Source organism: Erigeron canadensis, chromosome 9, assembly GCF_010389155.1.
Source record: "Erigeron canadensis isolate Cc75 chromosome 9, C_canadensis_v1, whole genome shotgun sequence".
Lineage (NCBI taxonomy): Eukaryota > Viridiplantae > Streptophyta > Magnoliopsida > Asterales > Asteraceae > Erigeron > Erigeron canadensis.
This window is the reverse complement of record NC_057769.1, coordinates 538,906-591,043: the sequence shown is the minus strand read 5'-3', so window position 1 is coordinate 591,043 and position 52,138 is coordinate 538,906. Positions and strand designations below refer to the sequence as shown.

General features: G+C 32.6%; 6 protein-coding genes across 6 annotated transcripts; 3 read left to right on the top strand and 3 right to left on the bottom strand.

Moving 5' to 3' along the window:
- Positions 1-2,495: 2,495 nt before the first annotated feature.
- LOC122583847 (serine carboxypeptidase-like 45) lies at positions 2,496-6,526 on the bottom strand. Its single transcript, XM_043756224.1, has 10 exons — positions 6,208-6,526; positions 5,997-6,101; positions 5,111-5,197; positions 4,838-4,930; positions 4,220-4,290; positions 3,869-4,150; positions 3,397-3,524; positions 3,215-3,307; positions 3,029-3,146; positions 2,496-2,758 (listed from the first exon to the last, which is right to left on the bottom strand). Exons 1-10 carry the CDS (start codon positions 6,476-6,478, stop codon positions 2,564-2,566), a joined length of 1,443 nt encoding a protein of 480 aa, XP_043612159.1. The 5' UTR covers positions 6,479-6,526; the 3' UTR covers positions 2,496-2,563.
- A 577-nt stretch (positions 6,527-7,103) lies between these two features.
- LOC122582335 (putative SWI/SNF-related matrix-associated actin-dependent regulator of chromatin subfamily A member 3-like 1) lies at positions 7,104-11,205 on the top strand. Its single transcript, XM_043754705.1, has 3 exons — positions 7,104-8,824; positions 9,237-9,528; positions 10,205-11,205. The coding sequence occupies exons 1-3, from the start codon at positions 7,370-7,372 to the stop codon at positions 10,999-11,001; spliced, it is 2,544 nt and encodes an 847-aa protein (XP_043610640.1). The 5' UTR covers positions 7,104-7,369; the 3' UTR covers positions 11,002-11,205.
- An 8,603-nt stretch (positions 11,206-19,808) lies between these two features.
- LOC122582578 (probable mediator of RNA polymerase II transcription subunit 26b) lies at positions 19,809-23,138 on the top strand. Its single transcript, XM_043754989.1, has 9 exons — positions 19,809-20,792; positions 20,977-21,045; positions 21,154-21,236; positions 21,502-21,554; positions 21,645-21,769; positions 21,881-21,908; positions 22,000-22,262; positions 22,443-22,533; positions 22,616-23,138. The coding sequence occupies exons 1-9, from the start codon at positions 20,232-20,234 to the stop codon at positions 22,741-22,743; spliced, it is 1,401 nt and encodes a 466-aa protein (XP_043610924.1). The 5' UTR covers positions 19,809-20,231; the 3' UTR covers positions 22,744-23,138.
- An 8,099-nt stretch (positions 23,139-31,237) lies between these two features.
- Positions 31,238-37,501, bottom strand: LOC122581686 (proteasome subunit alpha type-3). Its single transcript, XM_043753937.1, has 9 exons — positions 37,235-37,501; positions 37,053-37,136; positions 36,522-36,595; positions 34,248-34,334; positions 34,042-34,126; positions 33,916-33,962; positions 33,321-33,386; positions 32,486-32,576; positions 31,238-31,433 (listed from the first exon to the last, which is right to left on the bottom strand). The coding sequence occupies exons 1-9, from the start codon at positions 37,376-37,378 to the stop codon at positions 31,362-31,364; spliced, it is 750 nt and encodes a 249-aa protein (XP_043609872.1). The 5' UTR covers positions 37,379-37,501; the 3' UTR covers positions 31,238-31,361.
- Positions 37,502-39,327: 1,826 nt separating this feature from the next.
- Positions 39,328-47,726, top strand: LOC122582044 (pectin acetylesterase 5-like). The gene is made up of 12 exons (XM_043754391.1): positions 39,328-39,778; positions 42,792-42,874; positions 43,674-43,803; positions 44,668-44,747; positions 44,829-44,918; positions 45,463-45,587; positions 46,182-46,242; positions 46,487-46,540; positions 46,635-46,712; positions 46,800-46,905; positions 46,992-47,137; positions 47,370-47,726. The coding sequence occupies exons 1-12, from the start codon at positions 39,514-39,516 to the stop codon at positions 47,481-47,483; spliced, it is 1,332 nt and encodes a 443-aa protein (XP_043610326.1). The 5' UTR covers positions 39,328-39,513; the 3' UTR covers positions 47,484-47,726.
- Positions 47,727-47,846: 120 nt separating this feature from the next.
- Positions 47,847-51,401, bottom strand: LOC122582909 (protein ROOT PRIMORDIUM DEFECTIVE 1). The gene is made up of 2 exons (XM_043755338.1): positions 49,881-51,401; positions 47,847-48,205 (listed from the first exon to the last, which is right to left on the bottom strand). The coding sequence occupies exon 1, from the start codon at positions 51,324-51,326 to the stop codon at positions 50,016-50,018; it is 1,311 nt and encodes a 436-aa protein (XP_043611273.1). The 5' UTR covers positions 51,327-51,401; the 3' UTR covers positions 47,847-48,205; positions 49,881-50,015.
- Positions 51,402-52,138: the final 737 nt, after the last annotated feature.

Sequence of the window (52,138 nt, the reverse complement as noted above, 5' to 3'; positions counted from 1 at the left end):
AAGAGCATCCAAAAACATACCCATTGAAGATAGTCTTATTATCATTTTTGTTAATGACTCTAATGAGACTATTTTAGTGTGTGACTATCAATTGAAAAGTAATTTTATAAAAACGGATGATTTTTTTTGTTTTTTATTGGGACACAATTTTGTAAATAGTAATAGTTAAGTCTAAAAAATGAAAATTTTAAAAAATATGCTTTGTTCTAAATTTCATCCAAGTTAAGATGTTTTTCCTTTTTAATTTCATTTCGTGGTAGATAATGAATGAATACAAAGCCAAAAGGAATATAGTTAAAAAAGTTACAATTAAAATATGTTTAAGAGTCAAAATAAATTACAGTAGTTTGAAAATAATATTATCTAAATAGAAAATTAAAAAGGTAGGGACTTTAAGAGTTAAAATAAAAAGTTGATACCAAGTTAAAACTACAAATAGAAACAAAAGCTAAACGGTTACCAAAGTTCAATGGTTAAAATGAAAAGTCGATTACGATATCCGCTTGTTGATGATAACTTGAAAATTCGTGTATGCTCAACAACAAGACTTTCTAATGTGGACTTGGTTAAGATAACATATGTTTAATTTCTTAACATTTGCGGATATTTAACACATTTAGAAGAAAAAAACTTAAACCCGACCCAGTTTGGTAATCAATTTACAATCGGGTAAAATCCAATATCACCTAAAACCGACCCAAATATGTCTTATTATCATGCCTAAATGGTTTTTGTGTTGTTACATGGATAACTGATCACAAAAATAGCTTAATATAATAAGTAGGGTTGGATTAAGTAGAAAATTTTTTGCTTCAGGGAAAGAATTAAATGATTCAACGTTTACTCACAAAAAATCTAGAAGCAATCTACCCACCTTAAAATAAAGTTTAAGCTGTTTGAATTCCACTTTTTTCATTTTTTAAATAAACGAAACTAAATATGGTTACTATTTTTATTATAGCATGTTGTATATATTGTAAGTTGATAGTTGACACCGCCGACGCATTTTGCCGGGATATGAATGAAATCTTACTTAAAAAAAAAAATAAACATAATGTGGTGACTATTTTTTGTTTAATAATAAATGAACCTATATAAATAACGTAAAAATAGGTCTGAAGCCTTTGACACATGATAAATATAAATCAATTAGTTTTCTTTTCTTATTACTTTCTTTAATTATGTCAATTGTTATCATTTTTTTTTAAGGCTAATTTGTAAAGTATTTTTGATGGTGATTTATCATTTTCTTTATTATTTCCTCCGTCCTATTAATAGTGTCCACTTTCTAATTTTCAAAGTCTTTTCTTTACAACTTTGACTAAAAATATTTTTATTTGTATTGCGTAATACGATGAAAGTTATATGAATAGACAGAGGTTTAGATGTGTTTTCATTAGGTATAACTTTTGCCAAGTATTATATAATAAAATAAAAAATATTTAAAGTCAAACTTATAAAAAAATAGGCTTTGAATATTCAAAACTGGACACAATTAGTGAGACGGAGTAAGTATTATTTTTTACGAATGTGAAGAAAAAATGTATTAAAAGTTTTGGAAAAAGCTTGAATTCAATTCTCATTATCTGGAAATAATTAAAAAGAAATCTAAAAACTATTAACCTACATATTATTGTAGCTCCGAGTTAAAATTTTAACTTTTCGAAAGGTATGAAGAAATTTTTATCTTGGTTTACCAATTGAGTGATTGGGAAACTAATTTTTAAAGATGATGATGCAAGGATACGCTGAGCATTTTCAAACGGCTGCCACATGCTTTCCCACACTGGCAGGCATACTCACCTTTTTCTAGAAACAAAAAGGAAAAAAAGACACATAGATATCCTAAACTAGAAGATAAAAGCCGTTGAAAAGTTGTTTTTGGCTCCCTCACGTCTTTCTTTTTTCTAATCATATAACCTACTACATACTCCGTAATATTTTATTACTTATCAATTCATCGATATAACCTTTAACATGATATGCTACGACTTATAAGAATAGATCATTTTCATAATAATCGAACCTAACTAAAAAGTGCGGGTCCGGTTTTGGAATCTAAGAGTAGAGTTATGATTTATATAACATCAATTTCTTTAATCATATATCATTAAACAAATTTTAAATTGTTATATTTTATAAAATACTATACTCGTAATATTTTAGATTATGATTGTTAGTGTACAACAAAAAACTAACAGCATGCGGATCATAATTGTTAGTAGTAGCCAAAACTTTGAAATCCATTTTAATTTGGTTTATACACAACAATTGAATCATTGTCTATGTATTGGTCTACGAGAAGGAGGAAACACAATACGAAGGACACCTTAATTTTAGTCATTGTTATATGGTTCCTTTATGCTTGCTATACATGGTTCTTCAATCTGCTGCTAGGATAGATGCGATATTTATTTCTAAAAACCAAAAAGGTTGAGATTCTTTAATTGGGACTGCCTGCGAATCAAAACATTGTTCATATTTATTGGGGACGAATGGCACAACATCGGTTAAACGAAATTTTAAAAAAGGCCAACAAAATGTTTGAAAACAGGTTTTATTATTAGTCTAAAGAAGACGGATGTTGGTTCTTATCCTTTTGCATGACTTCGTCTTCTGATGGCAATGGTTTCCCACTTAAAAACCCTCTGAATAGATTAATCGACCGCTCTGGCTGCGAAAATGGAGCTTCATGCGACGCCCCTCTGATAGTAGCAAAAGTTAGAACATCATCATACACTTGTGTCCATCCACCAACCTGCACCCTAACTGCACTTAGTTACTAAAAAAATGAAACTTGGATAAGACTTGTATAGGTGGCAAACAGACGGGTTAAAGGTCAGATGGGTAAGGGTCAAACAACTCACCTTGGGTTGGCCCGAACCACCAACATTATTTTGGTCCACATCTATACCCCTAATAAGTAGGGTATTGTATATGATTACGAAGCTATTACTGAATAGACTTACCAAATAGCTAAATTGTCTAGCCATGTGAACATGAATTTCGACAATACAAGTGAACGAACCTGGTTGCCACTGAACCATGACCTGTAAGGTACGGTAATTTTCAATCCTAATTGATTAGCCAGATCATTAACCACTAATCGTGTCCCGATTAGAGGTATGACCGAATCTTGATCCCCACTGTAAAAGTTATGTAAATAGATTAGTGATATTGCACAAGTTTTTCTTACTTACAGTACACTACTGACCTGTAAATAAACATCATGATGCCAGACTTGAGAAGGGAGGCCAACACAGGAGTCATTGGTTCCTCCATACTGTTCATGTCATAGTTTAGAGACCTCCTGTCAATAAAGACAATACAGTTTTTGTTAATATGTACGAGGTTGGATTCGTAGGTACGAGTAGAATCTTGGAGTTTGTGTATTACTCGTTACAAGGGGCCCATTCATTGACACCCACAAGGCGGGCATTGAGACTGGCTTGAACGTCTTCTCGGTTCAAGTATTTAGTAGTCTCATCCTCCACACAAACATCTACCTTTGTCTCTATATCCTGCTGTCAAGTAAAAACATTCTTTAGAATATCACTATGGGTCACAAGATGACTCGGTCAAACACTTTGAGTAATGGGTCAAAACAGATAACTTTGGTACGACTCAGGTTGGCCAGAAGCACTTTTTGTCCGGCATTTTACTTATTACTTGTTTTGTTCAGTTAGATGCTTACAAAAATCACTTTCATTTTAACAAATAATTTTGACAATTAGGTGCAGTACACATTGGGTGCGTCCAACCCACTTGACTCATTCAGTCAATATGCCCGTCCAATTCATAGACTAATTGGTCGAATTTTGTACATCTATATACCATAAAAGAACAATTGCGAAGTTGTTGACCTCACATTCTGCTCAAGAACTTGTGTTTGTGAGAAAACATCTGACAAACAAACGTCTAGTGTGATGTCATAATCATTAACAAAACTACCAATCTCTTTTGAAGCTTGTTTTGCGACATGAGAGCAAGTTGGGGTGATAGACTTAAAGTTGCCTTGTCTTCTTATAGTTGAGTAGTTGCATACTCTATTCAACATGTCAAACGTAGCATCTGATATCAAGCCATGAGACCAAAGATACTCCCCCCTTGAATTAAAATCCGTATCGAATTCCAAAAGTGGATTACCTATCTACACCACATAAGTTTATTAAGGAAAAAATAGGGTGATTTGTAGGAACATATCACTGAATTTACTCACTGAGATTCCTTTCAGATTGATCTCGACTTTTGAGTGAACTATCAGAGTTGCTAGCTGAGGAACATAGTGTCCTGTATCAGAGAATTAACATTTGCTTAATGCAATCAATAGTAAAAAAAAAGTTGACCAATCAGTGATATATGAGTTGATTTGGATTGAGCTAAAATTATAAGTAGCTAAAAGGAAATGGGTCAGATGTGTAAAACATGTTGGAAGCGTCCGAAGAGGTATTTTTCATGCATACAGCCGTCTAAGTCATTTGATCTAATAATCTATATTATTATTGTAGTATGTAATTGTTTAAGAAATAACTAAAAAGGTAGTTATGGATCAACCTAACCTCTGATTTCGTCAATAATAAATTTGCCCGTTTTGACCCTGTACACAACTTTGCCTATTTTGCGTCAATCACGATTCAGAACACATAATGAACACAACACCCCAGGACATGAAATACTGCCCTTATCAGTTAACCCATATCGACCTCTAAATTATCTGACATAAGCTACAAACACTTGAATAAGCCTAACTTAATACTGAATGGATTACATGCATATAATCCACATGTAATGTAAACACATGTGCACATTTTGACAAGCTCATTGGATATATTATTACCTCCATAACTTTCGCCCGTAATGTAAAACTCTCTATTCTTGTACTCTGGATATTTCTCCAACCATTTCTCAAGAAAAGCAAGATTGTCACCAGCTGAAGTCAGAAAACAATAGCCAGTTACATTCAGCTCATTGTCATTGACTGCAATAATCAAATCTGAATTTGACCAAGTCAACGATAATAACACTAATACTGAAAGTATAGAAATAAAGAGTCACATACACATTTACAACCTTAACTAATGATTCACACTCTTTATAAAAAGCAAAAAACCTGTAGTGACATCATTGACTGGCGATTTTTCTACAGCATAAGAGAATCCCACTCCAGCAGGTGATTCCAAGTACAACATATTTGCCTCTATCAGAAAAACATACAAAATTGTAAAACTTTTTGTTAATCTATCCTTTGATGATATGAAACACAAACTATCAGACAGTATATAGGTTACATCAGCAATATGTTGTGTATAGATCAGATAGTTATCTTTTTGCACATTTTGACATATTCCCAATGGCAATACTTCAAAAACAAAACTGATATAGAAAAGCAAACCCATGAGCTGGTAGCTCAGTGGTACCTGTTTCCGCTTATGCGTGGGACCCATGGGGAGACCAATTGAATACTACGGTCGAGGGTTCGAATCTCATTCGTACCCAATAACCATGGGTTATCATGCCCAAGAGTTTCACACGGTAGTGACCCCTTACAGGGTGGGGAAGATAGGTACAAAGTACCAAGGACTTGCGTGTTCCTTCCAAAATACACGTTTTGAATAGAAAAGCATTTGCATTTGTGGGACAATGCCATCTTGTGAAAAGCCCGTCTTTATTTGCTATGGCTATGGGCAAGAACTGTAAGGATATGCTCTTGTCAAAAATGCGCAGACACAAAACATGGATATGTTGCATGCACCAAAAGGACACATAGGCAAACAATCAACATAATCTTGGCCTTGTTATTCATCCTAACAAAGTTTGATGAGGTATGGGCGTTTCGCCCCTAAACCCATGATCATGGACACATCAAAAACTTGTAGAAACAAGATATATCATACAAAAAGGTTCTTGTCTTAAAATGAAATCACTTTCGGGTAATGTTTCATATATATGTAACAAAGTTGATAATCAGATGGTAAAAAATAAAGCTACTGGTTTACCTTTATTCCAACTATAATCATTTTTCAACAAAACACTACTACCACTTGGTTTAAAAGGCCCATGTTCAACAAATGCCCCTGCTCCAACAGACGAGCAACCCGGCCCTGCAAAAATATCAAAAAACCAATTAAATTTCAATCTGAAGGCACTAATCAAATATCCATTTGCGCAAAATGAGTACATGAACGAAAACTAAAAGAGTCAAATGACCTCCATTAAACCAAAGAACAAGTGGTTTGGAAGACGGATTTGATTCAGCTTCAACAAAGTAATAAAACAAGGATCTCTGTTTGGATCCGTCCACGGTGATATACCCTGCAAATTGCTTGAAACCAACGGGGGGTTGGCCGGGTAATGTCCCAACCTCATCAGAATCCAAATTGGAATTGACCTGATATAAGCATGTTTGCATGAATATTATTATCAAAATTATTATCAGGTACATTATTTTTGCATTGAGAATCCATGCCCCAGATAACATGATCGATATATAGGCTGAGTCAAATTATGCATGGATATATCATAAATATTGGTGTAATTTGCATGTTCTAACACTCATCACACTTTTCATAAGAAATGTGTTAGAAAATTTTAATTAGATTTTTATAAATGAAATGTTCTAATATTTTTTCATTTTAAATAATATAGTTTCTTGATATCTATAAATTTTTATACTATATCCCTTTCTTTCATTTTGAAATCGATATCAGAATATGAAATAATGAAAATACCCAATTACTCTCAAACTTTAACTAAATCATCCAATTTTGTCTTTAATAAGTTAAGGAAATCATAAATTTTTATCTTTTAAAATATCTCTATTGACACATTAAATATTGTAAATTATATCAACCTACACTTCTCGAGACAGTCAGTCATCACCATCAATAGTTCCGTCATCTCCACCGGTTGATGCCACCACCAACCACCATTGTTGTCAACGGATTGAGCGGTACCGTGCTAGTAGATTTTCTTTTCCCCCATTATTATTCATTTTAAAACGTTGCACTATTATTAGTGTCAAATCATAAAAATACATATATTTGATATAATAAAAATTATAAAAATATACATATTAACAACCAACCGGTTAGATACAAGTGCAACACACCAACGGGGGATATTCTTCAAAAGCAGACCGACCGGCTTGTTTAAAAAGAAAAAACTCTTTTAAGGCGGTCTTCAATTGGATAACTGGAACTGGAATACGAAAGAACAGAGGTCGGTTTGAAACCCTTAAATAATTACGCAACCGCCGGTTTTAAAACACAGTCCTCCTCAATCAAATCATCTTTATAAATACTCCAAAAAAATAACACAGTAATAATAACAGAAGTCAGTTTGAAACCCTCATTAACTTGAAAAAAAAAGCATGAATCTTGATCAGTTACCACTTGCTTCAATTCAAGAATCACAATCACAATCAATGGATCAACAACAAGAAGAAACATACATGGTTGGTTTCATTATAGCCAATATTGTGGGCCTACAGTACTACAGTGGCCGAATCAGTGGGCGTGAAATGGTGGCTCTTGATCGAGAGCCCTTAAATCAGTTTGACCCGAATGCAATCAAAGTGCTCAATACCCGGATGACTCAAGTCGGGCATATCGAAAGGAAGGTAGCTTCTGTTTTAGCCCCTTTAATTGATTCTTGTTTAATTCATGTTGTTGGCATTGTACCAAATGTTGGTAAAGGTAATGTAAAGTTTAAAATTCCGTGTCATGTGAATGTTTTCGCCAAGTTAGAAGCGTTTGAATCTGTTAAAGATGCGTTTTTGCGGAACGGGTTGTGTTTGATTAGTGAGAAAAATCCTTTGTTTAGTTGTTCTGAAGCAATGGTTTTGAAAGATAAGAAAAGGGGTGATTTAGATGAGGTTTTTAAGTTGGTTGATGAGAATTTGAGTAGGAATGTGGTGAATGGGGCGATGGAAGCGCCTAAAGATTTCATCTTGCCGGATCTTTTTGCTCATCAGAAGGAGGGTTTGTATTGGTTGTATCGTCGTGAGAATTCGGATGATTTGCCGCCATTTTGGGAGGCTAATGATGATGGTTTTGTGAATGTGTTGACGAATTATCAGACGGATGTAAGACCTGAGCCTTTGCGTGGTGGGATCTTTGCGGATGACATGGGGTTGGGTAAGACTCTTACTTTGCTTTCTTTGATTGCTTTGGATAAATGTAGGGTTTTAGATAATGGAACAAGTGAGGTAATTGTAGGAGAAGTAGAAGATGAGAACAAGAATGACCCGCCGGTTGTCTTGGGTGGTAAGAGGTCAAGAAAGGGTAAAGTGATCAAAAGTGGGGGTCGTAGTAAGAAAAGGAAAACAGAAGAAAGTATGGATCGGGTAGGCCCAAAAATGACATTGGTTGTTTGCCCACCTTCTGTTTTCTCAAGCTGGGTGACACAATTGACAGAACATACTAAACGTGGGATGTTAAAGGCGTATTTGTACCATGGTGTGGACCGAACAAAAGATGTTTCAGAGCTTCAAAAGTTTGATATAGTCTTGACTACGTATAGCACATTGGGTAGTGAACTTGATTTAGCTAATGATCCCATAAAAAAGATAGAGTGGTGGCGAGTGATCTTGGACGAGGCACATATAATCAAGAATCATACGTCAAAACAAAGTACTGCTGTAAATAAGTTGAATGCTAAAAGGCGATGGGTTGTTACTGGGACACCTATACAAAATGGCTCAACGGACTTATTCTCTCTCATGGCATTTTTAAAATTCGATCCGTTTTCTACCAAAAGCTATTGGGATAGCTTGGTGCAACGGCCCATTGCTCAAGGAGATAAAAAGGGGCTCTCAAGGCTCCAGGTACATTGAGTTACTCTATTACGTTCATTAAACTACTTTTTGGTCTAGTTTAAGGTAACAGAATGGATGGATGGGCTGTACGATTTGGAGGTAACTGGTTAAAAAGGGTTCAAGTTTGGACATTGTGTTTTTTTAATATGGTCTGGGTTGGATTGACCGTTGAATTATGTTACTCTATTACAATGATCACCTATATTCTAAAATAAAATGATTTACGAAAATGTGAACATTGAACCTAAACATTGGATGGCATTCAACCAATTTGACATGTCTCCCTTATAGCTCAATTTTTTAGTTTGATCTGTTAGAAAAAAAAAAAAACAATAAAGACCAAATAGCCCCATTTATATGTACACATGGATTTTTGTGTTTGACTTATGGCTTCTAAAATTGTTTTATTTTATGTATTTAGGCATTGATGGCAACAATTTCTTTGAGGCGTACAAAAGAAAAGTCTTTGATTGGGTTGCCTACAAAAATTATCCAAACATGTAATGTGGAGCTTTCTGCAGAGGAACGGACGTTGTATGAAGAGATGGAATCTGAAGCAAAGAAGTTTGTTATGAGTTATATTGAGAAAGGAAGCGTGACACGCAATTACTCTACTGTTTTGAGCATCATTTTAAGGCTTCGCCAGATTTGTACACATACGCAATTGGCCCCTTCAGATGTTAGAGCTTTACTTTCGTCCGATAACTTTGAAGGTACTTTCACTTGTTTCCTACTATTTAATTTTTCACACGTTGTCAATTCAAGAGCATACTTTTTACCATTCAATACAGCACACTTAATGTTTCTTCCGTAGTACACTGTTTTTTTACATCAAGTTTATTTAATACATGCAATTTGTTACCAAAGTAGGCAATCTATCTGATATCACACCCGTGTAGTGAAGTTTTCATTTTAGTCAGGCAGGTACTAGAGCCAAATATCAAATGGATTTTCGTCCAATGGTCTTTAGTAGATCGTTGTAACCCTTGAGCTGTTAGTGTAAGTCATTCAAGGATACGACTGTCTTATTACATGACCTCTTAGTCCTATACTCCTATTCAAAAGTTTACATGTTTGACAATTTGACCCATCACTGATCACTCAACCCAATTGGCCCACCCATTATTCACCTCCAGGTTTTTTTATAAATGTCTTGGTTTTTGCTATACAAAAATATTTAGTGTCACAACTTATTGACCGTTCGCCTTCTATTTCTATGTAAAGTGTAAATAAAGTTTGATTACACTTATTGAAACAACCAGTATGTATAATTTAAGTTTGTGTTTTTGCAGCTAACTACTGTCAAATTGTGATAACTCTTGATATTGTCATTCTATGTTTTTTATTATCTTACAAGTGATCATATTCTGTTTCAAACTGAACTTGCAGACGCATCCAACAACCCGGCACTTCTTAAGAAGCTAGTTATGCTACTACAAGATAGTGAGGACTTGGACTGTCCAATTTGCCTCTCTCCACCATCCAAAACTATTATTACATCTTGTGCTCACATTTTCTGTCAAAATTGCATCATCCGAACCCTAAAGAACTCTAGACCTTTGTGCCCTCTATGCCGACGCCAACTATCTGAATCCGACCTTTTTTCACCACCACCTGAGTACACCAATGAGGTTGATAAATCCAGCTGCAAAGCGTCTTCCAAAGTCGTGGCTCTTTTAGAACTTTTGGAAGCATCAAGAAAAGAAAATCCAGCCACAAAATCCGTTGTATTTTCTCAGTTTCGTAAGTTGCTGCTTTTAATTGAAGAACCATTAAAAGAAGCGGGATTCAAGATTCTGCGCTTAGATGGGGCAATGACTGCAAAGAAGAGAGCAGATGTGATTGAAGAATTTGGAGTTCCAGGGGCGGATGGACCCACTGTTTTGCTAGCGAGTCTCAAAGCTTCTGGAATGGGCATAAACCTTACTGTGGCTTCAAGAGTGTACTTAATGGAACCATGGTGGAACCCGGCAGTCGAAGAACAGGCAATGGATCGTGTCCATAGAATTGGCCAAAAGGAGGAAGTGAAGGTTGTGAAAATGATTGCTAGGGATAGCATTGATGAGAGGATTTCGTTTTTACAAGAAAAGAAACAAAAGTTGGCTAATGACGCGTTTTGTAAGAAGGGCAAGGATGAGAAAAGCAACATAAACTTAGACGATCTTCGTACTTTGATGTCGTTATGAAATCGTACAGCGTCAAGAATGTAGCTTGTAGACCAATGCTTGCATTCTCTGATTGTAAATGGGTTTCTTTCTTTTGCAGACCTTTCTGGTTGTTTAGATTTAAAAGCATGTTGCTATGTTAGGGTCTCACAGTTATCATGACATGCTGGTTCAGGTCTCTTTTTTTTTGGCAGCTTATGGTAACCATGTAATATAGTTAAGTTATTCGTGCCTAGCCTAAGTATTATTTGTACAATGTGATTATTAGATCAACTAATTCATGCCTTTATGGTTCATATGAGATTTTTGGAAACTGAAGATATGCCCTTTTTGTTTTGTTATATATGTGGTTTTTTACTTGGATGGTTGAGCAGTGGGATGGAGATCCCCTCAAGTTACTTTCAACTTGAGGGGTCAAGTTAAGAGTTTCTTAGCTTTTAGATGAAATTTAAGGGTTAAGATGCAAAGATGATCTTTTAATCTTGGCCTTTGATTTTCATTCAATGGTCAAGATCCCCTCAACTTGACTCAAGTTGGAGTTTCAACTTGAGGGAATCCTCATCCTAAGCAGTGATGGTACCAAATGTTCCCTTCCAAATAAATTTCATTATATCACCATGTGGTTTGCCATTTTATCAATTTTCACCCCGTACTTTTTTTTTATTATTACATCACCTTAGGGTGACTTTTTGCTTCATTAGAAACCCCTCACTATAATGGAAGTTAATGTGATTTCGTTAAGTCAGTCATGTGCATTGCACATTAGGGCATGTTATTCTTTTTAGCATTAACACTTTCTTCATCTTTTTCTTTCCATTTTCAGATCTAACACTCAAACTATTACTCCCCCATTAAAAAAGCCCACACTCTCTCCAATGTTCTTCCCCTGCCCGGTCAAACTATCACACAACCCCTCCCATTTACATCCGATTTCAATATTCCCTAGTACGTATTACCTTTATCATTAACCCAGAATTTAAACCTGATTTTAATACTCCCATATTTCTATCTTCTTAACCATCATAAATAATCCAATATCCTAAATTTACACCCATTTTCAATAAAGATCATTTACAACAAATATAATCTCACAAAATCTCTTACACATTCAAAAACACCATTCAAAACCTCATTTCATATCTCATAGTGATTAATAGGGTGGTGGTCACCTGGTCGGATCTTTGAATTTCCGGCGAGGGGACATGGCTTGAATCCTGTGCCACCATTATCACCATTTCGATCTTAGAAACAAAATAAAACAAACCCACTGTGTTGGATTCTCACGATCCGTTTTAAAAATCCATATCTCTCTCTTTGTCTGTCATCTCAATTTCCAAATCCGAATTAGGGTGAAGGTAGGTTTGTTTTGTTCTAGTGATATACTGATATATAGAAGCATGGATCTTCCATGCTTCTCCCTCACAAACTCCCCCCCCCCCCCCCCCCCTCATGAAAATCACATGTGTAAATACAAATCATCCCCCTCACAAACTCTTGGAAGTAGGCATAGATTTTGATTATAAAATTTTTAAACTTTGCTCCCTTTTTGGATTTGTTTTTCATGATTGTTTTAATTTTGCCCTTCTTTTAATTTTTTACTGATATCGTCTATGTGGATGAGGTTTTATTGTTGAAACTGAGATAAGGGATAACTTTGTCATTCTATAAAGTTACAATAATAACCTATCGTTGAAGTGGGAGAATAAACATAGTATGTTGGTCTATAACCATAAAGATGTTCGATACAAATACTCAATCTCGTCTTTATCTATTTGTTGGAGTGTGAATACATCATTCTTCAAAAGTGAAATGGGTGCGTGTATATATGTGTGTGTAAAGTCGAATCACCACATACATAACATGATGGGTTGATGTCTATATATAGTAGGGTTTAAACTTTAAACTCCTAAAAAATTTGTACAAGTATTATTTAGACAAGAGTAATGATATATCAACCTAAAGATCAATCTAATAATCAATCTAAAGCTTTTATCACATGATATGTGTAATTTACTCATTATCTCTCTCAATTTCTTCCTTTGATTATGCCAAATGTCATCATCATGTAGTTAGGTTGATTATTAGGTTTTTTTGGTTAGGTTGATTATTAGGTTGTTTTATGTAAAGCAAGATCTTGGAAGAGCTTGTTGTATTTCATACGTATTACGAGTATATTTTTAGAGTGCCACGAGTCACTACAAAAGGCATTAAATAACCTAATGATGGGGTTGCATAAGTTTTTAGGACAATTAAAAAAGACTATTGTTAGATACAAATATATAGGGTTTAATCTGAATATTTCCAAAAAGTTATAATGTGCATAGACTAATGTTTTTTTATTGTATGCATAAACTTAGTAAAAATGTTCAAATCATATAACTTTTTGTGACCGACCAATCAAAACCTTAAACGTGGCCTGTTAAAAAAAAAAATTTTTTGCACGTGGCAGCTGATATGGGCTGCCACGTATACACATTGCATGATTTGAACATTTTTACTAAGTTTATGCATACAATAAAAAAAACGTTAGTTCGTGCACACTATAACTTTTTGGGCATAATTTTTTTCATTCCGACGCACTAAGCCGAAATATATATATGGAAGTAGTTAGAATTCCTAATTGTATCCTTCCCATTACTCTTGATTATCAGTTACCATATTACAAGATTTATCTCCTTTAAATATTGTAACAGAATATAGATTAAGATAATTCTATGCTCTCAATCTCTTTGTCTTTATTCTTTAGTTCTTGTATATTTATAATAATCTTAATCATTGTTGTTGATCAAAACACATAAAGTTTCTAACACTATCATAATTAAAAAATAACGCAGATAAAATAAACATAAGTCACGAGATCGAAAGTATAAGGAAGAACATCTTGGGAGAAGGATAAGTTGGTGTCCAAATAACACATAGGGTTAAGATTTCTCTTCCACTATAAAATTTTACTCAACTATAATTATCGCTTTTTAAACGTTGTCACCTACATTACGAGATTTACTCGTCAAGGTATTTAAGCATGGTTATTATATTTCAACCTCTCAAGTCTCAACAGATTTATTTCTATAGGTGTATCATCACTATCAAGCATTCAAGCTTGAATTAAACGATGACCTTTCAATAATTAATATTAGTAATAATAGTATAATGTTAGTTAACTAGGAAGCTATTAAGTAGTATACTCAAATTGTCAAATCATATGATACGTCATATTTGGTTTGTTTGGGTTCCCTTCTTTGCATATATTAAATGTTATTTACTATTTTTATATGGATGGAATATATAAATCTTGAGATGATAAGGTAAATATGTTAGTTAAGTTACATATTACTACTTTATTAAAAGAAAAACGGAGAGGTTTTTCTTAATTTTGGTGTAAGCAGTAATCCAATTAGTTTTTTTCTTTTAAATAATCGGTTATCTTATAGTCTTATCGGTTATAGTTTTATCGGTCATCCTCAAAATAGTTATTTAGAATTTGATTTCAACTTAGAAAGTTTTTGTGAGAAACAAGACAAAAACCACATGACGATTGTCAAAAACTTACCATGAGATACGTATAGGCTAATCTATAACAGAAAATTATATTAAACAGCATTGAGATGAATTCACTATTTTAGATAGAAAATATACCAAAATATAAAGAAGGGGTGAAAAGTAGTGAATGCATGGCCCAATACCTAACTTTAAAAGTTAAAATATCTAATTTAATATATCTACATTTAATTATTTGTTATGTAAGTATGTGTTTGGATGCGTGTTTACGCTTTTGATCCACTCCCATCCGGAAACAGATCGATTATATTCCCATTTAATTTAACAGATTTCTACAATGATAAGGGCTATTTATTTGGTAAGAATTTTAATTGAAAATGGTACGCGTACGTATAATGTAACATTTATTAGTTAATGATGTTTATCTTAACTGGTTATAGATATTTCTGATTTTAATTAATATCTTAATTTCCATTTTTATGGATAACGAAACTTTGAGATTTTTTCATCCGAATACCTGTAATGATCATGGTCAATATTTCGTTGTCTAAGGTATGTGCAAGACTTTTCCATTATACGGTGAAATTTTCTCGATGTTATAGACCGACCGAAAATTTGAAGAATAGATCCATTAAAAGCTTATGCATGTTCGTGTATATCTGACGGTACAACATATAATAAAGGGTTTAGTGCGCCGGAATGAAACAAACTATGCCCAAAAAGTTATAGTGCATGTGCATGAACTAACATTTTTGTTTATTGTATGCATAAACTTAGTAAAAATGTTTAAATCATGCAATGTGTAAATGTGGCAGCCCATATGAGCTGCCATGTGTAAAGTTAATTTCTTTTAACAGGCCACGTGTAAAGTTTTGATTAGTCGGTCACAAAAAGTTACATGATATAAACATTTTTACTAAGTTTATGCATACAATAAACAAAAACGTTAGTTGTTTTACACTATAATTTTTTGGGCATAGTTAGTTGCATTTCGTGACACTAAACCCTATAATAAAATATTTTCATACATGTCAGATACTAATTTTAAGAATCTTGAATACATTTCGTGTAGTTAAACTTCAGGTTTTATAATAAAAATTGAATTTTACTTTAAAAAACAGGTCTGATAAAGATGGAAGGGGATTTCCTTAAGTTAATCTAACATGACTAGGCTAATCTTGACCCTTGATTTTCAATTTAAGAGTCAAAATTTCTCCAATTTAAATTAAGTTGGGAAAATAACTTAAGCAAATCCTCCTCCGATAAAGATAGACATGGAAATTTTTATGTTGTAAATGTCGTAAAAGAATTTATGACTCACAAATCCACATAAATCATGATAGTGAATGCTTGTGGATTCTGGATAAGACCAGGATGTCACATTTGAGTTATTAGTTAATTAATTGTTATTGTTATACTTAATATTATTATTATTTTACATATTACACTACACTATTATGTTGTATTCACTTTTATGTTTTGTTAAAGTTAATGGTGTCAATGGTATAGTTTCAACTTTTAGCTCCCTGTTTGTTTTTTGCTACTTGTATTTTGTATTTTTCTTAGCTGTAATTTCACTAACACTAAAAATTTATCGACTGTTAAAAAAAATATGCAGTTATATATATATTTTTTAGAACAGTGAAGGGCCGAACTACGGGTGTCCGGATTGGATACCGAAAGCCTACCCAATCCTCTCCCTCGCCCGTCCCACCCGGTAAATTCAACTTGCACACCAAGAATATTGGCTAGTAACAATGCTCGAGATGAGATTCGAACATGTGATCCTTGTTACAACATCCGGGATGTTCAACTACTGCGCTAACAAGTGAAGAACAAGACATTTATATTCTACTTTTTTATATTTTGTTTTTAACATGATTGAGTATTGGGTAGTTTATTGTTTTAAGTTTTCAAACCTCCAAATGCAATATTAAAACAATTCATCTGAATTTGAAAAACTTTTGAGTTTTGACCGAATCAATTATCAAATTTAAAAAGGGTTTTCTTTTCCTGCATTTATAAACAAGCCTTATGATAAAATCTGTCTATTTATATGTATAGATTACGTGTCCTTTTGTATGTAACACGCCTGCATCGTTACATTAAAAATGAAAATGTAATAATGGTGAGAGATATTTACGACATGGTTCAACTATTTTACATAAAAAAAAAACAAGAAAATATATATGCAAGGATATTAGGATAATAAAGTATATGCGCTGTAAGAAATGTGATTATGTGAAAAGGATAACTGAAAGCATTTAGGTTGTTTTATACCTAAATGTATAGAGTTCTAACTTGTACAATTTTACTTAATATGAATGCCGTTAGAAATTCACTTTCTAGTTGTCACATTAACCTCATTCATATGGATAACTATTATTCCTATTTAAAAAAAAAAAAAAGTTAAATATTCTATGTGACATACTGTCATCTCATAATTAAGCCGCCATAACCTTTTCTTTTTTTAATGACACATTTTAAAAAACAATTACACTATATAATAGACACGAGTGTTATAACCCTATCTTGAGTTCTTGACGACCATAAAGTAACATCTTCAAAGAAAACATCACAAATTGGGCTATTTTAAAAATCGAACACACAACTTTATAAATAAAACCTTATATCTCAAACAACTTAACTGATGTTATTGGTGAAGTCACCAAACTCATCATAGCAAGTGAGTGACTCATGTCATAGATTTTTTTGGCACGTAAAAACACTAATGTATTATGTGCAAATTTTTGTGTAAAGACCTTTAGATGATAAGAAACGTATATACTCGTATTTCCTTTGACTTGGTCAAACTTTTGAATACCATTCATCTCAAAAGTTTTTACTCGTTATTATATTTTTCTATGAGTCAAATTAAATTATATATTACACCTCGTTCTTGCATTTTCAGATTAAAGTATTAATTATCTTATCTTAAACCGTACCCTTATATTAGCCAACTAGTTTTATTTACAAAACAATTCTTATAATAAAATAAACTCGAATTATTTATTTCTAATATAAAATAAAGTGATATTTATATCACATGTTTGTGTCGAAGAATGCCTCGGAAAATAAATTATTTATTCCGTATTATTTATTAATATTAAAAAAATAATGTAAAATAATACGACCCAACGAGGAAACCTAACACCATCCAACTAATTTGACCATGACTTATTTGACTTTATTGCTACTTTTGACCTTTTTTTAGTAAATTTTGATTGGTAGAGTTTGTTAGCTTCCCTTTTTATGGTGAGATTATTAATTATGTTTCTAATTACTTTTACGAATCACTTTCACTAAATTACATGTAACTAGTGGTAATATGCATACAATATACAAATTTATACATATCATACGAATGATTTTTGTGTGAAAGAAACATTTTCAAGCACATGCATTTGATATCTCTAATAATATTCTAATAATGAAAGATCGAATGTATCATAGAAATGTTGGTTAAAATATAGCATTACATCAAATATCAGTTAAATGCAAATTCTTGATTTTGACAATTACTTTTAGCTGTCAAATTAAAAATAACATTTTGAATAACCCAATTGTACATCATATATTAAGTTAGATTTTCATTAAGTTAAAAGATAAAAATGACATTGAAAATGAATAACTATACTAACAACACAAGAGTTTTAAGAAGCTGATAATGATGTTTTTCGATCGTGATTTCTAAAACTTAATGCACTATTGTCATATTTAAATGATTAAAAGCTCCGTTCCAAAAATAATAAAAAAAATGATTAAAAGCAAAGGACAAATTTTAATAGAATTTGTATTATTATTTGGTTTACCTGATTTGTAAATAAAGTAATCTATGTTGGTGATATTATTTAAATAATTTATCTTTGATGATATTATGTAAAAAAGTTTATTTGGTTTAATAAATGTAAATATTATATATATACAGTGGAAAAACAATTCAATATACTTTAACTATGAAGTCATATAATGTTGAAAAGATCCATTTCATTTTCAAAAATAATAATCATAATACTTTGATATGAAAAATATCAGTAAAGTATCCATCATATTCATTGGTCATATATGAAATTATACATAATTTACCTTGAAATTATTGATAAAATCTAATTTGTGTAGTAAAGGTATGTACTTAAATAGTTTGTAGGGTGCATATTTAATTTTTAAAGCCAACATGTGAATCACATGTGAAGAAAACAACATATTACAGATTTATCCACTATGTGAACCACATGTAAAAAATATATATATATATATATATATATAGCAAATTTGTTCATACGACACTTAAATAAGTTTATCAAAATTGAACACTATGAATACAAGAGAAGTTGGTTTATCATAACGGTTTGCGTTAAATTAATGTGATTATGAGGTGAAAAATACGTGTATATACTTGGTTTTTTTTTTTAACTAAGACTTTATCCCAACGGGGCCTTTTTCTGATAGTTATCTAATGAGGACCATATTTTGATCTCTCACAAGAATTATGTAATTTTTTTTCGTTTGTTAGATCTTTGTCCACTAAGTTTGAAGTTTTATTTAATAAAGTTTCTATGAGACATAATCTTTTAAACGATAAAAAGATGTGTCATAAATAATACATTGAATAAATGTCTATATTTATTTGATATTCAACAGTTATATTTGTTTAACTAAAGAAATTATATCTTGAAAGATATGGTAACTCATATAGCTATGTGCCTTATGTATACATAAAATTAATAGTTCTCTAAATAATTTTCAGTGTTCCTCCATTATAGTTTTGCAACAATAATACTAATATTATATTATCGTTGGTAAAAGTAAGCATTATTGTTGGCGGTCAAATAAAATAAATAGAAATAGAAAAGACAGGATTTACAATTTTGTAATGTAGTTTTTTTGAGTGCCGATTGCAATAAGATAAACACCAAAAAATCAGGCCCAACTCAATAAGGTGAAGTGAAAGTGTAATCTTTTAAATAAAAATAAAATTAGAAAGAAATACAAAAAAGGATTCTCCTTTTCACACACTGACTCTGCCTTGCGTTACACCTACACCCTCTTGCCTCTTCTTTCTTATTCCCTCCCTCCACTTGAATCATCTCACAATTATATCAACCAAATTTTTATTATTATTTTATATTATATCCTTTTTACATATACATACATTCTTGACCACAACCATTTTGATTTTAATAGGTTTCTTGTCATCACTTTTTTTTAATAATTAAAATCAAATTTTGGCTCTTCATTATTTTTAAAGTAATTACCACCTAATTTTATATATCAAGATTTTCTTAAAAAAATTTTTTTTAGTTGATAATTGTTTTTTTCCTTTTTTTTTTTTTTTTGGTTTTTTTTAAGTCTTCTAGATTTCTCCAAATTTTTAGTGAAGTTTTTGAGATTTTTGGTTAATGGGCATGATCAAGATTGGTTAAAGTTCCAATTTTGATATCCGGGTTTTATTAAATTTGAGATTTTTGGTTATGGGTATGATCAAGCTTGATTAAAGATTGAATTTTTTATATCTGGATTGAATCAAATTTGATTTAAGTTTGAGGTTTTAGTTTATGGGCATGATCAAGATCAGTTAAAGATTGAATTTTAATATCTGGCTTTAATAAATATTTTAAGTTGAGGTTTTAGGTTTCTGGGTATGATCAGGATTAGTTAAAGATAGGATTTTGATATTTTGGTCTGACAATAACAATCTAGACAAAAAAAAAAAGTTGTGATTTGATATTGGTGGATTTTGTGTGTTTTTGAGAATGGCAGTTTCGAAATCTGGTGTAAGGATAGATGACTGGAGGGAGTATTTTAGGAATTCGAATGCGAATATTTTCGAGATAATCGAAGGAGCAATTATGTTAGCTGCTTCTGATTGTCCTAAAGAGTTTAAAGTTAGGAGAGATGGAATTGCTCAGATTTTGTTTTCATGTAAATTGATTAAATGTTCTGGTTGTGATAGAGAGGAATTAGCCTTGCCTCTTGATAATCAAGAACATGATGATCATGGTCATGATCATGATCATGGCCATCATGCTCTTGATGAGGATGATGATGAAGGAATCAAGTATAAGAGCAATTCGAATGATGTTAATGCGAATTGTAGTAAAGGAAGTAGTAAGGTGATCAATGGTTCTAGAAATGGTAATGTTGATTGTGTTGATGATGATCATCAAGATTTAGAGCCTAATGAGAATGATCATCATGTTAGTAATTATAGTTATGGAGATGCAGAAGCTCTTAGTGATGAAATTGAAGAAGAATCTAGGACGTTTGACGAGGTTTTAAGGATTAAAGAGATTGTTGACAATAGCTCATATGAGGTATTGCTCTGTTACTTAACTAATTTTGATCTAATTGCAGTTAAGTTTCGTTTAGGTTATGTTTATGTTTACCTTTTTAGAATGCATAAATGTGTGAATTGTTACTTGGTTAGTTACTTAGTTGCTTATTCTTGTTTTCTTTCCATTTGTACAAATATTTGATCATAGTTCTTGTTCTTGTTAGTCTGCATCAAACTTATGCCATTCGTTAAGGAAGCTTCAACTGATGGCAATATCTGTAGAAACTCTCAAGGTTCGGATTTTTGAACTGTAACTGATTAATTACCAGTTCTAGACTTCTTGGTATGTTATTTATTTTTTAAAAATATGTTTATCTTATGGTTGTTGAATCGTGTTTCAGGCAACTGAAATTGGTAAATCTGTTAATGTTCTCCGAAAGCATGCATCAAAGGACATTAGACAAATAGCAAAATCACTAATTGGGTATGAATTTTTGTCTATCACTTAATATGCATTTAAACGTTACATAAGCTATAGTCGCCAAAAAGATTTATTCCATTAGTATCGTTGGCGATCAAAAGTGCTGTTTACGCTTTAGTTAGGTCCTGATCAATTAATGAAAGAGAGCGCATCATAGCGTAGGTTACTTTAATTACTGTATGTGTGCAATTAAAGCTTTTAAGTCTTGCGTTAATAGCGCATACCCTGATTAGAAACCCTGGATTTAATGAATCGTTGTGAATTGCAGAGTGTGGAAGGATATGGTTGATGAATGGGTTGATGCTACTAACAAGATCACTGGTAATTAAATGAAAAATGTTTCTTTTTTTTTTTTCTTTCAGTTTTCATATTTTTACCGTCGTTAATGAAATTTGATGCATTAAATGACAGTTTCTGAGAATACCCCTGAGTCGATGAATCCATCTATTGTTGATGAAGAGGAAGGATTGCCTTCACCTCCTCTAGACGATTTAGCATTTTTGAACCCACACTCAATGTCATTGGAGCTAAATGAGGTATGCAACTCTAGGGCTTTTTCCGTTACAGGATAACAAACTTCTGTTTAATGATACTTTCGGGACCATTTTTTGACGTGTTGTATTTGTTTTTATCATGGCTCTCTGAAGTTCTTTGATGGCATGGATGACTATGGAAGTGAGTTCAATCAACACACTTTCATATGATTTAGTCTCTCTCTTATGCCATTCGGGTTTTTATTAAATTCCCTTTTTGGATATTGTTACAGATCCTAGAAAAAGTAGGGAACGCAACAAGAATGATAATAACGGCGGAAAGCCGCCATTTGAGAAGCATAACTTATCCAAACGGGAACAACAGAAACCCTTAAATGGATCAACTATGGTCCCGAAACCAACAATGGTTAAACCAAGTAAACCTCGGGTTTCTGGCTCATCACCGGAAAGACGTGTGAAGCCCAATATGTATCGGAAACTACAAAACCCTGAAAAACTTACTCATCCTAAGAGACCGGTCGCTCCCCTACAACGTGTAAGTTGTCACTTTTTTATTACCATCTTTACCCCTTAATTTACTAATGTTTTGGACTTGAGTCGAGTCAGTAATGAACGTTGGGTAAGTATTTTGAATGGATATAGTTGGAATGACAGTATGTTACAATTTGAAGATCAAATTTAGGTTAACTAATCCTTTCTGGGTTATTACATACAGAAACCTACCTCTCCAGATCAGGAAACTGAACAAGACAAGCTTGAGGCGACAAAAAGGAAGCTCCAGGAACGTTATAAGCAAGCAGAAAATGGTTTGTCTTAATGATTCATGATGTTAAGTTGGTTTCTAAGTGTAATCTTGCAGGAAATGTATTAATGTTTATTTCTTAACAGCAAAGAGACAACGGACCATACAAGTTATGGAGTTGCATGATCTCCCGAAGCAGAGCGCCCCCATAAAAAACCAACACACAAGGCCCGGAAGCAACCATAACAGACACTGGGGGCAAGGGCGGTTTTAGCTGTTGGTTTTGGTAGCCGCTGATCGGTTTTGTTGGGTCAACTGACCACGATCGAATGGCTCGTTTGGGACCTAAGGCAGATCTTCGGGGATTTCATTAACCTTTTTCGGATAAGATTTGGAAATGGTGATTAGTTTAGTTCAAGTGGAATGTGTCACAATTGACTTTGTTGTATAGAAATGATATTACCATCTACAACTACCCCCCCTTTAGTGACTTCTAAATTGGGTGGCTGGGGCATGGGGGGCCTACCCCACATCCCCAACACATTATAACATAAGCATATTCTAAGGGACAATCCTTGAAAGCACAAAATAATAAGTGCATTTTAGTAGTCAATACATGTGTAGAACATGTCATCCTTTTGGAAAATTTTATACAAGACTTTGTTCTCATCTCCTTATCCTTTCTTGTGTTTTGGCATTTTACATTATTTGTGCTTTATCTATGCACATTTTTCATTCGCACACACTTGTGGTTGAGAGAATCTCTGTATATCTTCAAGTAGCGGATCCAAAATTTTATGTAGTGGGAGACCTATAAACTCAAATTGTATATAAAAAACAAAATTTTCTCTAATAAAACAAGTTTAACGAGGGGGTGCTCCGCCAATGGATATTACGGGGATTATTCTCGTACTTATATCTATTAAATCATACGTGTGCATATACATATATATGTATATACTAGCGCTCAGGCCGTCTATTTGACGGCTAGTCTCAAGATATATAAATCTAATAATAATAATTGTGAGACAAAAAGTGTAGGACCAATATCACAATTTAGTTAATACAAAAGCAAAAGAAGAAACATATGAGAATTAACTTCATATAAATTTTGATTCCAGTTTACCATTTTTTTTCAACTTTAGTTAAATAAAAAAAGAAACAAAAAGTGTATAATCAATATCATAACTTAATAAATACGAAAGTTAAAGAAGAAACATATGAAAATTAACTCCATATAAATATTGATTCCAGTTAACTTTTTTTTTCAACTTTAATTAAATAAAAAGAGAATTAAAAAGTGTATGGACAATATCACAACTTAATCAATACGAAAGCTAAAGAAGAAACATATGAAAATTAACTCCATATAAATATTGATTCCAGTTTACTTTCTTTTTTTTCCAATTTTAGTTAAATAAAAGGAGAAACAAAAAGTGTATGAAAAATATCACAACATAATTGATACGAAAGGTAAAAAAGAAACATATTGAAATTAATTCCATATAAAGATATATAATAATAAAAATAATAATAATAAAGATTTTTCTATAAGATTTTTTATTATAGGTAGGTCATTTTATATTAAATTTAGAATATTAATAAGGAAGGAGTATTAAGCTAAAAGAGGGGGATTAGGAGTGTCAAGTGTACCCCAGCCTCCCCTTTTAATTATATTATATACTAGATTAAACTCATGCGTTGCATGGTAAATAATTGTTATCGTAAAAATATATTAAAATTAAATAATGAATCTTTTAACTTAAAGTTATAAGACTATATAATTGTAATAACAATGTATTCAAATGTAAACTTATTAAAGGTCGTTCCATCATAAATTAATAAATGTTTTAATACTGATCAATGAACTTATTGTTTTTTTTTTAAATCATGCAACCATGTAACAACAAATGAAATCAAAAAATAAAGTATATAAAATATATTACATAAATAAACCATCAATATAAGTTTTATTTGAATGCATAAAACATAAACTGGTTAATTTTCAAAAAATAATTAATTTATTGAATTTGGGTAAGAGAGTAGATTTTTATTTAATAACATTAGTTAAAATAAGAACTTCTAAAATTTAAAGAATGAAAAGAAAAAAAAATCATTATATAGTATTTAATTCAATACTAAAATAATTCGATATAATCTATATGCAATTATTACTCTAGATAAATACCTGAATAATTATGAAACTTAAATTAAAATTTAAAAGTTTTTATTCATCATATAATTTTTAAATAATACAACTGACTAAGTATTTTTGTTAAATAATATCACAAAAGATTAAAAAGAGAAGAAAAAAAAAAGGCAATTAAGTAAGAAAACTTAATTGACGCTTAAAAACTTACATTAATCTTAAATTATCCACATTTAAATATAAAAAGATTAAATAAATTATGAAATACATACATACTAAATATAAAAAGATTATATAAATTGAAAGATTACAAATAAATAAATACAAAATTTACTTTAATAAATAATAATCTATAAAATATTTAAAAAATTACAACTAAGCAAAAATGTTAAATGTCATCTAAATAAATATGTCATATAGGATATTTCATATAATTTCTTAGCTATGTAGAGAAATTATCGGTTATTTATTTATACTTATATTACCTCACATACTACACACATTTTACTAAGACTTTTTCGCTTGACAATTTTTTGCCCCTAATAATTTTGACCTGCACCCTTCTTTGTTAAACCCCTGCCATCTTTAATGAGATTCAAGTGGGAAGTAGCGATTCAACAACGTTAACGAAGGAGAGGAAACGGTGATTGAATTAAGGAAGTAATAGATCTAGCCATCTAGGGGTAAAAATGTCATAATAAAATGTTAGTAGTATATGAAGTAAAATAAGTAATAAATAAATCACTTCCCTTTTCAGATAGATTTATGTTAATTGCACGTGATAAATGCAGTTCGAAAATTGTTTCGGTGTAGCGTAATTTTATTCTTGCCATGGTCTAAACAATGTTTATAACGTTTTTTGTCTGTTGAACCTAGAAACTAAGTTAGATGATAATATATTGAGACAAAAAAAAAAAAAAGAGTGAATTAAAACAAAGATAAAATAAGTGGTCCTCTATTTTTAGTATGATATAGATAGATGTAGATCAGTTCACCAATTTTGCTTGAGACACCTATCACCACAATTTCTATTTACTATTATTATATATCATTTATAAATATATATATATATATGAGGGGTTGTTTCTGAATATTAAGTGACAATTGATAACCTTTATAGTATGGAAAGATGTACTGCATGATTTTATTTATCTTAGGTATTATTATTAAAAAAAATATATAAATTAAATTTTTGAATTTGATAAATATACATAATCTCTTAAATTTTACATAATTTCCCCTAAAATATACATGTTTTACTTAAAATAGGTATTGCATGCTTTACCTAAGCTTTCCCATTATAATATATATACCTCCACTATGAATTATGTATTGTATAATATAGTCGTAAGATAGGTTCATGATTTTTGAGTATTGTTATTAGATTATCTCCAATGAGGGTGTTTTTGGGTGTCTTTGGATGTCTTTAGTTGTATATGGATATCCTTTGTCATTAAAGCTTGTTCAAAACTAAAGATTTTTTTTTTATGTATGTCTTTACCTAAGAGCATGCCCTTAGGCTACCTCCAATACTATTTTTTTGGTTTGTATATAGATGTATTAATATGTAAAGATTTTTATATGGTTGGGATAAAACTAAAGGATTTTAAAGACGTGTAAAGATTTTAAGAATTTGTAAAGATATGATGTAGTAGCTCAAAAACATTTAAAGATGTTTTATTATTGGAGATAACCTTAGGGATATTAGATATATCTTCTGACGTTTTACCTAAATTTTGGTAGTTTAGTTGATATAGTTTAGTTGATAATGTAACTATGTGAAGTTTGGTGTTGAGTGCAAGTATTAATTTGGTTAATAAGCACATTATAATAAACGTCAACATCTACGTACGTGTTGACATACGGTTTGGTCAACTTATAACGAAGAATAATGTGTGGGAAGGCACATGCCTCTTGGTTTCTTGTTTAAACTACTCATGTCGGTACAATTCGGATTCAACAATAACTATAACAACGGTGACACCGGTTAATGGTGACGATGAGTGTTAAGTTTTTGATATGGAAGTAATTGATTTAATAATAATATTTTAGTTATTTTAGTATCTTAGCTCCCAACTATTTTTTTGTAATATTCTTTGGATTTTTAATAAAGTTATGTTTTTATAATAATAATAATAATAATAATAATAATAATTAAATGTCGATGATGACTTTAAATAATAATAATAATATTTTTTTGTAATATCCTTTGGATTTCTAATAAAGTTATGTTTTCTAATCAACACATTTGAAGGATTTTCATAAAAAATCATATGGGAAGGAGGGGAACGGGTTTGGAGAGGCACAAAAGGGATTAAGAACTGATTAAGTGTTAATTAGGTTAGCCTAATTAAGCCCTAAAAGTTGGACACACTTTCCCAAAGCTTACACTTAAGCCCCTCAACTTTACATCTTCACATCTATGGCTTATACGACTTAACAAGAATACTTACCGACACATTTAACACATCTTAACCATCTTTTACATCTTAAACACATTAACATATACATCATTAAGGCATTGAAGCCTCACACATATAGCACATTAATCACATATAAACATTAAATCTCCTAGAGACTTAACGGACACCACATGTGACTTAACGAATGAGAAATCATATGAATTTCCTTGTTTAGTAATACAGTAGAATAAAGGGATAAGTGCCCAGAAATATAGTCAACTAATGCTCAAAAGTTATTGTGTGCACGAACTCTAGGTCAGCTTTATTGTGTTCACGAAACTTGAAGTTTTGGTTATTGTGAACATAAAATGGGATTATGGCTATGTGGGACCGGTTACTTTCACGTTGACCCGTTGACTGCTCACGTGGCGTGCACACAATAATTTTTTTGGATTAGTTTATGCATACAATTAAAAAAAACAGATTTTTTTTTTAAACTCGCCAGAAACTGCAAATACTCACCGGAAAACTTAAAAATCCGATTAAACCTCCGTTTCTTCAAATTAGACCACGAAATTCGCACCAAATACTCAAAAATCAGCCGCGAACAAACCCTCGACAAAAGTTAAACCGATTGAGACTGGCCAGAAAATTTACCAATTCATCAGAAAAAATAAAATCACCATAACTTTGTTGTTTATTCGAGTTTCGACTTGAAACCAACACCAAACTGCTCAAAATTGTTGTCTGAAACTCGAAGAAACAACAAAGTTATGGTGATTTTAAATTTTCCGGCGAGTCTCAATTGGTTTAACTTTTGCCGAGGGTTTGTTCGCGACTGATTTTTGAGTATTTTGGTGCCAATTTCGTGGTCTAATTCGAAGAAACGAAGGTTTAATCGGATTTTTAAGTTTTTCGGCGAGTATTTGCAGTTTCCGGCGAGTTTGAAAAAAAATAATCTGTTTTTTTTAACTGTGTGCATAAACTAATCCTAAAAAGTTATTGTGTGCATAAACTAATCCCAAAAAGTTATTGTGTGCATGTCACGTAAGCAGTCAACGTAAAAGTGGTGACCGACTAACTTTTGACCCGGTCACTTTTGCATGCTATAGGACTATTGAACAAGTTTTCTGAATACAATAAAGCTGACCTAAAGTTCGTACACACAATAACTTTTAAGCATTAATTGATTGCATTTCTGGGTACTTATCCCTAGAATAAATAACATGAAAAATGCTTGATATATCAATTTAATTGTTTAAAATAAATGACGCAAATAGATAGAAGAAATGAATGAGAAATCATATGAATTTCCTTAGTTTAGTAATACAATAGAATAAATGACATGAAAAATGCTTGATATATCAGTTTAATTGCTTACCAAGTAGTTTCAAGATTAAATTTATCTGGATAAACAGCATAGTATGGGCCAAGAAAAGAGTTATTAGATGTTCAAAACAAAAAAATATCTTATATAAACTATTACATACATTTGAGTCAAAGTATGTCTTCAGATAAACCAAAACAAATCATATACTACGGAGTAATTGAAAAACAAAAACATGAAAGGTTAAGATAGATACATACCTACCAGAGGAGAGGTAAAACAATGGTAAAGTTTTTATGGGTTTTCGTTTTGACAAAATAAAGGATATTAGAGAAAAATTAAGAATGAAATATTGAATTAAAATTACTTTGATTTGCTTTGACTAAAAATATGGACGACACCAAAAATCAGCTGGAGAAAATATCTAAATTAATTACACATTATATTTGAAAGATAATTAGTGCTTAAAAATAGTTTAAAGGGCTGTAGTTAGAAAATCTCTTTTGACATATATGAGCATCACATTCTTATTCTCTTCTTACTATAGAGAATAACAGGTTTTAATTTAAGATACCTTTATCTCATCAATAGGGCACATATATGCAAAAATTCTATTATAACGACCATCATATTCTTATATTCTTTATACACTATTGTAAATAAAAAAGATTTCTATGCCACCCAAATTTATATATTTTTTCCGTTAAGACAATTTAGCCAAAAACTACTTTTTATGAAAACTCTATCAAAAACTGTAATGAGTTAATAAGTAATTATAATAACTATCTTTTAATATATAAGAAGATTGTATTAGTGTTATCAATGTATCGTTATTTTGTATTGATTATATATTACTGTTTTTTTTTTTTGTTTTTTTTAACAGCATTCGGTCTTCGTTTTGTACTTTGTTTTTATTTATATTATTATCATATGTTATATTTTTAATCGCAAGATGCTATATTCATAACACTGTGTTAAATGAACTTAAAACGGAGTGAATAATTGTTTATTGACCAATTTATATAATCTTCTATAATCTCTTATAAAGAAGATTGAGTTTAAGAAATTCAGTATAATTTTTATTCCCAAAATACCTCCACTTTATTTCTAAAGTTTCAAACTTACTTTTTCACAAAAAAAAAAAAAACTACACATCCTAGAAATACATATCCATGCAAACAAAAACCCACCAGTGTCTTTCTTTATTTTTTCTTCTGATGCCGCCGACGCCAGAATCAAATCCCCACCGGTGTCTTTTTTTTGTTTTTCTTTCATGTTTCGTATGCGATCACCATAAAGCCACCGCAACGCGCGGGCACCGGGCTAGTTTATTCAAGTGAGAACCTCAAAAGTATAATTATGTGCGTGGATCTAAATATGGGGAGTGTTGGAAAGATAATAGCAGATTTTACATATTACCACATATATTGTTTGTACATTTACTATGAAAATCAAAGGCGAACTTTTAATATGAAAGGTAGAAGTTTTTTTATGCATGTTAAATAACATTTTTTTTTCCGGAACGGCAACGAAATACTCGTATCTCTTAAGAAAACGCTCTAGCACTTACCAAGTTTAAAATGAAAACACGTGGAATTGATTAAAGTCGCCAGCCAATAATTTATCAAATTAGCTTTCCCTTTACCGCCTTATTTCCTTTTATCATCTTCTAATCCTAATCAAAAACTTCATCACCTTCACTCTTCTTCCATTCTCTGTGATATATTATTGTTCCCCGTCAACAGGTTATCTATAGTTAAAGAATTATCTAGTGAGGAGTGTGATTTACACCTTAATAATGATAACCCACTAAAATTGCAATACATTTTTTGCTACCCACCCAACTCATCTTATTCATTGTAAACATGAATGAATGAACACGTGTATATTTAATGGTCAAATAGGGAAGTAGCTGAGATGTGTAGGCTAAAATAAATGGATTATTACTTAACAAAATATCAGGGGAGTAAGTAGATGGGAACAAAAGAAATAAATTGATACGAGTACGAGGGAACAAAAGAATTGAAACAAATAAATTTGTATGATTATCGATCTGCATCGACCATTCGACGACCATACCACACTACCTCATAAGAATTTATACAACTTACAAAATCCAGGTCCCAACGCCATATATCTCTCGATGTTCATTCACTGACTTACTAAATTTATTTGTTCATTCATGTATACTTTAATTATTTTAAATGTTAAAAACAACAAGTCAATATATTATTTATTGTATTTTTGTTGTTACAGGAATCAATTGCATTAATTAACCCTGCCCTTAACCTAAAAAACAATAAGAACACTAAAGACACGAACCGACCTTGAAATTTAATAGTCGTACATAACGTCTTATGAACTTTAACATGTGGTATTAGTAAAGTTAACATTACATAAATAAAAAGAAAAGTGAGTATGAGATTATTATGCACTCAACTTGGTAAAAAACACCTCACATATCAATTATTTAATATTTTGAATAAATGTTTGACCCCCATAATTTTTATAGTTTAAAAAATGCATTTGAAGGGCTTTTCATCAAACTTAAATGCCTAACACCCTTATATTTTTTTCCCCATAAAAAAAAATAAAAAATAAAAAATTGAGTTTTAAATATGCTCAGTCAAATAGTCCATTGGGCCTAAAACAGATTGTATAAATCGCAGGAAAAAAAAATGTAAAAAAATGGGCACACATTTCGTTGCATGCTTTTTAGGATAGGTATAATAATATAAGCTTTGATCGTCAGAGGCATCTAGATTTTAGACTACCTTATTTGAACATGTTTCTTGAGTAGGTAGCAATTACCAATTTACTAAACATGAGCTTTCAATCAATTACCTTTTTTCATCAACATTTCCTAGTTCAGATAAGTTTGACCAAAGCATACACGAAAAGCATTAAGGTATTCAGATAAAACATAAACGATACAATCTTAATGCAATATATCTTACTGTCAACAGATTTGAAATGAAGAGTCCGACAAACAACACAAACAGAGAAAAGAGGTACTAATCAGCATCCATTTCTTCCAATGCTGCTTTGGCAGCATCCTTTGCCTCCTCCAATAGTGTTTCTGGCACCTACACATAATAAAATGCAATATATACTATTTAATCTGGTGAACACATCCATACAAGTAAGCACATCCCAGTTTCGAGTGTTTAAACAGTAATCAGTCTATTTAAAGGGGGCCGTCTAAATATACTTCTGAAGTTCTGATGCATAAAACTTACTAGAACATTTCACTTATATATAAATATATTATTTACAACTAAAGTCATCTCTGTATTTATATATGCCACACTTAACTATATACATAAAGAATGTATTAAGGGAATGTTTCAGGTCCGAAATTCAATTCACACTGAACTTTTACCTGTATTACTCAAAACCCCTGACCCACCATTTTGCCACCTTATACCCATGGTGTGTTACGATACTATAGCATCAAATTTCCTTCGTATATTCTAGTTTCTTAATTAAAAATGCAATTAGGTTTGCAAACCAATGAGCTCAAAATCGATTCATGATACAAGCCCAAGCTCAGATAGCTTGAAGAAACTAATAAGAGATGAAAGTCAATTAATCCAGTTCATAAAGAGCTGGATATGGTTCCGAAATGGCAAAACTGAGCGAGCTCAAGTCAAGTTCAAACTCAAATAACCAAATTTAATCTTGACCCGTTTGCATCCCCATATACACCTTGAATAGAACTTGTATAGGCTTGCTTGGTCCGACCAAGAAAGAAATGGGACTCTTTGGGCAATGCTTGGGTCTAGTGATTAAAGACTGAAACTCGAATTCAACTCGTTTTAAGTTCCTAACCCGTTATTTGGACTCAAACTTGATGCAGTTTGACTAGCTAGCAGCACTAACCATTTGCCCTACCAGGCAGGTATATACTAGCAACAAAATTGAAATTATAAACAATTAGTTCTAGTATTAAATTTAGTGTTGGTATTAAACGAATGAAATAAAATGAAAGGTTTAGTATATGATAAACAGAAAGGAACTTAAGATATCAGCTCTCCCTCCGAATTGTACTTCAAGGAAATTTCTAAAATAGCAACAGCTATAATTGCGAAATGGAACCTCATTTTATAAAATGTACTTAGTAAATATAACTATTTACCTTCTGATGTAGGCGGTTTGATTCGTCACAAACCCAGCTCATCTCCAATTCAAATGTCTTGTCCTTTGCCTCATCGTGGACACCATAGATTCTGCTTGGCCAACATCAATAGGTAAACAAACTGATCTAATACTTTAAGTGATAAAGACAGCTAATGAAACATTCATGTAGGCTACCAACAAGTAATAATATGAACAGTGCCCAAAAACATATGGCTATAAACTATAACAAGGCGCTATATGAAACATTTTTAAAGACATCAAGCACTTCTCCAAGCAAAAAATAACCTAATTTAAATAGTAAAAAGAATAAGAACAAAAGGAGGATTGACATATGAGCTCCATAGACACTTTATTATTAATAATTTGACACCAAACAACCTAGATTACCAGAATAATGCTCCTAATTCATAGGAGTGAAAAAAAGAACTCCAGTTCACCGATTAAAAAACACACACAGCTAAAAAAATTGAAAGATAAAGGTTTGAAATCAATCCTTTTTTAGATATTTAGTTATCAATTTTAAAATAGACGACAGAAAATCTGGTGTCACAGCTGACATTGATGTTTGGTATCAATAAGGAATGAACAGTAATTATAAGAAGCAATAACTGTTATAATGAAATACACAACTTATTTCTTTAACACCACAGATTGAGCACAGGTAAGAGAAACTGAAGCTTGTAATTGCCCAAAGGACATGTAAAAATGGTAAAGCAAGGAGGTCCTCAGTGAGATAAACTTCTGTTAGTTTTCCCAAGTACACAATGCTCCTATCTCTACATTTGTCGGAGAGCATTAACGTATCAAACATTTTAGTAGGGAAAAAGACTTACATTTTTGCTACTTCAATAACCCCTTGACGACAGGTCATCTCAGAAAGCTTCAACTTTTCAATCTCACTGAAATTTAACAATTACACCATGTATCAGTAAACATTTATAGCATTAAAACAACATGAATCAAAAACATGCAAACGAAGACAGATCTGAACCATATAAAGATTCTGCATGATTGATCAGATATCATAATTCCTTACTTGTACATAGTACAGACCAAATCTGATATATGCTCATATCATTCCTGGTTACAGCAATAGTTGTACCTATATTGGGCTATTGGTACAACCAGCAATTTCCTTGATACCAACTCTTTATAATTTGACACGTATTACATGGCACACTTTAAAATTAGGCTTGCTACACATTTACCTAAGTCATATACCATTGCTTTGCTTTTTAAAATAGCTTATCATCACAAGATTCATATAACATACTTAAATTTGAAGAAAATTTATTTCAACACATCTAGATGCAAACCCTCATAAAGTTCACGAGTATTATCTTGTTACAAAATGCTCAAAATAGTATGTCAAGAGAGCTCAGGATGAAAAAGAAAACAGCAATCATTAATAAGAAACAACTATCTTACGTTTTAGCAGCCTGTCTGCCTTTCCCAATTGCAGCACCAAAATATCTCTACAAGTAAAAGCAACAATCATTAATAAGAAAAACACATATCCACCATCATCACTCTACCAGGGAAATGGTAACTCACATATGAAACACCAGAAGGTTCAACCATATATAGCTGTGGACCATCACGATCATAACCTCCAAGAATAACCCCAGATCCAAAAGGTCTGCAACACAACTACTAATCTTAGCATATATTTTTAACAAATAATAATAACAATAATAATAAATTTTAGCATATAAAAAGACGGGTCTGCAGAATAAAATGATAGATAATTCTATAATAACCTGAGCCACCAATAAAGTGTACATAAATGCACATAGCTAGCAACACGCTCGGCAAGTTCTTTTACTGGAATAGGTTCACCATAAGTACTGCACAATCAGAAAAGCAATTTTTCAGCATGATGAAAAAAATAAGATAGTTCAGTGTCTTAACTCTCAATATCGGTAGCAATGATTTTAAGGTATCATCTTCTGTTACGGATCGAAACCATTGCACGGTATGGGACTTGTCCCACATCAGTTGTATGGGAAACCAATGTGGGGCTTATATACCAAATGGGCTCTCTCACCCATTCGGCTAGTCTTTTGGGTTGTGTTCTCCCATTTGGTATGTAACAATGGTATCAGAGCCAACTCGGAGTGGTGGCCTGGATGGAGCCAGCCGTGACCAACGAGGACGTCGGTCTCTAAGGGGGGACGATTGTTACGGATCGAAACCAATGCAAGGTATGAGACTCGTCCCACATTGAAACCAATGTGGGGTTTATATACCAAATGGGTTCTCTCACCCATTAGGCTAGTCTTTTGGTTTGTGTTCTCCCATTTGGCATGTAGCATCTTCACATGTTAAGAAAAGAAAAGACCAAACATGAACATCTGAGTAAAGAAATAAACTAAAGGTTACCAAGGGCTCTTTAACACATCACATATAAATTTCAGTGACAGCTGGGCTTATACTTTACATGTGAGGTTATTGGGAGTTAATATTGTAGTCAGTAGTCACTACTAGCTTTCTCAATGGGAATTACGTTATCATATGGAATTTAGTAAGTACATTCTACCGTAGATGAGCCATGAACAACATCATAAATTCCAAGTTGAGCTCATCTTCGAGCTCTACAATACCAACAACTTGAATACTTGTAGGTGATACTTCACAAAGTACTCGGATGAACTCTCAAACATAAGTAACTATTCACTGTCAATTATAGAGTATATCAACCTTAATCCATTCACTCTATAGATAGGGCCACTTAAGAAGACATTTAAAATGAGTTTCTGGTTAAAAGAACAAGAAGCACAAATACTACATGGCATTGTTTAATACAAGATGGGGCTGTCAGCTGTGCAGTCTGTATAGATACTACAGTTAACTATCCTTGTAAATTGTAATTCACAATGTGTTTGTCTGGAGATATAAGTTTGTATTTGCTTCTAGAGAAATCCATGCAAAAGAACTCATTGTGTAGTGTATGACTGTCTGGGTGAAAATAATGTATGACATATGGGCTGCGATATGAAAAGTGGAGATCTATAATAAATGTTTGGTGTCGTTTGATTTGGTTTTAAAGAAGATAGTGACCCTAATTTTAGACTAAAAAATCATTGCAATTTGCATCCTCTGGTAAGTTAAAGCAAAAAACTTGATTACTCCATACACAATTCTTTGCAGATGTTCCATGATCTATTCCTTCTTTGTTTTCTACAAAATTTAATCCTTATCAAGAAGCAGAAAAGCCTCTACTCTATATAAACTCCCTAAATACATAAATTAATAAGCCTTTCCAAATACATAACTTTGGGTCTTGGTTTGAAATAGCGTGTGGCGACCCGTTGCGATAAGGTCCCAAAGGCAACAAGCGTGGCGTTGCGAGCGCGGCGAGCGCAACACGTATTCGCGGCGACAGTTCTACAAATATGCTAATACTCTACATGTTACAATTGAATACCAAAAGATAACATTCCATATCATAAGAAAAGACAATAGTTTGTGATTTCAAATCACCAAATCATAATAGGTTGCGATTCTACGACACCAAATGTATAATAAGTAGAAAACAAACCATAAAAGTAGACTAATAGACTTGAAATTGAAAGTTGAAATCAAAACATAAAGAAAATAAGTGCCCAAAAAAGTGAAAACATAACTTTGTACATGTTGCGACGCTACGGACGCAACGGGCATGTAGCGCTCGCAACATGTAACCTGGTCGCAACAACCTTGGCGTTGCGCCCTAGGGTCTCAACACGCAACGCAACGCCTGTTGCACGCTATTTTAAACCAAGCTTTGGGTTAACCAACCACCTTGACCCTACCAGCTATGAAACACAATAAGTAAAGGACCTTCTTCGTACAAACAAACGTCTAGACAGCTTGAAATACTACCTCAACATAAACACCAAACATGTAATCCAATACTCTCGCATATATACACTCATACCATGATTCAACTATTCAAGTCAATATCTTCAGCACCTAAAGCTATTATTTATAGATAAAATAAAAATACAAAAAAGCACAAGGAATTAAAAACAAAAAAGAGAATGTAATATTACTTTTCGTAGTTATGGGCTTCAGATTTGGCTCTTGCAACAATCTGTCTCCCGTCTGCAGCTAATCCAGCTACACCCTGTATCCCCGTAACATCACTTAAAAGTCAAAACACCTCCTTAACATAATAAAAACAGAAATGACACACTAATATATATAAATATAGTGAAAGGTTCATTTGAGCAACCTTTTCTTGCAAGAACTTTCAAATTACGTGTTATATATCATATTCACATGAGTATAAAAGAAGTTGTTAAGAACATGTAAACATTACATTTATTTTATTCATATGCTCACAAGTGAATGGTTTGCAGATGCGAGCAAATTCAGCAAACAAAAAGATATTCTTTTTTCCATTTTAATATGAATCGAACCTTCGTGTAACTTTTCCCACGACTTAAACCAACACGTAATTTAAAAGTTCTCAAATATTTTTTATGTCAGAGTAAACTTAACCTAATAGATATACATATACATATAATATATATATATATAAAAACAAAATATAATATAGAGAGATAGAGAGAGTTATATACCATGCCGGAATGACGATGAACGGAGTGGATACGACGATTAGATCCAGGCAACATCATCTTAGAAGCAATCAGTTTCTCTACGCCCTAAATTTTTATCATTCATTCACAATCACTTAATTTAATTAACTGACAAATAAAAAACCAAATAAAATTGATAAAAAGAAAAGAACAAGGGAACTGACAATAACAATGCCGTCTTTGCATTTGATACCGACGACGGTGCCGCTGTTATCGACGGCTTTAGCAGCGTATTCGATCTGAAAAACCCTACCGTCCGGCGAGAATGTCGTCACTGATAAATCATAGCCTGTACCTATGCTACTCATCTTGTTGTTGTTGAATTAGGTCTTTAATTGAAATTGTTGATAATTTATTTGATTTTTGGGATCGATTTTGGAAAAGTAATAAGAGAGTGTGTGTGTATTTGGGGGTTGGTTGTCTTGAGAAGAAAGAAAAACAAATGCAAGGATGGTTACAAGTAGACCCTCAATAACCTCATAGTTGCTGTTTCGCCTCCTTGGATTATATGAACTAGAGTTGAAAGTTCAAACAACATTCATGAGAGTAATTAACCCGCGCGTTGCGGCGCTGAGATGATAGAGGTGATAGGTCATAAAGTGTCATAGGTCATAGAGTGTGATAGTCAAATGCCTTAACCATACGTGCTCCGTCTTCGGATTTAAAAATTCGCCGAAAGTATATCAAATGACATCTTTAATGAAACAGCATGAAATTTCAAGATCACCCATATAATTTTTATAATTTATCGACGTACGGTTTTTGAGATAAAAGATTTTGAATAAATTTGGGGAATAAATGATTTATGGAGCAGACAAAAATAAATGATTGGTTGAGATTTGAGGAAAGAGAAAGGGTGTTAGGTAAATATAAAATTGATATATGGGCATTTTGAAAAAGTAAATGTTGAAACTTAAAATGTAGACATGGGATATTTGCTTTATAATATGAGAGCAAGTACCCGCGCGTTGCGGCGGTGAGATGATGGGGGTGATAAGTCATAGAGTATGATAGCCAAATGCCTTAGCCGTACGGGCTCCGCCCTCGGATTTAAAAATTCGTCGAAAGTATATTGAATGACATCTCTAATGAAAGAGCATGAAATTTTAAGAACACTCATATAATTTTTATAATTTATTGATGTACGGGTTTTGAGATAAAAGATTTTGAATGAATTGGAGGAATAAATGATTTATGGAGGAGAGAGAAAACAAATGATTGATTGAGATTTGAGGAGAGAGAACGAGTGTTAGCTAAATATAGAATTGAAATATGGGCATTTTAGGAAAGTAAATGTTGAAACTTGAAATGTAAACAGGGAGATATGCTTTATAATATAGTATAAATTATCGATGTACGGTTTTTGAGATAAAAGATTTTGAATGAATTGGAGGAATAAATGATTTATGGATGAGAGTGAAAACAAATGATTGGTTGAGATTTGAGGAGAGAGAAAGAGTGTTAGGTAAATATAGAATTGAAAAATGGACATTTTAGGAAAGTAAATGTTGAAACTTAAAATGTAAACAGGGGAGATCTGCTTTATAATATAGTATAGATAGTATAGATTATAGATACATATTCGTTAGTGATGGTTCGTTTAGTTAAATAAAATAATACGAATACAAAAACTTGTTTGTTTAGTTAAACAGATGAACATGATGCCATGAACATAGCTTATGTTTGTTTGTTTATGTTCACGAACGTTCGATAATATATTTGTGGACATTCGTTAATTTTGTAAAACTAAATATGAATTACATTCTAATACTTATTAATATATCTTTGGTCTGTTTGTTTATATTCATAAACATAAAACGAACGAACATGAACAAGCCATTTTTTTATGAAACGAACATGAAATCAACTTTATATTTGTTCGTACACCGTTCATTAAGTTAGATGAACGAACATATACATGATATCATCCCTTTAGTTTCTTTGTTCATGTTCACTAATTTAAAGTAGTTGATACCTATTTCGTTTGTTCACTAGTTTAAATTATTTACAAATTCCTCAACTTTTAAAATAATTATATCATTCTCGTTTACATCAATCATTTTTATATTAATACTCACACGGTTATTACCACCATCACCAATCACAGCCCGTTACTCTAACTTGTTGAAAACTTGACCGAAGTCAAATTTGGAGCTTGATTAACACACCCTCAATTAAAAAAGAAAAAACATGTCACTCTTAATCTAAATATAAAGCCAATAAACCAAACACCCCCGTTTTGTGTTTGGTGACGGATTGTTTACGTTTTATGTTTGGTGAATGAAAATGAATATTGGTACCTTCAACACATCTACCGGCTGACTGACTGATAGTCTGGTATTTGTATTATTATTAGTTACGAGTAGAAGATTAGACTTGGATTTAGATCTTCCAAAAATAAGGAGTATGCTCAAACAGATAATCTCTATTAATTGAATTAACAATGGTGAACACATACTATCATTACCAACAGAGGTGGTGGCTGATCCACCCAGGAGGATGGGTAGCAGCAGTACATAAACGTGAATGGGTGATTGCAGCATTTGGATTTGCTGCGATTCTTCTTCTTCTTTTATCTTTTTCTTTCATTTTTTCATCACCATCACCATCTTCATCTTCGGCAGCTGATCACCATCATCATTTCTCCGGCCCACCCGATCATTTCGTGCCCATCGTTTTCTTAACCAATGCCGCTTTACGTGGCGCCTGTAAGTCCTACTACTCTTTTATAACTCCTTGTTTCCTTTCATCAATATTATAATCACTTGTTAGTAAAGCTTAAGTCATGTTTAGGAGGTGTTTGGGTTATGTTTGACGAACACCGTTTTATGAGCTTATTTTCCAATTACAAGTCATGATAAAATCTCATAAGTCCAAACATAAGCTACGAAAACCTGATAAGCCTGATGTGAATAACCCAATTTAAGCTAAGCCAAACACCCCCATTAGAATCGCATATAGTTGCCTGTTTTTCTACGAAAACCTGATAAGCCTGATGTGAATAACCCAATTTAAGCTAAGCCAAACACCCCATTAGAATCGCATATAGTTGCCTGTTTTTCAATATTAGAATTTCATACTTTTAATTCACAAAACTTCATAGCTTTGAAAACATACGGTTCTAAGTGTTATACTTTGCAAGTTGTGCTACAATACTGTCTATTATAGAATGTCTTAGTATTAACAAAGACATATTGATGGAATTGTTTGTCGTAGTCATTCCACAAGGCACATGTTACAGTAATTTCTCTATTATATAATCTTTTGAAACAGTTGTATTCATAATGTGATACGAACCAATGGCTTGTATCAAATGATAACAACAATAAGAAAGATAGGCTGGTATTCGAGAACCAGTAAACTCCCAAATTAAACTAAACAAGAACAATAAACTTCTGATTAATATTCCACACTCTTCATAATACAATCATAAAGCCGTATATATTATTAACCTATAACTTGTTCCCTAAGATTTACCTTATTAAATAAGATCCTAATAATACTTTCCTAAATAATAATACCCTAATAATAATAAATTTATATTATCTAATTATAAATAATATTGATCGTATCATTACTCCCCGCCGCAAAACACACCTTGTCCTCAAGGTATGGCTTCAAAGAATGCTTCAAACAATTCCTGGATCCCATACCATTCTGGAACACCCAAAAACATGTCCAACAACAACCAGACCATATTGACTAATAACACTAGGTAAGTTAAGTGCTATAGAGTTGTCTCGTCTGTCTCCCTGGTCTCCACCACCGAGTTGCTTATTAAAGCTATACAAAATTCTGGTCTTTATGGTCCTGTTTGTTCCATGTTGGCTTTTGCAGCCATCAACGATTATCTCACCTCCCTGCTGCACCCAACTGTTGATTTGTCCATATGGGTCATGTTTACCTACAACTGAATCTGAAACATATTCAATCTCCTTACAAACTGTAACTTGACGAGTATCATTCAGATAAGATCTATTACTGCCTTATTCTCTGGTACCTTAGTGGTTCCATCGTCGGGCTTCCTTGCTTCTATCTTCATGGTGTGATTGTGCTGATTTTGTACCAGTGTCTTCCACGATGTTGATTTTATGATCGGTTTGCTGGGTGGAATGTTGTTCACTAATAACACTTGTCTTCTCAACCACTTTGGTTTCACAACCATTAACAGATTGAGTACCTTCAACACCGGCCGAGGGCCAGTCAGACACATCGCAGCCCCTCGAAATCGCAAGCCCCCTTAATAATGTCATGATCTCATTGTGTTGCCTTTCACGCCGTTCCATGCATTCATCGTGTTTCCTACTAAATTTCTCCGTCTTTGCCTTGAATTCCTCCATCTTTGCACTGAAATCTTCCATCATTGCCTTAAAAAAAAATAATTTTTGTGTTTCCAGTTGAACAGCAACGGATGAAAAGTGCATGTAATGAACAGTAAACGTGATGAACAGTACCGAGTGAACAGTGTTTTCGAAAAGTTTTTTTTTTTTCTTCTGAATATCACAGGTTCAAGATCGATGCTCTGATACCAATTGATACGATACAGACCATATCTTCACAGCAAAAGAATGTGAAACAGAACAATAACTGACAAAAGTCAGCTGTTGTATTAATAGATAGATAAAAAGGATAGATACTGAGTTTCGAGCCCCAACAACTCCGAATGATAAAACAGTTTACAGTAAAATAATAATCTCCAAGTTAGGGTTAGGGTTAGGGTTAGGGTTAGGGTTATGTCCTAGATAATATAAATAATATTGATCGGATCATAATGTGATATTTATGAAAGATAATTAAGAATTAAAATATAAACATACTTGTGATCGTGTACTTGACATTCAAGTATATGTACTTGATCATGATGTGGGCCCATGACACGAATATGTTTATTTTCAATCACTTGTCCTATGATAATTAGATAACAATTAGGATTCTTTTCATATTTTTTGATAAGAATTAGGACTCTTGATTTGAGTGACAATTGTAACTTTGAAAAATTAAATATAAAATTTTTTTTGTAACTTTTTTAAATAATTAAAAAAAATCCTTTCAAGTTGATGGCTAAAAATAAATATATATTAAGTATTCAGGGCTAAAAAGTGTAAATTATTGATGGAAAACAAAAAAAGTGTAAATTAATTAGACTTTTTCATCAATCATTATTAGGAATTTTTATTTATAGTTAATCTAAATGATGACATAAGCAAGAGTCAGTTTGATGAAATTGAGCGTTTGATTGGTTAATAAGTCATTAGTTCAACTGTCTTGTAAGAGTAAAAACACAATTACTTTCAAGTCAAAGCACCTAAAATATATTCACCATGAAAGGGTTTGATTTGCTTGTATAAAGTTGCCATATTAGTATAAAAGAAGTTGGTAGTTTTTAACAAATGGGTAGGGCCAATACAGAGACATGTTGCAATGGGTCATTACAAGAACGGTATTGAAGATGTATTATGATTGATTTGTGCAATATCAAAACTTGGAACAGTTTGATAGTTTAGAGTATAGTAATAATTATTGTAATTGATATGCGTTTGAGAGTGATTATACACGTTATACGGGTTTGTATTAGCCTTTTGTTAAGTTGATTTTTTCTGATGTAGATGTCGAATGTGAATGATAAAATTTAGGAAGCTGATATGCTTAAACGATAAATCCAAACTTAGTTTTAGGGTATCGAACGTGCAACTATAATTCCTTGTGACATATGAACTGCAGATTGTTTGGATGGAAGTTTTCCTGCATACCATTTTCAGAAGGGTTATGGTTCTGGCGCTAGGAGATGGGTTCTACACATTGAGGTTACATATCAGTTATTAGATTATTGCACCCTTTACCCACACAAAAATATACTACTCTAATTGATGATGATTTTGTGATCTTATACTCTGAGAACTGAAGGTGTAGTTTTTTTTTTCTGTATGGTGGTGAGTCCTTCTCTATCTTTGTGTATGTCAAAGTTTTGGGCCTCTTTTTTTACATGGCAATTGCTTGTTTATGTACGCCTGGTTGACTGGTTCGCTTATGGTGGTTTTTACTGGAATGTATTATATTTTCGTGGTCTTGTGTGTAGCATACATGGACTCTTTGGATACCCTTTACATTTGTATTCCTTTTGCAAGCTGTTGAACTTGTCAAGAAAAAACTAGGCAATGACATGAGATCTCATTGCATAATATTGGCCTTTTTTTTTCTTCTAATTTTCTTATGTCAGTATATTGATCCATTTCTACTTTGGACAATGGCATGCATGGTTTTCAAGTTAGACTTCCTCACATGTCACTGATGATCTTTGCTGCTTTTGTGTTGCTTGATCCCCAGATGTTTGTTCCTTTGGACTGTTAGTATAACATGATTTGTTTAACACATTAGCAACTGGTTCTGTAAATCTCCAGGCATTAAAATTTTTGTGGCATTGGCCTTCTGAACATACAATATGTAATGGTCACATTTGAATGAACCGATTAGCAACTGTGTTTCATCAGAACTACATGTTACCTTATTGTACAATTACAACTGGGAAACTTCTCTTTTTATGCATGTGCTGGCATGTCATCCCAGATAAATATAGTGGCCTTATCTCATTCTCTTAAAATGCAGGGTGGTGGTTGGTGCAATACAATAGCTTCTTGTTCTTTTCGTAAGATGACTGCTTTAGGGTCTTCAAAGTACATGGATCGCCATGTTCAGTTTTCTGGAATTCTTAGCAGTGATCAATCTCATAATCCAGGTAACTAATTACTACTTGTGTCATTTGGAATTTTAATTTAAGCATAATCCAGTAAACATTTCCACCTTTGACATCTATTAGTGTGCTGAGTGTCTCAACTTTCAAATACAGAACAAGAGTTTCTGGAGCATGCATAGCAAGGGTTAAGGTGTTGTATCTCATTTGAGATTCGCACAATGACCATGTCTTGCAGTAAAAAGAATGTGAACTGACGTGTATGTTAGTAAAGCCTGTGAACCAACATGTGCATTTTGATACTGAATATAGTGTGATATTGGTTAGCTATATGCCTATACCTAAAACCTTCTCAGAAAGGAGAAAAAGAAATGTTGCATTTGGTATGCACATTTAGATATTGGAACTCTTGCAATCATCATATGATAGGCAGACACTACTCTTGTAAACCCTGCCATATTGTTCTGAATTTTACAATTAAATTGCAACATTTTCTGCTCATCAATGTACTTAAGTTTATTTTTTAGATGCCACGTTGTCATAAGCTTATAATTGCAGTTTCGCAAGGCAAGTTAGCTCTTGAATGCTGATAAAAGTAGTATTTTATAGTTGGGTAATGATTTAAATGCAGCAATCTTCAATATTATAATCAGTGAATTTAGCATGTTTAAAAATTAGGTCGTCATAGTAACATGGGCAAAGTTATAAATTATAGTAAGCAAAAAAAAAAAAAAGAAGAAGCAGCCAAGTCCTTCTACTTAGAAAGTAACTTCACTCTATTCAAATAATATGGGTAAAAGGTAATTGTACAAGTTGTAAACCCCTTTGTATCATTTGCAGTAGGTGCTCTATATTAATTCAAGAATTTGTTGCATTTTTAATCATTTGACACACTTTCTAAATCTTCAGATTTTTATAACTGGAACAAGGTCAAGATACGTTACTGTGATGGGGCATCTTTTGCTGGGCACCCTGAAAGTGAACTAAAAGTAAGTTCTGAATTGGAAACCTTTGTTTGAAGCATGCCTATCTGACATAAATAAATATCGCCTGTTTCAATACTGCTACAGAATGACACTAAACTTTTCTTCAGAGGTCAACTCATCTGGGAAGCAATGATGGATGAGCTCTTGTCAATTGGATTATCTAATGCTCAAGAGGTAAAGTGTATGATGGGAAAGTAGAACTAAGAGAACAGAGATGGCAATTTCTAGACATTTACCTGTAAATGGGCTTATTTGAGTTATGTTTCATTTTTAAAGGATTAATGGATTAACCTAGAGATTTAATCTAAAGAGCAATAGGCCAAATTGTCTTAAGTCATCGAAGTGTATTGAAATGCATATAACTTCAATCATTTTTTAAACAACTGGGGGTTGTTATACTGATACAGTTTTTGTAATCTTATACACAGTAAGTATTCGTAAAACTATAAAAATGGATAAAAAATTGTTTGCAGACCAGCCCAACCTGACCCATTTGAATTTTGATCCGCTAGCTAAGCTGTATACTCAATAACCTAAACCGTTATTCTGATCAAGTTGGTGTCGAATAACCTAAAGCCAGGAAAAAACATGAGCATGAGAGAAATTTAACATTTTATTCTAAATACTGACTGCATGTTCTTACTTCTTACAGAACCTCTATTCTACTAGGATAAGAATATAGTGATACTTTTTACTAACTTCTCAAATTACTTTACAGGCTCTTCTTTCTGGTTGCTCAGCTGGAGGACTCGCAACACTCATACACTGTGATGACTTCAGAGAAATTTTGTCAAAAGATGCTAAAGTCAAATGTTTATCTGATGCAGGTTTCTTTCTTAACGAGTATGTTGTTCTATGCTGACTATAACTTGATTTCTTCATGTTTGTGTAATCAGTATTCCAATCATATTAATTTATTTATTTATTTTTTTTTTTTTGGGGGGTGGGGTGGGGGGGTAAAGAGCTTTACACCTCGTAAATATACAACCATATTTAATCAATTGTCTTTTGTGTTTGTAAATGTATACATCAATTTTATTAAAAGAGAGCAGTCAATATATACAAGTACTTCTGTAGTAGCGTACCTTATTACTTTCATTTATAGAATCTTAGAATTCCAACTCTGTAGTGATAATGCTGACAAATCGTACGTTAACGTTGAACGGGTCAATTCTCTCTCGTCAGCTTGTTAGTTGTGTGCATGCATACATATGTGTTATACATGCATATAGCTGTCGATAGTCAGGGAGAGAGAAGAAAGATATTCTAATACACTGTTAGTATAATCTTTTATACACACGTGATTTCAATGTTCAAATGGTGTATTCTTTTTCTTGAGATGTACTTGGTGCGTTAGTATTCAAAATGCGAAAGCTTGATCATTTACTAGTTTGAGTGAAGGCTGAAAAGTTATGCATCAAATTTCCTTAATTGCAGGAAAGATATTGCTGGCAATGCTACCATTCAGTCATTTTACCATGATGTTGTCCGTCTCCAGGTTTGTCAGTTTATTGATGACTTTATAGCACTTTTTTTAGTATAAAAGATTCAAAATATATGTGGTATATAGTTTTGAAGTAAAAACATTATAATAATATGAAGATAAAAGAGTGCATGTGGATGTCAGTTATCCTAAGTTATCAATACTTGTATGTATGCCAATTGAGCAAGAAATCATATCTTTTGAAACTATGAAGTAGGTGGCATTAATGTTCATCCAATTTCATGTATGTTGATGTCAGGGTGTAGCCGGCAGCTTGAAAAAAGACTGTGTTGCCAATAAGGAACCATCCAAGGTACCCGTGGTATTTATACCACAAAGTATATCTAAAGTTTTACCAGGCTTTTTCTTATTCCTAACTATCGATTCGTTCCATGAAATACAACCAGTGTTTCTTTCCTCAAAATATGATGAATAGCATAAATACACCACTTTTCCTTGTCAACCCAACTTATGACTTTTGGCAGGTACTTGTTATAATATTGGTTTCCGATTAGAACATTTCCATCTTATCGTAGATCTATTTATCTCTTTCTTTTTTTTCTTATTAACAGATAAAAAACATTTTGGTACCTAGTCCAGCAGATCCTCGCGGTCATTGGCGCAAATGCAAACTCAGCATTCACAATTGTAGTCCTGAACAGATTCAAGTGCTTCAAGGTATTATATGTATGATATATCTGTTAAAGGAAGTTGTAAAACTAGGCTATATACTGATGGGGGTTGTATATATAATATATATACAGGATTTCGAAATTCATTCTTAAAGGCATTTTCAGAATATCAGCAGATGAAGAATTTTGGCATGTTCATCAATTCATGCTATATTCACTGCCAAACATGGGTTTCTGAGACATGGCATGGTCCGAATTCTCCCAGGATAAATAACAAGGTAATGTGAATTATCACAAATAAACTTTCTTCAACTTATCATTGCTTCCATAATGTATAGTGTTCCCACGCTCATGCATATGATATGGAGATGCAATATTACACTGTAATACTAATTACATTCAGAAATATCATACTTCTAACCATGACATTCACTTGCCCCTGCTATAATAAGTCTATTAGTCTGCAAAGTTGGATTAGAAGTACTTAAGATTTTGTTTTTGGTCTAATAGACTATTGCAGAATCAGTTGGTGACTGGTTTTTTGACCGAAAAGCATCAAAACATATAGATTGTCCTTATCCATGCAATCCTACTTGCTACAATATGGATTTCACTGGGCGATGATTACATTGAGGATGTCAATATCATCATTTTTTCTCCAGTGTCCAGCCACTGCACACAATGATGTTATAAGTATATGTGTATCTACTCATATGCCGCCAAAAATACACAATTGTTAGTCTAATTAGTGATTATGAAATCAGGATTGCTTTGTTGTTTAAGTAATTATGTAACAAGTTCCCTCTTTCCAGACTAAAATTGAGGTTGTAATCCTTTTTTTGGTCAAAATCATGTTATGTTTTTTGATATGGGAATGCATGCAATTTTATTACTTTTCTTAACCAGTAACCTAAAAGCCTGCTTTCAGTCCATAATTCGTGCGATCATTTTACTGCCTAAACACACAGCAGAAAAGCAAACGGGCTAATGTAGATAGTAGATGGTACGCTGACAGTTTACAGTGTTTGCTGAAAGTAGAAAGATATTAAGCTTCTACCTTCTATCGGATTTGACAGACCATTTTCCTTTGAATTTCTTAAAATCTCCATCAACCATAGAGAAGTGGAGTTCATGACCATTAGCCTGAACTAAGAGAAATTGTTCCATGTAGCATTTGAATCAAGTTAACACCTTATAGTTATAAAGTTTCCAGAAATGGTTTGTATTCCTGTATGGTGTACAATAGGAAGATAAAGCATCATCCGTAGTGTTTTATCGTCTCATTTAACTTCTAGTTGATAGTTCAATGTTGAGCCCATGTGCTTCTATACTGAGTTTTGAAGTTCCTGTAAATTTAAAATGACACGGGCCTCAATACTGAGAATTACAGTTCAATCTCACATTTAACAATCTCTAAATTACATTACTTATGTTTATAGAAAAAAAATTATGTTGATTAGGATAAAATTTTGGATCAGAGTTTGAACTAGTAATATATTTGGCAGTTAAGAGTAAAATCTAGTGGTCTAGTAAACAACATGCATGAGGTACTAAATAAGGGACCTGTAGATATGAGACAACCCAATAATCCATGTTTTAGAATACTAGTGTACTCTAACGATAAGGATTAAGTATGTCTAAAATGTCATTTGCAAATGTGAAGGCTACTGACACCCACTACTGCTACTAAAATGTTGGAGTCTATCAAAATCGAAGCAACACACTTTTAGCAGTGAAATGGAGGCAAAAATACTAAGTAGACCATTGGGGGATCAAATGTGTTGTGGATATTGAACAAAAAAAAATGTAATTAAAACAAAGAAAATGTACACCTGTATACTGGTAATGCCATGCGGGCTAAGTCTAAAGTTCCAACCATACTCACACCACCGACATATCACAAACCAATTGGAATGCCAAAAGAAAGGAAAACAACAGAAGATGTTGAAAGCATGACCGAAATGGGTCAGTTAGTTTAAAAAGTGACTTGTGGCAAATGTGGGAGTGCAGGGCATAAAAAAATGAAACATACAGGTGATATGAGCCTGATATGGACATGCTACTGAATCATACTCGATCGGGCCAAAGCAGGTCAGGACAGGCCCAGATACAACAGGGCAATGTGGGTCAGAATTGTGTAACTGTGTAAGGATAAAAAAGTGGAGGGAAAACACGAGAAGCATTCAAATCTCTGGATAGTTTGTGTGTGTGTGAGGGTGGGTGTGGGGGTTAATTTACTTATTTGGAGGGGGGAACTAACTTTTCTCACCAAAATTTAATTTAAGTACTAGCAGTTTGTGTCTTCTATCAAATTTTTATTTTGCAATCAGGGTTATTTTTGTTCTAGTGCTTCGAGATTCCCCATTCTCATACGAAATGTTGGAATATGCCAAGTTTAAAAAAGACCATCTAAGAAACTATCCAGCTATTGAAGATACAGTTCATACGTAGACTTGCAATTTGAGATAAAATTTATGTCTATTTGATTCAGTGAAGATATGGAATGAAGGAGCAGATTCCATCAAAACAGCTTCAGAGGATGTTTTCCTTAATAGAGGTGGCCAATTCAACCCATTTGGCTGTATATTATCCCTAATGAGTCGTTAACTTATAAGATTTGGTTGACAGGTTATATGTCAAACGCTTTGGAAGTCGCCCAAAATCCATTTAGTGCATAAAATATCCTGAATTGAAATCATAATTGAAACTCAGCTATTTACAGCCAAAAAATAGACAAAAGGTGCTTGTGGGTCAAACCAACCCAATCTTGTCCGTTTCCGCCTTGGGTAGTCATACTAACAAAGGAGACATTGCTACCCAAACCCGTGCCTAAATACGAAAGACAAGGTGAGCTAGGATCTAAGCTATATACATGAGAAAGACTGACCCAATCCCGTACCTAAATAAGATAATTTTGAAGCTCATAGCACTGAAAAATTGACCATGTCCCAAGAGTGTTTGTTTCATGAAAACTGATGCATATAGACCTAAAAATCTATTCAGCCACAAGTTATGAGTTACCTAGGAGAATGAGAGATTTCATCCCATCCCAGCTGATGAATTCAGTCATCATGTAGCAGATACCATTTTGGCAAAAATTATTGTCCAGAGAATGTTAGATACTCACTCTTTGCAACCATCAACATCAAGATATGTCTAAACATTATCACCATCCCTAATGTCCTCAATAATCTCATTGTTCCCATTGTAGTCGTCATCATCATTATCAAACTTTTCTAAAATCGAAACTACAAAATCATCCTCAATAATCCCGCCTCGATTTTGATCACCAACGCTCTCCTTCCCTTCTCTTAAACTTCTCAATTCTCTAGTATTACGAGATCCTAACAATACAAGATCCAACATTTTTCTCCTAATGACATAAACAGGATTAGCCAAAACAAGACAATCTTTACAGTACGCTTCCCTGAGAATAACCACTTGAATACAACCTCGTGTAGATATGTAAAAGATTCCAGGATGCTTCAGAATAAGCTCACGAAAGTTAACCGGTAGACCAAAATCTTTCTTAAAATGTACTAATCGTTCAACCTCAACCATCTTTTCAACCGTTAAACTCAAAAGCTCATGAAGAATCCCAACAGCCCGTTTCTCAAATCGTTCGATCCCTCCACTTGTTTTAGCCCGAAAACTCTCTAATTTCTCATAAGGTTTAACATAAGGCATTCTTTGCCAATCTTTCAGTTTCCCTTTAAACCCCGCCTTAATCACAAACCCAGTCGGAAAACTAACAGGAAAAGCATATTTCGTCTCGAACTCACTCAACCATTTCTCTTTGTACTCTCTTTCCCTCCACTTTTCAACTTCAGCCACTTTCATATCCTCCTCTTTTTCAACCAATTTCACTATCTCCAAACCATCCAACTCAAAAAACCCGTCATACTTCTGCAAAATCGAGTCTTTAAAATCGTCGGGCAAACCCAATTCCCGTTTAATCAACCTCAAAGCATGTATATGCAAACTACCATCAGTACTCATCATCAACAGCCTTTTAACCCTTTCAACATTCTCAAGTTCCAAACTTTTAACCAAATTGTACTCCTCTTTAACCAAATCTTTCATTTTACTACTTATCTTACAACATATATTTTTTTTAACTGGGTGAGGCATTACGTCAAACACATGGGGATATTTTCTTATAAACCTGCCAATGGGTACATTTAAACCAACGATATTCTTCCAGCGAGACATGATTTGAACCGAAACAAAAGGGCCTCTACGTCTAGTGGACATAAGTTCATATAAGTTCAAGATTATGGTTAATTTGTGGATTTTGGTCATTAAAGTATCGAGCTTTAAGTCGCGTGTTCGGGTTTCTAATCGGGTTTGGGCTGTGGTAGATGGTCTCTTCTTCCATCTGTGTTGTGTTGTGCAGTTGAATGGCCCGAATTTGAAATGGGTTTGGATATTAGCATTATTGATGAATCTCTGTAAAAACCTTGTCATGTTTAATGGTGGCCTTTGGATACACTACTGATAGTACTTTGGCTTCTTCTATTTTTCTTTCAAAAATGCATGTTATATATACAGTTTGCTGCAGGTTTGATTTTCCCTATTATTATATATACAGTTTGTCATAAAACTTAATGTTTCTAATCCGCAAAATACAAAGATGGTATAAAATTTTTGTTAGCATGGTACTCGCGCAATATAACGACGGTAGTGAGCACGGCGATCTAGTATTGTTGGTGATGATATTATTTCTGGTGATGACGTTGTCAAATCTCAAATGGTATAGGTTTGTATAAAGGCGATAGTGGAATAATTTAAAAGATAAGGGCTTAAAATGTTAATTATTAAAATAAATGTCAATGACAATTCTGGTAATTCAAAGACAAAAATTACTAAAAATAAAAAGGTTCTTTTGCTTTATTAAGGAAAATAGAGATAGACACAAGCTGTGTTTGATTAAACTCCTCACATTTAAAAAATCCAAATACCTTAACATTAAAAAAAAAACCTCATTCGTGTATCTATTTTACGTGATAATATTATTAGAAAATAATAAAAAAAAATAATAATAATAGTTATAAATAAGGAAAAAATACTTAAATGGTCAAATTTAGGAGTTTATGTCTAATTTTAGGTACCTACATAAAAAATACAGTACCATATTTCGTCATTATTTTGTTACCTTTTAATATACTCGTATTAATTAGGAAGAAATTATAATAGTCAATCAAAACATAACAAATGTACCTAGTGGACTACACAAATTTTACTTGTACTTAATTATGAAAATAACTTTTCTTCTTATT

Bases quoted from the DNA above. Each gene is read 5' to 3' on its own strand.
- LOC122583847 (XM_043756224.1), bottom strand. From the start codon at position 6,478: ATGTTATCTGGGGCATGGATTCTCAATGCAAAAATAATGTACCTGATA. The intron at 4,291-4,837 runs GTAATAATATAT...TCTCTGATACAG, and splicing joins TACGGGCGAAAGTTATGGAG to GACACTATGTTCCTCAGCTA. The intron at 2,759-3,028 runs GTTCGTTCACTT...GTTAGGGTGCAG, and splicing joins CATGGTTCAGTGGCAACCAG to GTTGGTGGATGGACACAAGT.
- LOC122582335 (XM_043754705.1), top strand. From the start codon at position 7,370: ATGAATCTTGATCAGTTACCACTTGCTTCAATTCAAGAATCACAATCA. The intron at 8,825-9,236 runs GTACATTGAGTT...TTATGTATTTAG, and splicing joins AGGGGCTCTCAAGGCTCCAG to GCATTGATGGCAACAATTTC. The intron at 9,529-10,204 runs GTACTTTCACTT...CTGAACTTGCAG, and splicing joins TTCGTCCGATAACTTTGAAG to ACGCATCCAACAACCCGGCA.
- LOC122582578 (XM_043754989.1), top strand. From the start codon at position 20,232: ATGGCAGTTTCGAAATCTGGTGTAAGGATAGATGACTGGAGGGAGTAT. The intron at 21,770-21,880 runs GTATGCAACTCT...GGCTCTCTGAAG, and splicing joins TGTCATTGGAGCTAAATGAG to TTCTTTGATGGCATGGATGA. The intron at 22,534-22,615 runs GTTTGTCTTAAT...ATTTCTTAACAG, and splicing joins TTATAAGCAAGCAGAAAATG to CAAAGAGACAACGGACCATA.
- LOC122581686 (XM_043753937.1), bottom strand. From the start codon at position 37,378: ATGAGTAGCATAGGTACAGGCTATGATTTATCAGTGACGACATTCTCG. The intron at 37,137-37,234 runs GTCAGTTCCCTT...ATAAAAATTTAG, and splicing joins GCAAAGACGGCATTGTTATT to GGCGTAGAGAAACTGATTGC. The intron at 31,434-32,485 runs GTAAATAGTTAT...TATTATGTGTAG, and splicing joins CAAACCGCCTACATCAGAAG to GTGCCAGAAACACTATTGGA.
- LOC122582044 (XM_043754391.1), top strand. From the start codon at position 39,514: ATGGTGAACACATACTATCATTACCAACAGAGGTGGTGGCTGATCCAC. The intron at 44,919-45,462 runs GTAAAGTGTATG...ATTACTTTACAG, and splicing joins GATTATCTAATGCTCAAGAG to GCTCTTCTTTCTGGTTGCTC. The intron at 45,588-46,181 runs GTATGTTGTTCT...CCTTAATTGCAG, and splicing joins GCAGGTTTCTTTCTTAACGA to GAAAGATATTGCTGGCAATG.
- LOC122582909 (XM_043755338.1), bottom strand. From the start codon at position 51,326: ATGACAAGGTTTTTACAGAGATTCATCAATAATGCTAATATCCAAACC.